The sequence below is a fragment of the Mobula hypostoma genome, chromosome 5 (assembly GCF_963921235.1).
Source record: "Mobula hypostoma chromosome 5, sMobHyp1.1, whole genome shotgun sequence".
Taxonomy (NCBI): domain Eukaryota; kingdom Metazoa; phylum Chordata; class Chondrichthyes; order Myliobatiformes; family Myliobatidae; genus Mobula; species Mobula hypostoma.
Window position 1 is genome coordinate 111,376,850 of NC_086101.1, and position 60,948 is coordinate 111,437,797.

The 60,948-nt window shown below is 45.9% G+C and overlaps 2 protein-coding genes across 5 annotated transcripts; both read right to left on the reverse strand.

Moving 5' to 3' along the window:
• Positions 1-16,765: 16,765 nt before the first annotated feature.
• LOC134346916 (chromatin complexes subunit BAP18-like) lies at positions 16,766-42,282 on the reverse strand. 4 transcript variants are annotated; one of them, XM_063048760.1, is made up of 7 exons: positions 42,154-42,282; positions 40,321-40,466; positions 36,355-36,449; positions 34,153-34,254; positions 18,722-18,933; positions 17,836-17,940; positions 16,766-17,106 (listed from the first exon to the last, which is right to left on the reverse strand). In XM_063048760.1, the coding sequence occupies exons 2-7, from the start codon at positions 40,339-40,341 to the stop codon at positions 17,042-17,044; spliced, it is 600 nt and encodes a 199-aa protein (XP_062904830.1). In that variant the 5' UTR covers positions 40,342-40,466; positions 42,154-42,282; the 3' UTR covers positions 16,766-17,041. The 4 variants fall into 4 exon arrangements, with proteins under 4 accessions (XP_062904830.1, XP_062904831.1, XP_062904832.1 ...); XM_063048761.1 differs by lacking the exon at positions 42,154-42,282 and adding an exon at positions 40,658-40,948; XM_063048762.1 differs by lacking the exon at positions 42,154-42,282 and having other exon boundaries at positions 16,766-17,102; positions 40,321-40,947.
• Positions 42,283-49,647: 7,365 nt separating this feature from the next.
• rnaseka (ribonuclease, RNase K a) lies at positions 49,648-58,860 on the reverse strand. The gene is made up of 3 exons (XM_063047595.1): positions 58,724-58,860; positions 52,234-52,313; positions 49,648-51,428 (listed from the first exon to the last, which is right to left on the reverse strand). The coding sequence occupies exons 1-3, from the start codon at positions 58,799-58,801 to the stop codon at positions 51,287-51,289; spliced, it is 300 nt and encodes a 99-aa protein (XP_062903665.1). The 5' UTR covers positions 58,802-58,860; the 3' UTR covers positions 49,648-51,286.
• Positions 58,861-60,948: the final 2,088 nt, after the last annotated feature.

Here is a 60,948-nt window from a genome sequence, read left to right on the forward strand (position 1 = left end):
GTCAGGGGTAAGTTTTTTACACAGAGAGTGGTGAGTGCGTGGAATGGGCTGCTAGCGACGGTGGTGGAGGTGGATGCAATCGGGTCTTTTAAGAGACTCCTGGACAGGTACATGGAGCTCAGGAAAATAGAGGGCTATCAGTAATTTCTAAGGTAAGGACATGTTCAGCACAGTTTTGTGGGCCGAAGGGCCTGTATTGTGCTGTAGGTTTTCTATGTTTCTATGTTTCCACCGCCCTCTGTTCTGAGCCAGTTTCTCTAAGTTGGACCAGGTGTGTCCCCATTGTCTAATTTCAGCCTCAATGTTTCTCCTAATTTCGCCCTCGTTGTCTCTTTTTCCTCTTTCCTTGGGGATCCCATTTTAATGCCTGCCTAATGATGTGGTTGGTTGGCTCCCTCCATTTCAGTTTGTGCACCCTCCCATCCCATTTGCTGTGACGGTGGATTTTCCTGCTCGTACATGGTTCTCACATTCCAGGTTCCCAAGCTAGGTATGGACTTTGCTGATAATAGAGTTGTCGGCTGTACAGGATCCTGATGGCTTTCCCTGCACTACATCATGTGCTAACCCGATGATAAGCTTCTCCTCACAAAGTCGACGGTTTGGTTGGAGTTCATCAATGGTTCTGTAATCCATTGTATCCACTGTACAGGGAATTGTCCTGTACCGCTCCACCAGAACCCTGTTGGCTGGCCTTATCCATTTCTACCTCTCACAATGGAGACCCAGGGCTGGACTTTGAGAGGTATAGTTTTAAGGTGAAAGAGGGAAAGCTGAAAGGAGATTAGTGAGGCAGTTCTTTTATACAGAGAGCAGTAGGTGCCTGAAATGGGCTGCCGGGGAGATGATGGAAGTTGATACGATAGCAGTATCTAAGCAGCCTTTAGACAGGCATACAAACGGACAGGATTAGTTTGGATTGGCATCATGGTCGGCACAGACATGACGGGCCGAAGGGCCTGTTTCGCTGCTGTACTCTTCTATGTTCTACATGCACAGTCCCATCCCAGGGGTCGGTGCTTTATGTGTCCACCCTGATGTTTCGCAGACTGGTTTGGTGTGGAAGCTTGCTGCCTGGACATGTTTCAGGAGGAAGTACTGAGCTTTTTAAAGATTTAAAAAGGCCTCCATGCTATGCAGGAATACTACCACAGTCCAGTAGCAGTTAGTGCAATGCTCCTACAGTTCAGGGCGATCCGGAGGTCAGAGTTGAATTCTGGCACCACCCATAAGGAGTCGATGCGTTCTCCCCGTGAAATGCGTGGGTTTTCCCTGGGTATTCCAGTTTTCTCCCACAGTCTGAAGGCGAATTGGTCTTTGTGGATTGTCCTGTGACTAGGTTAGGGTTAATCGGGTTTGACGGGGGTTGCTGCAGTGGCATGACTCGAAGGTCCGGAAGGGCTGCGTCACTAAATAAATAGATCAGGTTTATTTGTCACATCGAAGCATGAAAACATACACTGAAATGTGTCGCTTGCGTCAATGATCAACACCGTTAAATCTGTGCCATGCTTCCAGCGCCGACGGATCGTCTCCATATTAACCCTTACTAAACCACATCTCTTTGGAATGTGAGAGGAGACAGTTAATGAGGAACCGGCGTGTAATGAGAGGGATGCACGAGATTGCACTTGAGCTGCTAAGGAGCGCTTCAAGAGTGTCAAAGTGTTGCTGAGAGAGGCTGCTTCCCCAGGTCTACTTGGAATGAGACAGAAGGAAACTGCTTTGTTGCGAAGCCAAGTGTAAGACCTTGATGGACTTGGATTAGGTCACACTCTCTCCAAGCATCACATTGACCCTCTCCTCTCTCTCCTTGGCCCTAAGTGCTTCAATTGCTGTAATGCCTGTAGGGAAAGGCCAGAAGAGCCTGGGACTCTGGAAAGTAGACTTGTGAGGTATCTGATAGAGACCTATAAAACTGGGACATGAGAAGGCCTTGACGAGTAGGGTTAAGGAAAACTCCAAGGAGTTCTGCACATACTCGAAGAACAGCAGGATAACTAGATCAGGGCTAAAAGATGAAACATGTGGCTGGATTATTTTGGTCCTCAGCGAATATTTTGCTTCAGTATTCAATAATGAGTGGGATATTGACGAATGCAAGGACGACATAGAACCGGCTAATATGCAGTATTAAGAAAGAGCTTGAAAAGCATTAAGAGTTTGAAAGCAGCATACAAGGTTAATGGCAGGATTCTTAGCAGTGTGGAAAAACAGTAAGACCTTGAGGTCCACATCCTTTAAAGTTGCCACGCAAGTTGAAATGGTGGTTGGCCTTCATCAGTTGGGAGGATTTTATTCAAGAACAATGAGATAATGCTGCAGCTCTGTAAAACTCTGGTTGGACAATGCTCAGAGAATTGCATTCAGTTCTGGTTGTCACAGTTTTGGAAGGACACGGAAGCCTTATACTGCCTGTATGGAGACCGTGTCTTATAAAGATCTTGCAATCGCAAGACACTGTTCGACACACAGGTAATGTAAGATACCGCAGGCTTGTTCCCCTTGTTTGGTGGCGCAGCAGGCAGAGGGGAAGCTGCGTAGCCTTTGGCAAGCGAGGGGTAGGCCTCAAGCCACGGGATTGCCTGCTCCCTTCTAGGAGTCAGTGCAGCCTGATGTCTGTGCTCAGTTCAGGGCTGGCCTCTCCTCTTACGACTGTCCTCTTACGTTTATTCAGTGGAATGACAGGCTGGATTGTAGTGCTGGCAACTGTACCATCAATTGTAGAATATGTCACTCAAGGGCTTGGGCTATATATTTTTTTTCTGCATGACTATGTTTTCTTGCTTGCTATTTTGAATGTGCTGATCTGCACCTTGGCCCCAGGGGAACACTGTTTCGTTCAGCTGTATTCATGTATGGTTGAATGATAATTAAACTTGAATTTGATTTTGACTTGATTTTAGCAAGCAAGGGGGTCTTTTCTTTAGAGCAACGGAGGATGAGAGGTGACTTGATAGAAGTGCATAAGATGATAAGAGTCAGAGATTAGAGTGGACACCACTCTATCAGGGCAGAAATGATTATTATAAGAGGGCACAATTTTAAGGTGAGTGGAGGAAAGTATAGGGGAGATGTCAGAGGGTCGTGAGTGTGTGGAACACACTGCCAGGTTGGTGGTAGTGGCAGGTACATTTTGAACATTTAAGACATCCTTAGACACATGGATGAAAGGAAAATGGGGGACTATTTTATTTTATTTCATTAAGATACTGCATGAAGTGGGCCCGTCCATGCAGAGCGCATATGGATTTAAGGATAGTCACACTTCCTAGTTCCTGGTGCTTATTCCAAGAGAGATCCACTTTGAAGGCTATTCCTCTTCAAGAGCCCATTCCGATATATTCCCAGCAGCCACCATCCTAATTCCATTTTTCATTCCCATTCTGACATATCAATGAGGCCACACTCAGGTTGGAGGAGCAACACCTCGTATTCCGTCTTGGTATCCTCCAACCCAATGGCATGAACATCGATTTTTCTAACTTCTGCTAATTTATCCCCCCACCCCTTCTCCCTTTTTACACTCTGGCTCCTCTCTTACATAATTCTCTTCTCGTCACCTACCCATCTCTTCCCTCTGGTGCCCCTCCTACATCTTTCTCCCACGGTCCACTCTCCTCTCCTATCAGATTCTTTCTTCTTCAACCCTTTACCTTTTCCACCAATCAACTTGCAGCATTTCACTTTATCCACTCCCCCACCCAGCTACCTACCTTCTTTTTCACCTAGTTTCACCTCATACTTCTTCTTCCTGTACCTCCCCCCACCTTTCTTTTCAGTCCCGATGAAAGATCCTGGCCCAAAGCATCGGCCTCGTATTCCTCTCCATAGACGCTGCTGTTCTTCCAGCATCCTGTGTGTGTTTGTTTGGTATTTCCAGCACCTACAGAATCTCTTGTGTTGTAGACTGATTGGATTGTTTTGACAGCCAGCATTGATTCAATGGGCTGAATGGCGTGCCACACCACAATGATACATGAAAATACAAAATAAAAACAAGTCTCGGTACAAAATGTTGATCTTCCCCCTTCTTTTCCGGTTCTGATGAAGAGCCTTGGCCCAAAATGTTGACTGTTTGTTCCCTTCTATGGTTACTGCCTGACTTGCCGAGTTCCTGCAGCATGAGTGTGTGTGTTTTCTTCTCTGATTTCCAACATCTGCAGAATCTCTCATGTTTCCAATATACTTTAAACACATTGTGGGGGTTTCTTCTGCCACAAGCATTTCAGACAGCCGGTGCCCAACACACATTAACTGCAAGAATTTCTCAGCTCCCCACCAATCTTTACTCTGATCCGCTTAGATCAACGTCCCCTACGTACTGACCTCTTTATTAAAAATAGGTCCTCTGCCATGTGAGAACCTTTAAGTCTTTTTTTTCCTTTTGCAGTTTCAAGTTTCAAAGTTCAAAGTAAACATTTAATCAAATTACCTGTCACTTCCGGTTAGATTCAGCATGTTCTCCCACAGCAGTTTCTGCAAGGTCAACAAAAGGTGTTATTTAAACCAGTTTTTAATGATTGCAAGATCCTCCTACGTATTAAGATCTTAAAGTACTGCAGGTCTATTCCATCAGTGAGTTGTTCATTGATAGAGAAAGTAAAGGAGCTGTGAAAACTACTGCTGCCTGAGTCGATGGAGATTTACAGTCTAATAGCGAGTGGCCATCATGGTTCCTTTTCTTGTGATCACAAGACCCTTTTGAACATTGTTGATCTGGTATGCTGCCAGTTCAATTCGCTGATCTGCTGGCTGAGAGCAGGGGGCAGATGGCAGGTGAGCTCCATGGAATCAGTCGTTGTGAGGACCAGGCCGCAAGCCACAGGTTTGCCTGATTTACAGCCGCTGGGAGGGAGGCATCTGAGCTGGTGCGCTCCACCGGGGGCAGCATGGCACAGCATCCCAGCTGGAGTTGTGGCTATCCCCACGATGTTCGCTCGGCCAAAGACAAGCTCTTTTGTGGTTGACTGAAGAATTCAATTGACTATACTAATATACATGTATATTTTGTGTGATTGTATTTTTACTGACATTCTATTTGGACTTGTTATCTTGTATATTAGACCATAAGACATAGGAGCAGGATTAGGTCATTTGGCCCATCGAGTCTGCTCCACCATTCAATCATGGCCAATTTTTTTTAACTCTTCCTCAGCCCTCTCCCTGTAACCATTTGATGCCATAGCCGATCAGGAACCTATCAATCTCCGCCTTAATTACACCCAACCACCTGGCCTCCGCAGCTGCCTGTGGTAACAAATTCCACAAAGTCACCACCATCTGGCTAAATAAATTTCTCTGCATCTCTGTTTTAAATGGACGCCCCCCTATCCTGAGGCTGTGACCTCTTGTCTTAGACTTCCCCTACTATGAGAAACATCCTTTCCACATCTATTCTGTCTAGGCATTTCAACATTCAAAAGGTTTCAATGTGATCTTCTCCTTATCCTTCTAAATTCCAGCGAGTACAGGCCCAGAGCCATCAAGCGTTCCTCATATGATAACTCTTTCATTCCCGGAATCATCCTTGTGAACCTCCTCTGAATGCTCTTTATATGTGAGCACTGGGCCTCAAGCCATCATGTCGCCATGGGGCTGGGGCACCAGGGCCAGTGCGCTCCACAGCAGGCATTGTGGTTGACTGAAGTTTTCAACGGGCTGGGAGGTTTGACTATATACAAGTATATTTCGTGTGGTTGTAATTTTTCTGATAATTCATATAGGCTTGTAGCATGTGCATGGACTGGGCTTCAACCTGCTGAGTTGCAAGGAGGTGGCGGGGGTGGGGGGCATCTAGGCTGGAGGAGATGGGCTTCATTGTGGTCGACTATGGATTAAAGGCACTAGTTTCTGACTCTTTTACTGAGTGGTTGTGAGTGCTTTGTGTTGTATGCGACTTTTGCACCTGACCCCAGAGTAACACTGTCTCATATGGTTGTATTCACGAGTATTCATGTGTGGTTGAAAGACAATTAAACTTGAATTGAATTGGATTGACTCTGTCACCAAATACTACTCTGAGAGTCATTTTCTTGCAAGCATTCACGGCAAAACAAAGAAATTCAACAGAATCAGTGAAAAAACTACAAAGACTGACAGGCAAAACCAATGTGAAAAAGAAGGTAACTATGCAAAATCAAATAATAATAATAAATAAATAGTAGATAATTAATACCATGAGTTATAGAGTCCTTGAAAATGATTCCATAGATTGTGTTAAGTGTTGTGGTGGGTGAAGTTGTCCACACTAGTTCAGGAGCATGATGGTTAAAGGGTAATAACTTTGAGTTTATAATGCAGAAACTCTATCTACAGAGCTCCAACTGAGGTCAATCCAAGATTCAGTGCAAGTTTATCATAAGTTTCCTGTTTGCCAGCTCTTGGATTTATTGAACTCCATTTCCACCTCTGTCAAATTGTGATGCTCTGCTGGATTTCGAAGGACATTTGTCATCCAACCTAGATTAGTGTTTGAACATAATCAGTGCACACGGCACACCCTCCACACATCAGCTGATGCAGAGTTCAGGGAAGGAATTGACAATCATGTCCAGACATGCTAGGAATGATGAGATCCTGTGCAACATTCCAAGACTCAGCAGCAGAGACTCTGCTGTGTGGTGAATGAAATGCCAAAGTTCTGGCATGGTGTCATGGTGACCTCCTTTCACTCAATATCAGTAAAGCAAAAGATGAACAGTCTCAGTATGAAACATCAATTCTTTATTCCTTTCCACTGATGCTGCCTGACCTGCTGAGTTCCTCCAGCATCTTGTGTGTGTTACTCTGGATTTCAAGCATCTGCATAATCTTGTGCATATGAAAACAAGAGTTGGTTATTGATTACAGGAACCGGAGAGGTGCACAAGCTCCTGTTTACATTAATGGTGCTGAGAGCTTCATGTTCCTTGCTGTAAAGGTCACCAATAACTTCTAGTTCAACCATATCGAAGCTGTGGCCAAGACAGTACATCAGTACCCCTACTTCCTCAGAAGGCTAAAGAAATGTAGCATGTCCCCATCAACCCTCACCATAGAAAGCATCCTATCCAGATGTGTCACAGCTCAGTACGACAACAGCTCTGCCCAAGACTGTAGAAATTATAGTAAGCTGTGGACACAAAAATCAGCTTCTCTTCCATGGACTCTGTTAAATCAGGAGTTTACACTTGAACCCAAAATCTAACAAGCATTATCCTGAAGTTAAGCAGCAAGGCCTTGTCTGGTATTGAGACTTTGAGCAACATAATTGGGCAGCAGCCAAGCCTTGCCCAGAATTTCCCATAAACAAAAATTATTCTGCAGATGCTGGGGTCAAAGCAACACGCACATCACGCTGGAGGGACTCAGTCCGAAACATGGACTGTTCGTTTCCATGGATGCTGTCCGACCTGCTGAGTTCCTCCAGCGTGTTGTGCGTGTTGCTTTCCCATAAACGACCTTTGATAGATGGCAAAGCTCAATCTCAGCTATGCCATCTGTCAGAATAACCAAGTATTACATCCTCAGAAAAAATATAAAACAGTTAATTCTTTCTGAAAATATTGATTCCATTTAAGAATACTTTTTCATTTAAAACATTAATGGACTCAATACTCTGACAGTCTGCTTGCTTGCAGAAATATTTAAATATTATTACAATTAGTCTATTAATCTTTATAGCTGCCATTTATTGCCCTTTGAAGGTGGGAGAGATCTGCCTTCTTGCATCACCACAGTACTATTGGAAAGGGAACACCTAATTTAAACCCAGTAATTTTAGAACACTTTCCCTGTAGCTATTACACTTCATTCTGGATTATTATCGCTCTATCTGTTTTACCTCAATGTACTGCGTAACGATCTGATCAGCATGAACAACATGCGAGGCAAACTTTTCACTGTATCTCAGTACATGTGACAATAATAAGCCACCTCCAATGTTTGCAAGTCATGTTTGGCAACTTGAATGGGAACATCATGGTGATGTTCCCAAGCAACTTCTACTTTCATTCTTGTCAATGGTCAAGGCCACGGTACAGGAGGCAAAGTACACCGGTTGCAAAGGGATTAGACATTTAGGTGGCAATAGGTTGTTTTGCACCAGACAGCTCAGAGCTTCCAATATTGATGGAGCTGCACTTATCCAGGAAGATGGAGGGCATTCCATAACATTTCTGACCTACACTAAATAGATTAGGGGTTCATAGCCTGGGATCCATGGACCCCTTGGTTAATGGTAGGGTCCATAGCATAAAAAAGGTTGGGAACCCCTGAACTTGATGTGAGGATGGGAGGGTCAGGAAGTAGGTCACTTGCTTCAGGACACTCTGACCTACTGGTGTAGCAACATTATTTGTGTGGCTGGTTCCTCGGAGTTCAGGGATCAATGTTGACCTCCAAGATTTGGATGCTGGGGTCTTAGCAGTGGTGATAACATTGAACATCAAGGTTAGGTGGTTAGATCGTTCTGTTGGAGATAGTTGGTGGCTGGCTCTTCTGTGTCCCATGTCAGCATTGATCAACCCATTGCATTGATCTCATCAAAGATGCCCACCATCCAGACCTTGCCATCCGTTTGCAGCTACTATTCGACAGGAGCTACAGAAGGCATAATCCATCATGAAAGATCCTCACCATCCAGGCCATGCCATCTTCTCACAGCTACCATTGGGCAGGGGGTACTTACTGAATTCTGAAGTCCCACATCATCAGGTTCAGGAATAGCTACTTTCCTTCAACCATTTGGGTCTTGAACCAACCAGCACAACCCTATTCACTAGAGGATAGTAACATTGTGACCCCATTGATCACTTTGCCCTTTTTGTATTTTGTTGCAATTGCACTATTTCATGTAAAAATTGTATATAATTTATGCTTTTAATGCTGCTTATGTATAGTATAGAAGATGGCAGCATGCCGCGTGTGCACTGCTCTCCGGTGAAAATGATACTGTATCCGTTAAATAGGGGCTGAGGACAATTCTGACTTGATGGAGAATGGACGTGAAAGCACAGAGGAACATCTGGAGAGATTTCTGAAACACCCGTTTGCTGCTGTCGTTACTGTGTGGTTGTGAATCTTTTGGAGGGTAGGCCTCAAAATCCCCGGCCTTGCCTGCTTTTGGTGACCAAGAAGGAGGTCGAATCGCTTGGACAGAGATGGCGCTCAGTACTCGGTATCGGAGAGCTGATCAGAGCTCTAAGTTTTCGGATGACTCAGAGTCGGATTGTGGTCGGCATGGCAGGGAGAGTTTTTCTTCCTTCTCCCATCTGCATGAGATGTGGGACATTTGAGAAACTTTGAACTTTACTGTGCTCACGGACTTTCTTCATCAAGTTATGGTATTGTGCACTGTTGTAACTATATGTTATAATTATGTGGTTTTATCAGTTTTTTCAGTCTTGGTTTGTCCTGTGTTTTGTGATATCACACCGGAGGAAATAATGTATCATTTCTTAATGCATGTATTATTAAATGACAATAAAAGAGGACTACCTGTCTTCATAATCATAATCATAATATGCCTATAATGCAGCTGGAAGCAAGTTTTCGCACATGTACTTGGACAGAAGACAATGAGCTAGGCGGCACAATATTATAGTGGTTAGTACAATGCTTTACAGTACAACCGACCGACTTCACTTCCACTGCTGCCTGTAGGAGTTCACGTGTCTCCCCGTGACCGTGTGGGTTTCCTCTGGGTGCTCAGGTTTCCTCCCACAGTCCAAAGACGTACCAGTTGGTAGGTAAATTGTCCCAAAATTAGGCTAGGATTAAATCCTAATCCTAAATCATGGGATTGCTGGGTGCACAGCTGAAGGGCCTATTCCACACCGTATCTCAACAAATAATTAAATAAATAGACTCTGAGAAAGGATCTAGTGCTTTCCCAGTGTATAGGATGAATAAACTCTTCACCAGCTTCCAGCCAGGTACAGGTATCGATTTTAACTGATGTTTCGATAAGAAACTGCTATCTTCATCATCTGGCATCATCTCTGATGAAGATAGCAGAATTTGTCATCGAAACATCGATGCCTGTACCCAGCTGGAAGCCCGAGAAGAGTTTTCTTGAATAGACTGAACCGGCTATAGTCTGTCTTAGTAATTGAGGAGTTGCAAATGAATTGAGCCTTGTGCAATCTCCAGTGAATGCCTCCTCTCTGAATATATAATGGAAGTGATGAAAGAGATTAAAATGGCTCAGTCTGGGACACTGCACTGAGGAACTCTTACGGTGATGTCCTGAGCTGGGATGATGGATTTCCAATTTCTACAACCAGTGTGGATGTTACGTTTCATTTCCAGGAGGATTTGAGAATATTCTTATACTCCTTCCTCAACTTCTTGCAATTTTGGAGCATGCAATAGAGCTTCCATTTCTGAAGCCTGAAATCAAGCACACCAAAGAAAGTCTGATTAGTGTCGTACAAATTGGTTTGATATCCCTCCCCTGGATTTTGCAGAGGCAGTATTGACTGCACATCTCCAGAGCTTGGAAGTGCTTGCTTCAGATAGCTCATGTCCTTGAAGCTTACAGAATCCCTGCTGCCCAGAACAGGTTCTTGGGTTAAGCTTTGACCTTCCAACACTTAAACCAGTCAATGGCTGTTCAAGTACTTTGAAGGTGGTGGCAAATGTTGTCATCTGTAGTAATCTGGTCTTGATGGCAAATAGCTCTGCCACCGAAGCTGACAACATTCAGTCCTAGATGGAGAGTTTTGAAACAAAGTGACAACAGTTCCTTCTCTCCCACAGATACTGGGTGGCACTGGGCAGCACAATAAAGACGTGGTCAGCACAACTCTTTATCACGCCAGCTGTAAGATGAGTGTTCAGTTCCTGCCACTGACAATGAGTTTGTGTGCTCTCCCCATGACCATGTGGGTTTCCTTCAGCTGCTCTAGTCCCTCCCATATTGTAGATATGTACAGTTAGGGTTAGTAAGTTGTGGGCATAAAATCCTGACACCAAAATTTGTGGTAACACTTGTGGACTGCCTCCGGAATATCCCAAGTGTGTTGGTCACTGACGCAAACAATGCATTTCACTGTGTTTCAATGTACATGTGACAAATAAAACGAATCTTAACTTTCCTTTTAACACGCAAACAACAGGAATTCTGCAGATGCTGGAAATTCAAGCAACACACATAAAAGTTGCTGGTGAACGCTGCAGGCCAGGCAGCATCTCTAGGAAGAGGTGCAGTCGACGTTTCAGGCCAAGACCCTTCGTCAGGACTAACTGAAGGAAGAGTGAGTAAGGGATTTGAAAGTTGGAGGGGGAGGGGGAGATCCAAAATGATAGGAGAAGACAGGAGGGGGAGGGATGGAGCCAAGAGCTGGACAGGTGATTGCCAAAAGGGATATGAGAGGATCATGGCACAGGAGGTCCGGGAAGAAAGACAAAGGGGGGGGGGTCCAGAGGATAGGCAAGGGGTATAGTCAGAGGGACAGAGGGAGAAAAAGGAGAGTGAGAGAAAGAATGCATGTATAAAAATAAGTAACAGATGGGGTACGAGGGGGAGGTGGGGCATTAGCGGAAGTTAGAGAAGTCGATGTTCATGCCATCAGGTTGGAGGCTACCCAGACGGAATATAAGGTGTTGTTCCTCCAACCTGAGTGTGGCTTCATCTTTACAGTAGAGGAGGCCGTGGATAGACATGTCAGAATTGGAATGGGATGTGGAATTAAAATGTGTGGCCACCGGGAGATCCTGCTTTCTCTGGCGGATAGAGCGTAGGTGTTCAGCAAAGCGGTCTCCCAGTCTGCGTCGGGTCTCGCCAATATTTAAGAGGCCACATCGGGAGCACCGGATGCAGTATATCACCTCAGCCAACTCACAGGTGAAGTGTTGCCTCACCTGGAAGGACTGTTTGGGGCCCTGAATGGTGGTAAGGGAGGAAGTGTAAGGGCATGTGTAGCACTTGTTCCGCTTACACGGATAAGTGCTAGGAGGGAGATCAGTGGGGAGGGATGGGGGGGACGAATGGACAAGAGAGTCGCATAGGGAGCGATCCCTGCGGAAAGCAGGGTGGGGGGGGGAGGGAAAGATGTGCTTAGTGGTGGGATCCCGTTGGAGATGGCGGAAGTTATGGAGAATAATATGTTGGACCCGGAGGCTGGTGGGGTGGTAGGTGAGGACCAGGGGAACCCTATTCCTAGTGGGGTGGCGGGAGGATAGAGTGAGAGCAGATGTACGTGAAATGGGGGAGATGCGTTTAAGAGCAGAGTTGATAGTAGAGGAAGGGAAGCCCCTTTATTTAAAAAAGGAAGACATCTCCCTCGTCCTAGAATGAAAAGCCTCATCCTGAGAGCAGATGCGGCGGAGACGGAGGAATTGCGTGAAAGGGATGGCGTTTTTGCAAGACACAGAGTGAGAAGAGGAATAGTCCAGATAGCTGTGAGAGTCAGTGGGCTTATAGTAGACATCAGTGGATAAGCTGTCTCCAGAGACAGAGACAGAGACAGAAAGGTCTAGAAAGGGGAGGGAGGTGTCGGAAATGGACCAGGTAAACTTGAGGGCAGGGTGAAAGTTGGAGGCAAGGTTAATAAAGTGAACGAGGTCTGCATGCGTGTAGGAAGCAGCGCCAATGCAGTCGTCGATGTAGCGAAGGAAAAGTGGGGGACAGATACCAGAATAGGCACGGAATATAGATTGTTCCACAAAGCCAACAAAAAGGCAAGCATCAGGAATTCTGCAGATGCTGGAAATTCAAGCAACACACATCAAAAAGGCAGGCATAGCTAGGATCCATACGGGTGCCCATAGCTACACCTTTAGTTTGGAGTAAGTGGGAGGAGCCAAAGGAGAAATTATTAAGAGTAAGGACTAATTCCGCTAGACAGAGCAGAGTGGTGGTAGAGGGGAACCTTCCCCCACCAATACTCTGCAATCCCATCTCCTTCAGATCCCATCGTCAGCTCCTGGGTCCTCAGAGGCTCCATCTTCCTCTCACCCCAACCCTCCCCTCTCCACTGACACCCCCAGCCTCCCCCCTCCCCCCTCTGATCCCAGCTCTCATCCGTGCCGGGTCTTTACCATCCCCTCCGACCTTCAACTGTCGGAGGCAGAACGCTCTGTTCTCAGTAAGGGCCTCACGTTTGTCCCCCTTCGCCCACACCTCAGTGAGTTCCGTGTTCGCCACGATGCGGAACTTTTCTTCCGGCGTCTCCGTCTCCGAGCCTACTTCTTCGGCAAGGACTCTTCCACCCCCATCGATGACCCCTTCTCCCGTCTTCAACCCTCCTCTTCTTCATGGACACCCCGCTCTGGTCTTCTGCCTGCTCTGGATCTCTTTATTGCCAACTGCCGACGGGATATCAACCGTCTCGACTTCACCGCACCTTGTCCCCATTCCAACCTCACTCCTTCGGAACGCTCTGCTCTCCACTCCCTCCGCACTAATCCTAACCTTATTATTAAACCCGCTGATAAAGGGGGTGCTGTTGTAGTCTGGCGTACTGACCTCTACCTTGCCGAGGCACAGCGACAACTCGCGGATACCTCCTCTTATTTACCCCTCGATCATGACCCCACTAAGGAGCACCAGGCCATTGTCTCCCACACCATCACCGACTTTATCCGCTCAGGGGATCTCCCATCCACTGCTGCCAACCTTATAGTTCTCACACCTCGCACTTCCCATTTCTACCTCCTACCCAAGATCCACAAACCTGCCTGTCCTGGCCGACCTATTGTCTTAGCTTGCTCCTGCCCCACCGAACTAGTTTCTGCATTGCTCGACACGGTTTTATACCCCCTTGTTCAATCCCTTCCTACCTATGTTCGTGACACTTCTCACGCTCTTAAACTTTTCGATGATTTTAAGTTCCCTGGCCCCCAGCGCTTTATTTTCACCATGGATGTCCAGTCCCTATATACTTCCATCCCCCATTAGGAAGGTCTCAAAGCTCTACGCTTTTTTTTTGGATTCCAGACCTAATCAGTTCTCCTCTATCACCACTCTACTCCGTCTAGCGGAATTAGTCCTTACTCTTAATAATTTCTCCTTTGGCTCCTCCCACTTACTCCAAACTAAAGGTGTAGCTATGGGCACCCGTATGGATCCCAGCTATGCCTGCCTTTTTGTTGGCTTTGTGGAACAATCTATGTTCCGTGCCTATTCTGATATCTGTCCCCCACTTTTCCTTCGCTACATCGACGACTGCATTGGCGCTGCTTCCTGCACGCATGCAGAGCTCGTTGACTTTATTAACTTTGCCTCCAACTTTCAGCCTGCCCTCAAGTTTACCCGGTCCATTTCCGACACCTCCCTACCCTTTCTAGATCTTTCCGTCTCTATCTCTGGAGACAGCTTATCTGCTGATGTCTACTATAAGCCTATTGACTCTCACAGCTATCTGGACTATTCCTCTTCTCACCCTGTCTCTTGCAAAAACGCCATCCCCTTCTCGCAATTCCTCCGTCTCCGCCGCATCTGCTCTCAGGATGAGGCTTTTCATTCCAGGACGAGGGAGATGTCTTCCTTTTTTAAAGAAAGGGGCTTCCCTTCCTCCACTGTCAACTCTGCTCTTAAATGCATCTCCCCCATTTCACGTACATCTGCTCTCACTCCATCCTCCCGCCACCCCACTAGGAATAGGGTTCCCCTGGTCCTCACCTACCACCCCACCAGCCTCCGGGTCCAACATATTATTCTCCGTAACTTCTGCCACCTCCAGCGGGATCCCACCACTAAGCACATCTTTCCCTCCCCTCCTCTCTCTGCATTCCGCAGGGATCGCTCCCTACACAACTCCCTTGTCCATTCGTCCCCCCCATCCCTCCCCACTGATCTCCCTCCTGGCACTTATCCGTGTAAGCGGAACAAGTGCTACACATGCCCTTACACTTCCTCCCTTACCACCATTCAGGGCCCCAAACAGTCCTTCCAGGTGAGGCAACACTTCACCTGTGAGTCGGCTGGGGTGATATACTGCGTCCGGTGCTCCCGATGTGGCCTTTTATATATTGGCGAGACCCGACGCAGACTGGGAGACCGCTTTGCTGAACATCTATGCTCTGTCCGCCAGAGAAAGCAGGATCTCCCAGTAGCCACACATTTTAATTCCACATCCCATTCCCATTCTGACATGTCTATCCACGGCCTCCTCTACTGTAAAGATGAAGCCACACTCAGGTTGGAGGAACAACACCTTATATTCCGTCTGGGTAGCCTCCAACCTGATGGCATGAACATCGACTTCTCTAACTTCTGCTAATGCCCCACCTCCCCCTCGTACCCCATCTGTTACTTATTTTTATACACACATTCTTTCTCTCACTCTCCTTTTTCTTCCTCTGTCCCTCTGAATATACCTCTTGTCCATCCTCTGGGTCCCCCCCCCCTGCATTGTCTTTCTTCCCGGACCTCCTGTCCCATGATCCTCTCGTATCCCCTTTTGCCTATCACCTGTCCAGCTCTCGGCTCTATCCCTCCCCCTCCTGTCTTCTCCTATCATTTCGGATCTCCCCCTCCCCCTCCAACTTTCAAATCCCTTACTCACTCTTCCTTCAGTTAGTCCTGACGAAGGGTCTCGGCCTGAAACGTCGACTGCACCTCTTCCTACAGATGCTGCCTGGCCTGCTGCGTTCACCAGCAACTTTGATGTGTGTTGCTTTCCTTTTAACACTCCTACCTTGTCAGTGCTGCTACCATGGGTATTCCAGCAGGACAAGCAGTCTCCTTTATCCTCCCCACTGATACAGCCTGACTACTGAGTATTTCCTACACGTATTGTAAACCCTAAACCAAACAGCAAAGAAAAGGCAAATTTTGTCGATGGCACGCCTTTTAAATGCTACGATTGTAACATGGGCCACTGCAGCCTCTGGTAGCTCATCCCAGACGTCAACCATTCTGGGTCAAACTTTCCTCACTGTTGCCCTCTGAAGTTCCTCCCTCTCACTTATGTTCTTTTGTTTTAGATGCCCCCCCCCCCAGATTCTACAAAAGAAGTGATTAGCTATAAGCTGGAAACAGAAAGCTGTAGAGTGGAAAGCATTCTGACTGGCATCACAGCCTAGTATAGAAATTCCAATACACAGGAATGTGAGAGGCTGCAGAGTGGTGGATCTCCGCCTGTTCTATCAGAGATACAGCTCTCCCCACTATTGAGGACATCTTCAAAAAGTGATTTCTCCGGAAGGTGACATCCATCATCAGGGACTTCCACCACCTGGGCCTTCCTCCTTTCGATGCTGCCATCAGGCATGAAGTACAGGAGACTGAACCCCACACCTCAAGGTCCAACAAACAGCTGTCATCAGGTTTGTGAGCTGACCTGAAAAAACCCTCAAATGATATTTCCCTCAAATTGCACTAATGTCATTTTTGTTTATTTTGTTATATTAGTTCTGTACAATGTTGTGTTAAGTCATTGAAGTTTATGTGATGTCACTCAAGCTTGTTATGCTCTGTGCTGCTGCAGCATAACGCTAATTTTCATGGCATTTATAACCGATGACAATAAACAATCTGACAAAGGGGCCGGCTGGTGGCGCAACGACATCTGTGCTGGACCCGGGAGCGGAGGATCCCAGGTTCAAAACTAGTCGGGTCCACTCCCGAGTACGCTTTCCATCCGTGCCGGGTTAAGTGTCTGGATTGCAACTCCACCTTGTAAAATAAAAGGGAAAAATACTGCGAAAGTGTCTGTGTGGGGAGTGGCGCACCACAGTCTCTTTCTCTCGCTCTGCGCCTTGTAAAAGCCATGTAAAAGACATCATAACGGACGCACGCAGGCACACGTCAAAATAAAACAATCTGACAAAGATCGTAAGTAGTTTTTGCTTTAATTGAAAAATCCGTCCATACACCTCTGAAATAAAATCCCATTGCAATGGTGGTCAAACAGTCATCAACGGTGCTCCTTGGAATTGAGCGACATGCAGCGTCAGTCGGAGTTGGTCAGCTCGGCTATGGTCTTTGCTGGCACTGGACTGAATTCTGCTGGCTGACCTCCTGGCTGACAGGAGGAGAGGGGCTCCCTCTGCGAGTGAGGGGGCCGGTAGAGTAGAGAGGAGGAGGAGAAGGTGGTGGGGGATGGGTAATTCAGCGAGACGGGAGTGGGGTGTCTGAGGTGCTCATGATGAGACTGGAATCGAGGCTCAGACTGTCTGGAACAGAGACGGGCAAAAACAAAAGTTAGGTTAGCAAAGCGACAGGAAACGGGCTCCCTTCCCCACTGCCCAAACAGCGAAACATCAGCTGCATTGTCAGTCTTATGGTCTACATTTCAGACTGGTGCCAATGCAAAGACTTGACAAGCTGTGTCTAACTTCTCTTCAAATGTATGAACAGGATGCTGGCTTTTTCAACCCTCCCCTTTTTATTCTCAATGGGTGCATGTTCGCTGGTGTCATTACCACTTCAGATTCAAGACAACGGAAGAACTAATCTCCCACCAAACCAAACCTATGACTCAAGGATCAAGGGGTTGGTAGGTCTCAGCCCACACCGGGGGGGGGAATGACCTCTGGCTACCCCCCAATCATGTGTGTGGGATTTTCTTTGTCTGATTGAGGGTGATGGGGTAAGGGGTGGAACAGCGCCACAGAATTGGCACTGCAGCCTCAATCCTTCAGGAAGCTGGGCTCGATCCTGACCCCTGCTTGGAGTTTGCATGTACTCCCTGTGACTGCATGGGTTTCCTCTGCTTTCCTCCCACATCCCAAAGACTCACAGGGGCAGGTTCACTGATTACAGTAAGTTGTCCCCAGTCCAAAAGGGGTGGAATGCACTGAGAGCTAGCATCATTACAATGGGCTTAATTACCTCCTATGTTTCAAATACGAGGGCAAACCGGGCATTAGGGAGATGCCCACCTACCACAGAGCAACACATACCCTGGTCAAAATTGAGCTTCTTAGCTGGCGAGCTGTCACCCAGGCCTTCAATGTCCACCAGGTCACTGTTGACATCAGAGTCATTCAGGGCACTGAGGGTCACATCTGCAGGAACAGGCAGAAACCATCATCCTCTCTGTAACAAGCACCCATTACCTCCCCCACCTCTAACCTATGATAGGCTAATCAATATCAAACATAGTCAGACTTTTACATTGAAAATCCCTACGTAAACATTACAAACATCACAGTATCATTACAGGCTCTGCCAACAGGTGGTGGCATGGCACAAGCTGCTAAAATCTCTTCTCAAGAAAGGAGGCAAATATACAACTCAGTGGCCACGTTATTACGTGCCTCTTGTATCAAATAAAGTGGCCACTGAGTATACGTTCATGGTCTTCTGCTGCTGTAACTAATCCACTTTAAGGCTCAACATGCTGTGGTTCAGAGATACTCTTCTACCCACCACTGTGTGGTTGAGTTACTGTCACTTTCCTGTCAGTTTGAACCAGTCTAGCCATTCTCCTCCGACCTCTCTCATTAACAAGGCGTTTTCGCCCAAAGAACTGCTGCTAACTGAAGGCTTTTTGTTTTTTTTGTTTATCATACCATTCTCTGTAAACTCTAAAGACTGTTGTGTGTGAAAATCCCAGGAGATCAGTAGTTTCTGAGGAGGGTGTATTTAAGGTAGAGATTCGTAGGTTCGTGATTGGTTAGAGGGTTAAGTGTTAGAGGGAGAAGGTGGGAGAATAGGAAACAAAAACAAAAATCAGCCACGAATGAATGTTGGAGCAAACTCAATGGGTCTAGAAGCCTAACTCCCTTCTATGTCTAAGGGTAGGCATTTCCATGACAACAAGAACTGGAAGTTGAAACACTGCACCTGATGGCTTCTGCTTCTTCGCTCCTGTCGAGTCTGTGGAGGCCACATTCCCGGACCCCACGGTCGCTGTGGGCGGTGTAGTGCTTGTTGGAGCGCCAGTGGTTGCCGCAGGGGTTGCCACCTTCTTATGGGCCTTCTTGGGGGACTCCGAAGGGAGTGGCACACTACTGTCCTCGTAGACCTTCCTCTTCACTGTGGTCTTGATCTGAGCTCTAGGGTAGGAGTGGGGAGCAGTAGTATTACATTATTAGCACCCACGTATAAAGAAAACAGAACTGACAGCTCCAAAACATCTCAGAACTTTTAAGATACACACACACAAAATGCAGGAGAAGTTCAGCAAGACAGGAGAAAAAAGGATGAGGAGCAAATCTAAAAGATGGTGGGAGGGGAGGGAGAAACACAGGGTGATAGGTGAAAGAGATACATGGCTGGAGAAAGGTGAAGGGGGCCATTATCAGAATGTTCATGCCATCAGGTTGGAGGCTACCCAGACAGAATTTAAGGTGTTGTTCTTCTAACCTGAGTGTGGCCTCATCGCAACAGTAGAGGACGAGGCAATGGATTGATAAATCCGAATGGGAATGAGAAGTGGAATTAAAATGGGTGGTCACTGGGAGATCCAGCTTCTTCTGGCAGACAGAGCTTAGGTGCTCAGCAAAGCGGTCTCCCAATCTACACTGGGTCTCAGCAATATACAGGAGGCCACACAAGGAGCACTGGACACAGTATATGACCCCAACAGACTCACAGGTGAAGTGTCGCCTCACCTGGAAGGACTGTTTGGGGTCCTGAATGGTAGTGAGGGAGGTGATGTAGAAACAGGTATAGCACTTGTTCCGCTTGCAAGGATAGGTGCCAGGAGGGAGATCAGTGGGGAGGGACGAATGGACAAGGGAGGTTGGTGGCAGTGGATGGGAGAGTCCCAGAGCTAATAAGGCCGGTGATGGTGCGCAAGACAATGGCCTGGTGCTCCTTAGTAGGGTCCTGTTGCCACCAACCTCATAGCTCTTATACCTCCTACCGAAGATCCACAAGCCTTGTCCACGTAGACCCTTTGCTTCAGCTTGTTCCTGCCCCACTAAATGCATTCTGCATACCTGGACTCTGTTTTACCCCCCCAGTTCAGTCCCTTCCTACCTATATCCGTGACACTTCACATGCTCTAGATCTTTTACATGACTTCAAGTTCCCCGGCCCCCATCATCTTATTTTCACTATTTCCATCCCCCACCAGAAAGGTCTTACAGCTCTGTTTCTTTCTGGGCACCAGACTCAACCAGTTCCCCTCCACCACTCTGCTCTGTCTAGTGGAATTTGTCCTCACTCAATAATTTCTACTTTGTCTTCTCCTCCTCCTTCAAACAAAAGGTGTAACCATGGGCACTTGCGTAGGTCCCAGCTATGGCTGTCTGCTTGTTGGCTATGTGCAACATTCTATGTTCCAAGCCTACACTGGTGACCAGCCTGCACTTATCCTACACTACATCGACGACTGCATTGGTGCTGCTTCCTGCACCCATGCGGAGCTCATCGACTTCATCAACTTTGCCTCTGGCTTCTACCCTGCCCTCATATTTACCTGGTCCATTTCAGACACTTCCTTTTGCTTTCTCGATCTTTCCGCCACTGGAGGCAGCTTATCTACTGATGTCTATTATAAACCTACGAACTCTCTGAGCTACCTGGACTATACCTCTACCTACCCTGTAAAAAGGCCATCCCCTTCTCTCAATTCCTACGTCTCTGCTGCATCTGCTCTCAGGATGAGGCTCTTCATTCCGGAACGAAGGAGATTTTTAAAGAAATGGCCTTCCCTTCCTCCACCGTCAAGGCTGCCCTCAACTGCATCTCTTCCATTTCACACGTCTGCCCTGACCCTATCCTCCCGCCACCCTACCAGGGATACAGTTCCTCGCCTTCACCTACCACCCCACCAGCCTCTGCGTCCAGCACATAATTTTCCAGAACTTCCGCCACCTCCAACAGGATCCCATCACCAAACACATCTTTCCCTCTGCACCCCCCATGCCACATCTTCTGCTTTCTGCAGAGATCACTCCCTATGTGACTTCCTTGTCCCTCCCTACTGATCTCCCTCCTGGCACTTACCTTTGGATGCGGAACAAGTGCTACACCTCCTCCCTCACCACCAATCAGGGCCCCAAACAATCCCTCCAGGTGAGGTGACCCTTCACCTGAGAGTCTGTTGGGGTCATGTACTGTGTTCGGTGTTCCCCGTGCAGCCTCCTGTATATCGGTGAGACTCAGTGTAGATTGGGAGACTGCTTCACCAAGCACCTAAGCTCCATCTGCCAAAAAGAGCAGGATCTCCCAGTAGCCTCCCATTTTAATTCCAACTCCCATTCCAATTAGTAAATCCATGGCCTCCTCTACTGTCGCAATAAGGCCACACTCAGGTTGGAAGAACAACATCTTATGTTCTGTCTGGGTAGCCTCCAACCTGATGGCATGAACATTGATTTCTTGAACTTCTGATAATGCACCCCCCCATCTCTCCTTCACCATTCCCATTCCCTTTTCTCTCTTTCACCTTATCTCCTTGCCTGCCATTGCCTCCCCCTAGTGCTCCGCCCTTTTCGCTCTCCCATGCCCTTCTGTCCTCTGTGTTTGATTCCCCCCTTTCTAGCCCTGTATCGCTTTCACCAGTCTGCTCTTTACTTCACCCCCTCCCTCCAGGTTTCACCTATCACCTTGTGTTTCTCCTTTCACCTCCACCAGCTTTTCTTTGTAATTGGAGCTACATGCAGTACTCCAGATACAGTGTAAGGAAAGTTCAATATGAACTGCAATAGCTTAAGATGGAGGCACAGTGGTGTGGCTGGTAGAGCTGCTGCCTGACGGCTCCAGAGACCCTGTTTGATCCCAATCTCCATCAGAGTGTGTGTGTGTGTGTGTGTGTGTGTGTGTGTGTGTGGAAGTTTGCACGTTATTGGTGTAGCCGCATGGGTAACCACCACCCCCACCCCGGGGTGCTCTGGTCTCCTCCCACATCCCAGAGACATGCAGGCTAGCAGGATAACTGGCTACAGTAACTTGTTCCTGCAGTGGTGATTGGTTTATTGTTCTCACATGTACTAAAATGCAGTAAACAAAAACTTCTGTTTGCGTGCCACCCACACACACACACATCATTCTACACTCGCGTATGCGCAGCAGCCACTTTATCCTGTACTTAATAAAGTGGCCACTGAGTATAAGCTCATGGTCTTCTGCTGCTGTAGCCCTTCAAGGTTCCACGTGTTGTGCATTCAGAGCTGCTCTTCTGCACACCACTGTTGTAACGTGTGGTTATTTGAGCTTGGGTCACCTTCCTGACAGCTTGAACCAGTCTGGCTGTTCTCCTTTGAACTCTCTCACTAACAGGGCATTTATGCCCACAGAACTACCACTCACTGGATGTCTATTGTTTATTACAACATTCTCTGTAAACTCTAGAGACTGTTGTGCGTGAAAATCCCAGATCAACAGTTCAGATCTGAGATACTCAAACCACCCCCATCCAGCACCAACAATCATTCCACGGTCAGTCACTCAGATCACATTTCTTCCCCAGTCCGATGTTTGGTCAGAACAACAATTGAACCTCTTGACCATGTCTCAATCCCTTTATGTATTGAGATGCTGCCACAGGATTGGCTGATTAGATATTTGCATCAAGGAGAAAGTATACAGGTGTATCTAATAATAAAGTGATCTCTGTATAGACAGGCAGACAGAAAAAGTGCAAGGGTGACGTCAAGGTCAGATACATCCATGAGATAGAAGCAGTCCTTGAACATGGTGATATACATATTCCTAAGCTTTTGTATCTTCTGACCAATAGAAGGGGGAGAAGCAACAGACATAAAAGTTGCTGGTGAACACCGCAGGCCAGGCAGCATCTCTAGGAAGAGGTACAGCTGACGGTTCAGGCCGAGACCCTTCGTCAGGACTAACTGAAGGAAGAGTGAGTAAGAGATTTGAAAGTGGGAGGGGGAGGGGGAGATCTGAAATGATAGGAGAAGACAGGAGGGGGAGGGATGGAGCCGAGAGCTGGACAGGTGATTGGCAAAAGGGATACGAGAGGATTATGGGACAGGAGGCCTAAGGAGAAAGGGGGAGGGGGGAAAGCCCAGAGGATGAGCAAGGGGTATAGTGAGAGGGACAGAGGAAGAAAAAGAAGAGAGAGAAAAAGATTGTGTGTATATAAATAAATAAATAACGGATGGGGTACGAGGGGGAAGTGGGGCATTAGCGGAAGTTTGAGAAGTCAATGTTCATGCCATCAGGTTGGAGGCGACCCAGACAGAATATAAGGTGTTGTTCCTCCAACCTGAGTGTGGCTTCAGCTTTACAGTAGAGGAGGCCGTGGATAGACATATCAGGATGGGAATGGGACGTGGAATTAAAATGTGTGGCCACTGGGAGGGGGAGAAGAGAGAATAATCAGTGTTGCAGGGGTCCTCGATTAAATTGGTTGCTTTCTTGAACCAAATGATAAAATTAAAGGGGGCAGGGAAACTGACAGGAATATGAGAACTAAATAAGTTAGGATGGGATTACTGCAAATGGTGACCTGTTTCTGCACTGGCTCTCTCATCAATTTATGACAAGCCCACTCTCACCTTCTCTACATTGATACTGAGCCCACTAAAATGAGACAGAGTCTCTTAAGACAGATGACAAAAGCTAAAGGTGGTGCCAGAGGTTTTTGTGGACCTGGGCAACTTCTTCCAGTTCACCGGCCAAAGTTTAGTTCTCCCCTTTTTCCTTTTCAAGGTGGCTGGGGTCCGATTGGAGACATGATCTATTGCTGCTCTCAAAGTATGTTCTTCACAGGTAGTGGGTTCTTACTCTTAGAACTTGCAGGATGGCCTAGCATTTCGATATCTCCAGATGCAGCCTGGAAGACGTGTGCTTTCGGGGTGAGACCCTGTGGACAACCCGATTCCTCACCGACAGAAACATTACCGAGAGACTGAAACACTGAGGGAGCAGGCAGGTGGTGTACACAGCTATCAAAAGAAAAAAAAAGATACATCTCCTGAGGGTCTGCTGGTCTTCATGTCGGGGGATTCAGATAAGTGACGAGGCAGATTGTAAGATCGAAACAGCAAACTGTTGGCCTCCGCTCTCGTTGTGGTAGGAAACAGGGCGGGTTTAAAGAGGGGCAGTCCCTCAGGAAGAGAGGCCGAGGTAGGAAAATACAGAGCTTGGGGTCCTGACAACTGAATGGCAATGTGATATTTCAGAGACACGAGAGACCACAGATGTTGGAAATCTGGAGTGGCGTACACAAAATGCTGGAGGAACCTAGCAGGTCAGGCAGCATCTGTGGAGGGAAATGAAGAGTTGATGTTTCAGGCCGAGGGCTTTCAGCAGGGCTGGAAATAGCCAGTATAAAAAAGGTGGGGAGGAAGTGGTAAGAGCTGGTAGGTGATGGATGGATCTAAGTGAGGGGAAACGATAAGCAGGTGAGAAAGGGTGGGAAGAGCGGAATCGATGCAAGAACTGGGAAAAGGTGGTTTCTTCCGCCAGGCAGTTAATCTGATCAACTTTTCTAGTTAGCCCTCCTCCACTCCGTCTACCTACCTCCTCAGTTACTGCATCATATTGTAGACACTTTAAACCACATTTTATAATGTTTACATTGTAAATACTTGCTGATATTTATGCACATTGCTTTCCATATCCACACTTTAACCTCCAACTTTATTTTTTATTTAATTCGTTTTAACTTTGAAATTTGATGTTTATTGTTTCAAGTCATGCCAACCTACCACAGCAAATTCCTAATATGTGCAAATATGTATGGTGAAGAAAGCTGATCCTTGGAAGATGGAAGAAAGACGGTGGGGTCCAGGCCTCAGAGCATATCGAAGCCACTGAACCCAATGTTTGGACAACATTTTAGGCATCGGGCTAGATTGAAAAGGTCAGGGTGCCTGACCTGAGATGAGGGACAGTCTGGTTCAGTTCGCTGCTCCGCAACATTTACTCAGCTCTGCACTGAACTATGGGTCTCGGACTCTCTTTGTGGACTTCAGTTCAGAACGCTGTTTACTTGCGGTTATTGTTTGCATGAATTATTTTTCTTTTTCACTGCACACTGGGGTGTTTGAAGCTTTTTTTAAAAATTGGGTTCTTCTGGATTTCTTTGTTTTGTAGCTATCTGTTAGGAGACGAATCTCAAATTTGTATAATGCATACATATTTTGCATACATACTTCGAACTTTGAATTTGTTAAGAGGGGACTATGGACCATGAAATGAAGGAAAGTAGGTAAGGAGGGGAACTGAAAGAAGGGAATGTGTAGGTTACGGACATGTAGAGGGGACATGGGAAGAGGCAGAGAGGAGGTGGCAGGGCCAGTGAGATAAGGAAAAAGAGGAGACATTGGAGAATGGATAATGAAAATTAGGGGAATCAATTAAATTTTGAAATGATCAAGAGACATGAAGTGCATTTCAGGCCACTGTTTGCATCATAAACTACAAGCAAGCTTCAGCCAGCGGTTATCCAGAACGAGCAAGAGAAGGTCCTTTGGTAAATACAGGGTGTATCATATTCCTCGAATAAACATTCAAATGCAAGAGGCAGTAAATCACATGGCACTTCTCATCCACATTCAGTAACCACAGTCAGGAGGAGAAGTTGGCGGCGCGACGCAGCTGGCAGCGGCCACACCGGTGAATTATATCTGTTATCTGTCAAGTAGGGTGCCGTGCGCAATCCTGATTTGATGGAGACGGACATGAGAGCACGGAGGAACATCTGGAGAAACTTCTGAAATGCCTGCTTTGCTGCTGCTGCGTGATCCAGAATCTCTGGTGGGGAAGGCCCTGAGTCCTCGGCTTTGCTTGTTGCTCGGTGGCCGGGGCGCGGTCAAAGTGCTCGGCAGTGGATGGTGCTCGGTGCCGGAGGTTCGAAGTTTTTGGATGGACTCAGGGTCAGCTGCAGTCCATTGCTTCCAATGGTGCTGCATCGGCAAGTTTGTGGCGCTTGGAGGCTCATGGCAGGGAGAGTTTCTCCCTTCTATCGTCTATGTGAGATGATGGGGCTATCGGGACCTGAGACTTTTTTTTAACCGTACCCAAGGTCTGCCCTTTATCAAATTACGGTATTGCTTTGCACTGTTGTAACTATATGTTATAATTATGTGGTTTTTGTCAGTTTTAGTCTTGGTTTGTTCTGTGTTTCTGTGATATCTTTCTGGAAGATCATTGTATCATTTTTTAATGCATGCATTTCCAAATGACAATAAACGAGGACTGAGTGTCCTCATAATCTAATCTAATAGGTAACCTGTTCATTCATCAGCCAATTATGCAGCAGCAACGCAATGCATAAAAGCATGCAGACATGGTCAAAAGGTTCAGTTGTTGTACTGGCCAAACATCAGAATGGGGAAGAAATAAGACTGTGGAACGATTGCTGGTGCCAAATGGATAGTTTTGAGCAGGGGTCCCCAACCTTTCTCGCACTGCGGACCGGTTTCATATGGACAATATCCTTGCGGACCGGCCAGCCGACCGGGGGGGGGGGGCGGGGTGGTAGGGTTGCCAACAGCCAAGAGTAGCAGTCAAATACGCTGGGTTTACCCAAGAAAAGACTACTATGACCATGAAGCCTTGCGCGGGCACCAGTGCACATGCGTGTACGATTTTTTTCTACAAATCGTTTTTGGTGAATCTGTTCGGGGGGGGCGGGGGTGTTAATCACGACCGGAATATAGGTGATAAATGGCTAATACACTCAATTTCCTTTCTGAAAGAGTTTATCTAACGAATTTAATATTAACCACACAACACATATTTTCCTCGCATAACTATAGTGATAAGTCAATTATCAGGAGAGGACAGGGGAGCTTGAAGTAAGTATTGAACAAACTTCCAGTAGGACTGGTAGAGGCAGGGTCGATATTATCATTTAAAGAAAAATTGGACAGCTATATGGACAGGAAAGGAATGGAGGGTTATGGCCTGAGTGCAGGTCGGTGGGACTAGGTGAGAGTAGCGTTCGGCACAGACTAGAAGGGCAAAGATGGCCTGTTTCCGTGCCGTAATTGTTATATGGTTATATAAGTCAATAGCATCATAACATTTTAAGTAACGTTTGGATATTAAACACACAGCACATATTTTCCCCATATGAACATATAAAATCATTGCAACACACCAATATCACTGAATCAGTGGGAGCCCTGGACTTGTTTTCCTGCAACAAGATGGTGCCATCAAAGGGTGATGGGAGACAGCGATAGTCGAAGGGGGTTCCTTATGTCCAGTCTATTCCGCAATTTAGTTTTCGTTGCATTCATTGCAGAGGTATGTTGGAAATAGAAGCAACGTTTTCGGTGCTTTCGTGGCTATCTCAGGATTTTTAGCCTTGACTTTGATCCAGAATGCCGGCAGAGATGTTATGTCAAACATACTTTTAAGCCCGCCGTTATTCGCAAGCTCGAGGAGTTGATCTCCTTCCCGCGCTGACATGGATGACGCGTGGGTAATGACCTCACGTGCGTTCAAGCTCAACAGAGGGCATGACAGGGAATGAGGAAAGGTGCAGCTGACTCGTATCGCCAAATCATATCGCTTCCTCGCGGCCCGGTGGTTGGGGACCGCTGGTTTTGAGTATTTCAGAAATGGCTGATTTATCTATTAATTATTTAATTTATTTATTTATTCCCATTTAGCATGGAATACGCCCTTCGAGTCACACCGCCCAGCAACCCAATTTAACCCTAGCCTAATCGGGGGACAATTTACAATGACCAATTAACCAACCAACTGGCACATCTCGGGATTGTGGGAAGAAACCAGAGCACCTGGAGGAAACCCATGCAGCCATGGGGAGAACATGCAAACTCCTTACAGACAGCTGCAGAAATTCTACCCAGGTTACTGGAACTGCAAAGCGTTGTGCTAACTACTGCATTACTGTGCCATCCACGATCCCCTGGCACTTCCATGCACAACAGTCTCTAGAGTTTACAGTGAATGCTGTGAGAAACAAAAAAAAACATCCAGTGAGCCAACAAAAACACCTTGTTAATGAGAGGTCAGAGGAGAATGACCAGACTTGTTCAAACTGACAGGAAGGCAACAGTAGCCCAAAACAACCACATTACAACAGAGGTGTGCAGATGATCATCTCTGAACGCACAACACGTCGAACCTTGAAGTGGATGGGCGACAGCAGCAGAAGATCACAACCATACTCAGTGGCCACTTTATTAGGTGTAGGTGATACCTAATAAAGTGACCACTGAATGAACAAGTAAGCTTTAGCCAGCAGTTATCCAGAATAAAGAAGACTAGGCCCTTTGGTAATTACAGGCAATATCGTACTCCTCAAATAAACATTCAAAAGCAAGTGGCAGTCATTCATGTGGAACTTCATTTCATCTATTTCTGGCAAGGAATTAATTAGTTAGGAAAGGGATTTGGTGGGGTATTTCCTGTTTGGCTGTCCATCATCCAAGAACAAGCCCATTGTCAGCTTTTCTATATGCCTATTAAACAGAGACCAAGTCACTTGCAAAATGAGATATTAACCCCTTCCTGAAGGGTCTCGGCCCAAAACAACAATGTTTATTTCTCTTCACCAGTGCTGCCTGACTGGTTGGGGGGGAGGGGGGAGTTTGTCATGTCTGGGTCTGGGTCTGTGTGGCTCAAAGAATCTCTTGTGGTTAAGGATTAATCCTAAACACACACACATCAGTGCTCAAAGTCAAACTAACTGCTAAGAGGAACCATGTTCATCAAGCCTGGTCACAATATATTGTTGTGAAAGCAATAATCAGCTTTTTATTTCAAACTGAGTTAAAACACTGTTCCTTTGTACCAATGTTCCACCGTCTTTTAAAAATTACATGGTCTGATCACATTGCCAAACTGACAAGCCCTTCTCACATTATTCCATTAAAAGATATGAGGAGTTTTTGATGGCTGTGGGTGTAGTCACTGGAGTTTATAGGTATGAGACAGGATCTCATTGAAACCTAGCGAATATTGAAGAAACTAAATCGAGTGAATGTGAAGAGAATGTTTCCTACAGTAGGTGGGGGGTGGGGGTGGGGGAAGTCTAGAACCAGAGGGCACAGCCTCAGGATAGGACATCCCTTTAGAACAGAGATGAGTTTCTTTACCCAGAGGGTCGTGAATTGGTAGAATTTTTTGCCACAGGCGGCTGTGGAGGCCAAATCATTGGATATATTTAAAGCAGAGGTTGATAGATTCTTGATTAGTCAGGGTGTCAAAGGTTACAGGGAGAAAGCAGGAGAATGTGGTTGAGAGGTATGGTGAATTGAGAGGCATGATGGAATGGCAGAGCAGACTCAAAGGACTGAATTGCCTGATTCTGCTCCTATGCCTTTTGATATCAGTGCTTTCTGTAATTAACCAAAATTTGACAGGAATGTTTGGCTTTTTATATGTTCCTATGGGTGGCAAGGTGGAGATATGTCTTTATCAAAGGACCAAAGGAGGGGTAAGGTGCTCCTTCCCTCCGCTAGCGTACAGCTCACTCTTGGGCATGGTGTAGCAACTGCTTAGCATCCCCCTTGCCCCCGACCAGGGTCATGTGAAGTCATGAGGGCAGGTGTGGATGGTCATATGAGCAGCTGGTGCTCATCACAAGCCCTGGTTATGCGACCACTGATGCCAGGCGGACAATCTCTGAAGAGTATTGAAAATGGCTAGGGTCACTTGCCTTGTAAAGACACTACCCAGAAGGAGGCAATGGCCAACCACTTCTGTAAAAAAAAATTTGCCAAGAACTGTCACAGCCAAAGGTCATGATTGCACACATCATACGACAAGTCACATGGTGATGGCAATTACACCTATTTCTCTTTATCCTCCATTTCCCCACAAAGTAAATTGATTATTCATATATGAATATATAAATTGTACATTCATATATGTCTCCACATACTACCCCGAGATTCACAGTAAATACAGAGCAACACAATAGTATCCATGAAAAACCACATATAACAAAGATAGACAAACAACCAATTTGCAAAAGACAACTGCAACACACAAAGGCAAAGGAAGACAAAATAATATATTAAGTAATACACAGAATATAAGTTGTAGAGTCCTTGAAAGTGAGCAAGAACAAGTTGCCCTCATACAGCTCATGGCTGGACAAACTTGGGTTGTCTTCTCTGGAGCGGCAGAGGCTGAGGGGAGATCTGACAGAGGTTTACTAGATTATGAGAGGCGTTGATAGACAGGGAGTACCTGTTTCCCAGGGCAGAAATATCTCAAACTAGAGGGCATTCATTGAAGGTGAGAGAGGTTAGGTTCAAAAGGATATGAAGGGTAAATTTTTTCACTCATAGACTGGTGGATGATGGAATGTGTTGCCGGTAATGGTGGCAGAGGCAAACACATTAGAGGCTTTGTGGAGATGTGTGGATAGGCACATGAATGGAGATGGAGGGATATGGACATAAGGAAGGATTAATGTTTGGATGTTTTTGATTTGCTTTTTAGCTCGTTCGATACAACACTGTGGGTTGAACGGCCTACACCTATACTGTACTCTCCTGTGTTTTATATTAGAATCAGAATCAGGTTTATTATCACCAGCATATGTTGTGAAATTTGTTAAATTAGCAGCAGCAGTACAATGCAATACATGATAAAATAGAAAGCAAAAAAAAAGTAAATTTCAGTAAGCATATGTTTATTAAATAGATTAAAAACAGTGCAAAAACAGAAATATATATTATAAAAAGTGAGGTAGAGTTCATAGGTTCAACGTCCATTCAGAAATCAGATGGCAGAGGAGAAGAAACTGTTCTTCAATCGTTGAGTGTGTGCCTTCAGGCTCCTGTACCTCCTGCCTGATGAGAAGAGGACATGTCCTGGGTGATGGGGGTCCTTAATAATGGACGTTGCCTATATTAGCTTCATTCAACGTGTTTTCAATGTCTATTCATTTGAAATTCAATGGGATGAATAGTGCATGTGTGAATTCTATGAAACATCACTCTAAATCTTGCAGCAACTTTGAGATTTCACTTATAGCTTTTCTATGCAGAAATTCCAGCACTGTCTGCTATCTTTTTCAATGGAATCAAAGTAGGTTAGCCAAATTGACCTAAATTTCTGGTTTTTAATGAACCAGTCCCAAAGTACAATAGCCTGCAATCTTACATTTTACATTCAGTGGCCACTAATTAGGTACAGGAGTGTCCCTAATAAAGTGGCCACAGGAGTGGAACCCAGTATGATCACCTGCTGCTACCCATCCACTTTACAGTTTGACATGTTGTGCGTTCAGAGATGCTCTCCTGCATACCAGTGTTGTAACGTGGTTACTGTCACCTTGTTCACTACTGTTTTATTTCTATTTTGCACTACTTATTTAACTATATATAAGACTTAAAGTAATTCTGTAATTTTTTTCTGTTGTTATGTATTGCATCATGCTGCTGCTGTAAAGGCATTTGCTGGTGATATTAAACCCAGTTCTGATCTCATCAGATTGAACCAGTCTAGCCATTTTTCTCTGATCTCTCTCAATAACAAGGCACTTTCACCCACAGAACTGCCACTCACTGGATGTTTGTTTTGTTTTTTCCACACCATTCTCTTTAAACTTTAGAGACTGCTGTGCATGAAAATCCCAGGAATTCGGCAATTTCTGAGATACTCATACCACCCTGTCTGGCACCAACAGTCAATGTCACTTAGATCACATTTCTTCCCCATTTTGACGTTTGGTCAGTACAACAACTGAACCTTTTGACCATGTCTGTATGGTTTTATGCACTGAGTTGCAGCCACGTGATTGGCTGATTAGATATTTGCATTAATGAGCAAGTGTACAGGTGTACCTAATAAAATAACCACTGAGTGTAATGAAATAGCAAGCATTGTGGGGAAAGAAATTTTACAAAAATATCTGAAACTGCAAAGAATAAAAACATTTCATATTTAATATACTTCTTTTAAAGGAATGTTTCAATTTTTATTTGACATCTGTTTAATGTTTAACCACAGAGATTTACCAGGATGTTGTCTGGACTGGAGGGCACGTCTATTGAAGACAGGCTGAACAAGCTATGAATTTTCCCTACGGAACAAAGGAAGGTGAGAGGTGTACAAGATGAGGCATAGATAAAATAGACAGACAGAGAATTTTCCACAGGGCAGAAATAGCTAAAAGGGGGCATAATTTTAAGGGGATCAGAAAAACGTATAGGGGAGATGCCAGGGGTATGTTCTGGTGAGTGGTGGGTGCGTGGAAAACCTACAAGGGGTGATGGTGGAGGCAGATACATTAGTGGCATTTAAGAAACTCTTAGGCACAAGGATGATAGAAAAATGTAAAGTTACGTAGAAGGGAAGGGTTAGATTGGTCTTAGAGTAGGTGTGCAGTTTTGGTCACCTACCTACAGGAAAGATGTAAATAAGGTTGAAAGAATGTTGCCCAATCTGAAGGAACTGAGTTATACAGAAAGACTGACGAGACTAGGACTTTATTCCTTTAAACAGAAGATTGAGAGGAGATTTGATAGAGGCGCACAAAATTATGAGGATATAGATATGGTAAATGCAAGCAGGCTTTTTCCACGGAGGTTGGGTGGGATTACGAGAGGTCACAGATTAAGGGTAAAAGGTGAAAAGTTTAAGGGGAACACGAGGGGAAACATCTTCACTCAGAGGGTTGTGAGAGTGTGGCATGAGCTACCAGCATGATTCATGCAAGTTCTATTTCACTGTTTAAGAGAAGTTTAGATAGGTACATGGTTGACTTATTTGCCTATCGCCACAATAGGTCAATGGCAGAATACAATCTCAATGGCTCTTCACATGGCCTTAGACCACCTGGGCAATGCAAACACCTAGGTCAGGATGCTATTCATTGACTATAGCTTAGCATTTAACACCTCATTCCCACAATCCTGATTGAGAAGTTACAGAACCTAGGCCTCTTTACCTTCCTCCGCAATTGGATCCTCAACTTCCTAACCAGAAGACCACAATCTGTGCGGATTGGTGACAATATCTCCTCTTCACTGATGATCAAACCTGCTTAGCCCACTGCTCTACTCTCTGTACATACATGACTGTGTGACTAGGCATAGCTCAAATACCATCTATAAATTTGCTGACAATACAATCACTGTTGGTAGAATTTCAGGTGGTGATGAGAGGGCGTACAGGAGCAAGATATGCCAACTAGAGGAGTGGTGTCACAGCAACAACCTTGCACACAACGTCAGTAAGATGAAAGAGCTGATTGTGAACTTCAGGAACGGCAAGACAAAGGAACACATACCAATCCTCAGAGGAATCAGAAGTAGAGAGAGTGAGCAGTTTCAAGTTCCTGGGTGTCAAAATCTCAGAGGACCTAACCTGGTCCCAACATATCAATGCAGTTATAAAGGTGGCAAGTCAGCGACTACATTAGGAGTTTGAAGAGATTTGGTATGTCAACAAATACACTCAAAAACTTCTATAGATGTATTGAGAGCATTCTGACAGGCTGCATCACTGTCTGGTATGGGGAGGCTACTGCACAGGACCGAAAGAAGCTGCAGAGGGTTGTAAATTTAGTCGGCTCCATCTTGGGTACTAGCCTACAAAGTACCCAGGACATCTTCAAGGAGTGGTGTCTCAGAAAGGCAGCATCCATTATTAAGGACCTCCAGCACCCAGGGCAAGCCCTTTTCTCACTGTTACCATCAGGTAGGAGATACAGAAGCCTGAAGGCACACACTCAGTGATTCAGGAACAGCTTCTTCCTCTCCGCCATCCGATTCCTAAATGGACATTGAATCCTTGGACACTACCTCACTTTTTTTTAGTATGTATTATTTCTGTATTTTTGCACAAATTTTAATCTATTCAATATGCGTATACCATAATTGATTTACTTATTATTTTCTTCTTCTGAATTATGTATTGCATTGAACTGCTGCTGCTAACAAATTTCATGACACATGCCGGTGATAATAAACCTGATTCGGGACGGTAGGTACATGGAGGGCTACGGTACTGGTGCAGGTCGATGGGAGTGGGCAGTTTAAATGGACTAGATGGGGCAAAGAGCCTGTTTCAGTGCTGTACCTTTCTACGTTCTGATTAAAAAATAGTGCTGCTAGGTTGCTGTGAGATTTCTTTACGTGACTGGCCAGCTGACTGCCAAGAACTTCCTTATAAAAACAGAGCACACAGAAGGACCCTTTGGGACACCATGCCCGGGTTGACCACTAACAGTGACCCCACTTCATGCCTTGACAATTCAAGTGCTTATTTAGCTTTTTCTTAAAGAGAGTACCTACTTCCATCATCCACTCAGCTTAAAGCCTACTAACCTAAGAAATGGTAAAGGGGAAGACATGGGCTTCATACTCCCTTTGCTCCCCAGGAGATCACCCTCCACCCTTGCTCCCCAGGCTTACACTGTACGGTCTTTGATGACGGTGCTGATTTTGTTTAAATCCTCTCCGAAGCGCTTAACAGCCGAGCGCAGCATCTCAATCTCTGTGTCCGTCCACTTGGCACTAGCGAGGAGAGAGAGAGAAAAAAAAAATGGAGAACAAAATGTGGGAGAGCTGGGAAGGCAAAATTAAATTCCACGAGGACCGAAACTCTGCATGGAAATGACCACTCGGCCCACTAAGTCCGTACTAACCATCCAGCACCCATCTGTGCGAATCCTGTTTTATTTTCCCCACATTCCCATCAACTCCCCCCATGTTTTGCTCCTCACCTACAGACCAGTGTCAATGTATGGTGGACAATTATCCTATCGCCCTGCCCATCTCTGGGATGCGGAGGAAACCTGAGCACTGGGAGGCCACAGTCACAGGGAGAACACACAGAGATCAGGATCTAAGGAAGGTCACTGGAGCCACGAGGCAGTGGCTCTACCCGCCACACAGCCACGCATGTTCTTAGTGCTGATGAAAGGTCAATGAAAACAGCATGACTGAGGCGAAGGTCAAGCCCACATGGTGACTGAATCAGGCACCAGGATGAAGCAGTTTCTCGACAAATCTGCCACCCCGTATACATGCCATGGGTTAGGTGCAAGCAGTCAAGACAACTCCTGTACTTGCACAGCTTCGACCACTGTATCCCGACGAGCTGCATCACTGCCAGGTATGGGAATACCATTGCCCAGGAATGGAAAAGACTACAGAAAATGGTGGTTATAGTCCAGTCCGTCAAAGACAAAGCCCTCCCCACCGTTGAGCACATTTACAAGGAGTGCTCCCACAAGAAAGCAGCAACCCCAACCAACCAGTTTAGGCTCTTTTCTTACTACTACCATTGGGCAGGAGGTACAAGAGAATAGGTCCACACCACCAAGTTCAGGAACAGTTACGACTCTACAACCATCCAGCTCCTGAACCAGCATGGATAACTTCACTCACCTCAACTCTGAACTACAAAGTAAATCTACAACCTACAAACTTATTTTCAAGGACTCTACAATTCATGTTCTCAATTTTCTTTAATGTTTGCACAATGTGTTTTGTTTGCACGTTGTGTTGCAGCATATTCTGGACTTAGAGCAAAACATTAACTTCAGCCACCAATCTTCAAATCTGAATATAGACCTTCGATTAAATTTAAAATGCAGCTCTGGACAATAGGTTCCCAAGAGTCACGAACCACAGTTCATTGCAAGACCAGACAATGCTGATTTAAAATTCACTTTGGTGATGGAGTATGGGTGCAAAGGAGGTGTTAAAGTTATACATAATTCAAACAGAAGTATTCTAGATACATTGTAAATATAGAATTGTCCTTTGATCTTTAGCATATAGTATCATATAATATCATATAAATTTGGGTCAAGCAGGCCTCTTCCTCTGAAAGGGTCTCAATATGATGCCTGCTGTATCTCATTTTGTTGAATAAAGAGACCGTACCTACCAGCTGTCTCTCCAGTGACTCTGTTCAAGTGATAATTGGTCATTTGTCAGTCTTTGTTTATGCATAATAGTCTTCATAAATTTTATTGTACTTCTTTATTTTCCTGTATTTTCACTGTGAAAATCTCGCTGTGACATCTCTCCGTTCCTTGTTAGTGAGAGAGAGTGGCTGTGGCATGTCAAACTGTCGGGTAAACAATAGTTTTTGTTGACTGCAGATCATGGTTTCTCTTTAGGTGCTTTGCAGTTGCTTGGTGGGTAGTGGGCACTGATGCTTTTCGCTGAAATGGGTGGGGGAGGGGGGCACTGCTGCTTGTATGGGGGAGGGGAGAGGGGTGTTGGAGTTCTAACATTTTTCAATCTTTCATTCATTTTGGGGTTCTTCTGTTTTTCGTGGATGTCTGGGAAGAGTAAGAATTTCTGGTTGTGTACTGTATACATTCTCTGATAATAAATTGAACCACTTGAAATGCCAGCAAGAAAATAAATCTCAATAATGTATAGTAATCAATACTTTGATGGTAAATTTACGTTGACTGTCCTTCTTTAATGGGATGAGTGGCACACTTTAGTCAACAATAGATGGACCTTACCCCAGGGTGTGGTGGCCTGTAAGGTACTAGGGGCAAAGTTTTCAGAAGTGGGAGGTCAGGAATTGGGGGACAAAAATAGTCTTGAAACGTACCGCCTCATGCCAGACTCCTGTAGATAGCCACTTACCCAGCCGGCGAGGAATCGGCCACCGGGTGAAGCTGCATGGTCAACTCTCCTAGCTTGGTGAAGGCAGCACCGGCTGCAGAGAATATCTCGCCCACCTGCAAGGTCAGAGGGAAGGTGAGAGCTCTGCCGAGGGGTGATCTGATCTCTCCCTATATTTTATTTATACGATATATACTATTTATATATAAATAAACAATTCTAGGGTGACACTATTGATCAACTAATTTGCTAATTCTAAAGTATTATTGGCCTACAATGAGGAGACTATTGGATTATTAAAACCTGTATTACTATAGTGTGATTGGAGAATGATCATATAAATAAGGAAAATGAACACGGTGGGCAGCATGGTAACGTAGTGGTTAGCATCAGTGGCCAGTACCAGTGACCTGGGTTCAATTCCCACCGCTGTCAGTCAGGGCTCTGCACGTTCTCCCCGTGACTGCACAGGTTTCCTCCGGGTGATCTGGTTTCCTACTACAGTCCAAAGACATACCAGTCAGTAGGTTAATTGGTCATTGTAAATTGGGCCAGGGTTAAATCAGCGGGGTTGCTGGGCAGAGCGGCTCGAAGGGCCGATTCCGTGCTGTACCTCAATAACAAGACTTCAAACAAACATACACAAGGTTACTAATTGGTCAGTATCGGTATCCAACTAATCAAGAACACAAAATATTCCGCAGACATTGGAAATCCAGAGCAACACACACACAAACTGCTGGAGAAACTCGGCAGGTCAGGCAGCATCTATGGTGTGGAAAAGGATGCTCTTGGCAGCAAGAACATAAAAATACTGTAATTATTAATAAATTACAAAGATGAATAAATGAGTGAATGAAGACTACAAACAAGGCAGTCATCATGGGTTCATGGACCATGGATAACAGAGGGGAAGAAGCTGATCCTAAAACTTTGAGTGCGGGTCTTCAGACCCTGGTACCTCCTCCATGATGGTAGTAATGGGAAGAGGAAATGTCCCAGGTGGTAAAGGTCCCTAATGATAGACACTTGAGATGCCACCTTTTGAAGGTGGTGGGGAAAGTTGTGCCCATGATGGCAATGGTTGAATTTACAAATCTATGCTTCTGATCCTGCGCATTGAACCTGCATCCCAAATTCTACCTCGCAGGTACAGACTCAGGGCACTTTACTGTGGCCAATCAACCTACCAACCCACTTGTCTCTAGCTAGAGGAAGGAAACAACGGTCCCGGAGGAAATCCATAAAATCTGAATGCAAACTGGAGACTGTGTGTACCAATGTGCTGGAGGAGCTCTGCAGGTCAGTCAGCATCTATGGATGGCAATAAACAGTCTATATTTCGGGCTGAGACTCGTCATCAGGATTGGAAAGGAAGGGGGAAGAAGTCAGATTAATGTGGTGGGGGGAGGGGAGTAAGAAATACAAGCTGCAAAGAGCTGGGAAACTGATTGGTAAGGGCTGGAGAAGGTGGGGGGAATCTGATAGGAAAGGATAGAAGACCATGGAAGAAAGGGAAGGGGGAGGAGCACCAGAGGGAGGTGATGGGCAGGTAAGGAGAGAAGGTGAGAGGGAAATGGGAATGAGGAACAGTGAAGGAGAGAAGGGGGGCAATTACCACAAGTTCAAGAAACTGATATTCATGTTACCAGTTTTGAGGCCACCCAGACGGAATACAAGGTGTTGCTCCTCCAACTTGAGTGTGGCCTCATCACGGCAGTGGAGGTGCCCGTGGATCGACATGTTGGAAGGGGAATGGGAAGTAGAATTGAAATAGGAGGTCACTGGGAAATCCCGCTTTTTGCTGCAGATGGACTGAAGGTGCTCGAGAAAGCGGTCTCCCAATCTAAACTGGGTCTCACAGGAGACTGGAATTGACTTCAGGCGACTGAAGAAAAGGCACTTCCTTCTGCACCAATTAACCTACCAACCAGTACTGTACATCGTTGGACCGTGGGAGAAAACCAGAGCACTCGGAGGAAACCCATGCAGTCACAGGGAGAATGTACAGACTCCTTACAGGCAGCGGCGGGAAATGAACCCGTGTGACTAGTACCGAAAGCATTGTGCCAAGCACTACGCTACCGTGCCACCCCAATGAATCTGAAATTTGACACCGTTGTCTTTACCAAGTCTAACCCTACAAATGCCATCTTAATTCAGGGACAATTAGAGAAAAAAAACAATAAATGCCAATCCCAGAGGGGAGGCGGGAGAGGGGCGGAGGCATATGTTTCGGGTCGAGACCCTGCATCAGAACTAGTAATTTTTAAAAATAGTCTGATTGATGAAATGTTTTATGCCTCCCGAGTTAATGACCATTTGGCTCAGATTTAAATGCTTACTGAAAGCAGGGTTAGAGATTACAATAATAAACACAAATAAGTTTCTAGATGCTGGAAATCCAAAGCAACACACAGTAAACGCTGGAGAAACTCAATAGGTCAGGCACCATCCATGGAAATGAGTAAATAACCAATATTCCCGACTGAGACCCTTCCTCAGGACTGAAAATGAAGGGGGAAGAAATCTGGCATATCCCCCTTTCCTTCTCAGTCCTGAAGGGTCTCAGCCCGAAGGTTAGCTGCTTATTCATTTTCATAGATGCTGCCTGAGCTGCTGAGTTGCTCCAGCATTTTGTGTGTGTTGCTTTAGAGTTTGCAACAAGCATCTCATTCTATTCTCTCCCATTCTGAGGATGTGACTAAACAGACTGATGATGGTAGAGCAGAGGATGTAGTGTATATCAGTAAGGATTTCAGTAAGGCATTTGACAAGATACCCCATGCGAAAAAAAGGAGACATGGGATCCAAGGGGAAATTGCTTTGTGGATCTAGAACTGGCTTGCCCACAGAAGGCAAAGAGTGGTTGTAGACAGGTCATATTCTGCATGGAGGTCAGTCACCAGTGGTGTGCCTCAGGAATCTGTTCTGGGACCACTACTCTTCGTGATTTTTATAAATTACCTGGATAAAGAAGTGGAGGGACGGGTTAGTAAATTTGCTGATGACACAAAGGTTGGGGATGTTGTGGATAGTGTGGAGGGCTGTCAGAGGTTACAGCAGGACATTGAAAGGAAGCAAAACTGGGCTGAGAAGTGGTAGATGGAGTTCAACTCAGATAAGTGTGCGGTGGTTCATTCTGGTAGGTCAAATATGACAGAATATAGTATTAATGGTAAGACTCTTGGGAGTGTGGCAGATGAGAGGGATCTTGGGGTCCGAGTCCATAGGACACTCAAGGCTGCTGCGCAGATTGACTCTGTGGTTAAGAAAGCATACGGTGTATTGGCCTTCATCAATCATGGGATTGAGTTTAGGACCCGAAACGTAATGTTGCAGCTATATAGGACCCTGGTCAGACCCCACTTGGAATACTGTGCTCAGTTCTGGTTGCCTCTCCATATGAAGAATATGGAAACCATAGAAAGGGTGCAGAGGAGAATTACAAGGATGTTGCCCGGATTGGGGAGCATGCCTTATGAGAATAGGTTGAGTGAACTCAGCCTTTTCTCCTTGGAGCAATGGAGGATGAGAGGTGACCTGACAGAGGTGTATAAGATGATGAGAGGCATTGATCGTGTGGATAGTCAGAGGCTTTTCCCAGGGCTGAAATGGCTAGCACGGGAGGGCACAGTTTTAAGGTGCAGAGGAAATGGAAGTAGATACAAAGGAGATATCGGGTATTTTTTTTTACGCAGAGAGTGGTGAGTGTGTGGAATGGGCTGCCGGCGACGGTTGTGGAAGCGGATACGATAGGGTCTTTTAAGAGACTCCTGGACAGGTATATGGAGCTCAGAAAAATAAAGGGCTATGGGTAACCCTAGGTAATTTCTCAGGTAAGGGCATGTTCGGCACAGCTTTGTGGGCTGAAGGGCCTGTATTGTGCTGTAGAGGTTCTATGTTTCTCCCTGTTCTCATTATTAGTGTACATTTAAGAGCTTATTCAATATTTACAATTTGACTTTCAAAAATGACACTGCTTACCTTTGTAGATGCAGAGGTCATTCTGATGAAACAGTCTACTTTCCCTAGACCGAATCAGAACCAGCGAGCAAGCAAACGCCACAAGATAGATACGTAGATGGTGTCAAATCAAAGTCTTTGGATAGCTGCAGAATTCTGCTCGCCTGCTATTGGAAATTTTAAACTCAAAAAGGCAAAATACGTTTCAATCTACACAAAATATTTCAAAGCAATACCCCGGAAGGCAGAGCAATGCAAGGGTCTCTGCTAAATGTTACCCAGTACAATGCAGTGGATTCCAATGCAATACAGTACTGTCTCAGTACAGTAAGCGGAGACACAGCCAAAAGCAGCGTACCACTCGCTATCTCCCAATGCAGCCAGTCGCCCTTTCAATTTGCAGAATGAGTTAACGCCCGGGGATCCCAGGCCTGCTTCCACCCTGCAGGCCGGGGATCGGTTCCAGGCCGCTGTCCCACAGAAGGCCCGTCACCCGCTCTGATCCTCGGACTCAATTGGCGCTCCAAAGCCAAATGCCCAGCTCCCTAATTTCCCCCAACAATTGTATCCCGCGCGGTGCTAGGCCGATCTCCCCGCGTCTCCCGGAGCAACCTCTGCCTTGCTCTCATTGGATTCTGTCTTTACGATCTGCGTCTCGATTGGTCAACATATACGTCCGTTAACACTGAATTCGGCCTCTTTCCGTAAAGCCAACATGCGTATTGGATGTTTTCTCAGCGTTTTTATTGGCTAATATCTACATCAATCAAAAAATAAACGGATTTTTGTCCGATCAGTCGACGATTCTTACTGACTACATTAAAAGTCAATCAACAATGAATCCGCCCCCTCCCCGTATCTCTCCATCCAGAGCTCGTTTACATGCAATCTTTTATCCACGGCAATAAATCAAAAAGCTCAATGCAGTACAGTTTTCCACATTGAGTGAACACCATAAAATCCCTGTTTTGATTGGGTATAAATGAAACGCCCCTTCGTCTAAAATCGTATCTATTGGATCAGCTTCCTTTTTAGGGGGTGAAGGGGAATGAGAGGGTGGATGAGTTGGCAAAGAGGGCGTTAAAGAAGGAAAATGTGGAAATGCACATTAGTATCAGTAAAGCAGAGTTTAAGTGTGTAATCTGGGAAAAAGTCAACCGAATGTGGCAAGAAAGATGGGACAGGGAGGGGAAAGGGAGGCATTTATATCAAATACAAAAGAGTGTTGCAGTTACTCGGGTAGGTAATGGAAACAGAAGAGAGGAAATTGTGTGGACTAGGTTAAGGCTGGGGCATTGTGCATTAAACAAAACATTGAAAATGATAGGGAAACACCAGACAGGATTGTGTGAGGAATGTCAGTAGAACATATAGTTTTGTGTTGCATGAAGTATGGGATACAGAGAGAGATGATGAGAAATAAATTAAGGGAGTTGGGGATGCAGGAATTCACATTAAAAGGGTTGCTGGGCATGGGTGAGAGAGCACAAGTCCGGGTATTTTTAGCGTTTTTAAGGGGTACAGGGGTTTTTTTATAGGATATGACGAATAAACAGGAATAGGATACTAGGATGGTCAAAGATGGGAGGGTGAAGTGTAGGTTTGTGTGTGTGTGTGTGTGTGTGTGTGTTTGGGTGAAGGGATTTAGAATGTATGTCTAGTGCACATTCTGGAGCAGAGGGTGGCGGTAATGCACCATTAAACTGGATGCCAACCACTGTAAAACAAGATACAGACAGACAGATAGCTTCCTTTTATTCTTCGCATTCAGTAGTGTAACTTCAGTAGTATAGTTAAGAATAGTTATATATATTTATTATGAATAAAGTTTCATAAAATATTAAAAATTCTCACCCAGACGTCTTTCAACCATTCGCTAATCGTGTTTGACCTTGATGATTAAAGTCCTACCTTTATCTCAATCTCAGTGGGAGTTTCCCATTGATTCGTCCGTTTTCTACCTTTTCCCCCAATGGAAAACAGATATGGGTGATTGACAAACAGGCTTTCGATGTTAATTAGTTAGCTGACGTTGCCCGTCAGAGACGGTTCCCGCCTTCACTGGTGGTGCTGCAGCACCATCTGTCGCTGGGAGGTCAGCAGAAGCGCACAGAAGCTCAGAGGCCTCGGTGTCAAGTTTAACATCAATGAATCATAATCAAGATTATTATCACTGACGTGTCATGCAGTTTGTTTTCTTTTTGTGGGAGCATAGTGTAAAACATACAAATCACTATAATTTACAAAGCAACACACACAAAGGGTCTCTTGACGAAGGGTCTCGGCCTGAAACGTCGACTGCACCTCTTCCTGGAGATGCTGCCTGGCCTGCTGCATTCACCAGCAACTTTGATGTGTGTTGCTTGAATTTCCAGCATCTGCAGAATTCCTGTTGTTTGCATTTTTAAAACACACAAAATGCTGGAGGCTCTATCATGGGTACAGTACCAGCCTCTATAATATCCAAGATATCTTCAACAGAGCTGTAGTGGAGCATGTGTCAAGCTTCAAATTCTCCCTTGGAGGGTCAGACACCCTGAGCCAATAGGCTGGTCCTGGACTTATTTCCTGGCATAATTTACATATTACTATTTAATTATTTATCGTGCAACTGTAGCGAAACCCAATTTCCCCCGGGATCAATAAAGTATGACTATGACTATGACTATGACTACTAAATTCCTTGGTGTCCACATTTCCGAGGATTTCACCTGGTCCCTGAACTCCTCCATCCTGATCAAAAAGGTGCAACAGCACCTTTATTTCCTGCGGAGCATCAGGAAAGCTCACCTCTGTCCCAGGATACTGACGGACTTTTACCATTGTACCATTGAGAGCATACTCACCAACTGCATCTCAGTGCAGTATGGCAATTGTCCCGTATCGGACCGCAAAGCACTCCAGTGTGTGGTGAAAACAGCCCAGTGGATTATCGGCACCCAATTGCCCACCATTGAGAACATCTACCATAAACGCTTCCTGGGCAGAGCGAAAAGCATTATCAAGGATGCATCTCACCCTAACTGTGGACTTTTTACTCTCCTCCCATCCGGTAGGCACTACAGGAGCCTCCGCTCCCGCACCGACAGGCACAGGAAGAGCTTCTTCCCTGAGGCTGTGACCCTGCTGAACCTCTCATCACAGCACTAAGCAGTATTGCATCCGTATTGTACTGTCTCAGTACTTTTATATTTGTGTGCTGTAGCACTTGTTTTATTCGCAGTTATTTTGTAAATAATACTATTCTTTGCATTTCTGGTCAGATGCTAACTGCATTTCATTGGCTTTGTATCTGTACTTGGTACAATGACAATAAAGTTGAATCTAATCTAATCTTAGAGGAGCAGTGCTTCAGAAAGGCGACGTCTATCATCAAGGACCCCCATCACCCAGGTCATCCCTTTTCTCATTGGAAAGATGTACAGAGCCTGAAGGCACATACTCGGCAATTCAGGAAAAGCTTCTTCTCCTCTATCATCCGATTTCTGAATGGACTGAACCCATGAACACTACCTCACTACCATTTTTTAAATTTGTGGTTTTGCACTACTTATCTTAATTCAACTACTTAATATATAATATTAATACAGGCATCCATTAGTCTCATGAGACCATGGATTTGCGCCTTGGAAGGTTTCCAGGGCGCACACCTGGGCAAGGTTGTATGGAAGACCAGCAGTTGCCCATACTGCAAGTCTCCCCACTCCATACCACCGATGTTGTCCAAGGGAAGGGCATTAGGACCCATACAGCTTGGCACTGGTGTCGTCGCAGAGCAATGTGTGGTTAAGTGCTTTGCTCAAGGACCCACATGCTACCTCAGCCAAGGCTCGAACTAGCAACCTTTGAATCACTAGAGGAACGCCTTAACCACTGTAATTCATTTTTCTTTCTATACTTATCATGCTTTTGCATTGTACTGCTGCCGCAAAATTAACAAATTTCACAACATATGCCGGTGATATTAAACCCGATTCTGATTCTGAGAAACACAGCTGATCAGGCAGCATCCACGGAAATGAACAGACAGTCAACATTTTGGGCCAAGACCCTTTTTCAGGAAGGGAAGAATAAAAAGGTGGGTGGGAGGGGAAGAAGGACAGCTAGAGGTGACAGGTGAAGTTAGGTGAGTGGGAACAGTCAAGGGCTGGAGAGGAAGGAATCTGATTGGAGAGAAGAGTGGATTATAGAAGAAAGGGAAGGAGGAGGACAGAAGCCAAGGGGTAGTAGTACGCAGGTGAGAAGAGGTAAAAGTCAGAGTGGGGAATGGAGGAGGGGGGGAGGAGGATCTATTTACCAGGAGAAATCGATATTCATGCCACCAGTTTGGAGGCTACCCAGATGGAATATAAGGTGGTTCTCCTCCACCCTGAGGGTGGCCTCATCTTGGCAGAAGAGGAGGCCATGGATCGACATGTCAGAAGGGGAATAGGAATCGGGATTAAAATGCTTGGCCACCGGGAAGTCCCGCTTGTGGCGATGATGCGGAGGTGCTCAATGAGGCGGTTCCCCAATTTATGACAGGTCTCACCAAGGTGGGCACAACCTAAATAGTGCAAGGTAGTGTTCGTGGACACCATTATTCAGAAATCTGATGGCACGGGGGAAGATGCCAATCTTAATCTGTTGTGTGTGTGGGTCTACAGGTTCCTGTACCTCCCCTCTGATGGTGGTAATGCAAATAGGGCACGTCCCGGATGGTGGACATCCTTAGTAGTGGATGCTGGCTTCTGGACGCACCACCTCTTCAGGATATCCTTGATGGCGGGGAGGGTTGTGCCTGTGAGGAAAATAGCCAAGTCTATAGCCCTCTGCAGCCTCTTGTGATCCTGTGCTTTGGAGACTACGATGCAACTAGTCAGAATTCTTACCAAATATGGCCTCAGTTGCAAGGTCCGGGCCTCAAGCTGCGGGCTTGCCTGCTGTTGCAGTCCAGGTGAGGGGACACCTGAGGCAGTGTAGCATGGCGCTGGGGGCTCATTTAGGGCTGGCCTCTCCCGTCAGTGCTGCCCTCCAGTGTTCGACTGGTGGAATGACAGCCTGGATTGCCATGAGCTGTAATCAATTTGCATCTTGCTCAGGGTCTTGGACTATACGTGTGTTTCCTTGCGTAACGAGGTGTGTTTATTTTTCTCCCTCTTACTATTTTGAATGGCACTTCAGCCCCAGAGGAACACCGTCTCATTTGACTATCTGGTTTGAATGATAATTAAACGTAATTTGATTTTGATTTGATTTGAAGATACATCCCAAATCTCAATCGAGTAGTGCCAGTGATGTGCCTTCTTCCACGCTAACGTGTTAGGCCTAGGATGTTGTTGATATTGTTGATACTCGAGAACCATGCCTTCACCAGATTATTGTGAAATTTACCTGGGTCACAAGCGACCTTCAAGGCCATCTTTACCTAGTCTGGTCTGTGCATAGCTTCAAACCTTTTGCTGTCGATGACTCTCAACTATACTTTGAAAGGCTATAGCAAGCTCCACAGTTAATTGGGAACTGAAGAGAGAGGGGAATTATTTATGTAAAGCAAAATGGACTGTTGTGACTGAGAAAATGCTATCAAAAAGACAGTAAAGAACTGGATAAACACAGGATAAAGAATCAGTGCAAGGCTGTAATGACTCTACAGATATACACCAAATGGCTACTTTATTAGGTACGTTTTGTATATTAGGCAGCCACTGTGTGTCTGTCCATGGTTTTCTGCTGTTGTAGCCCATCCACTTCAAGGTTCGATGTGTTGTGGGTTCAGAGACGCTCTTCCACACACCACTGTTGTAATGTGTGGTTATTTGAGTTACTGTCACCTTCCTGTCAGCTTGAACCAATCTGGCCATTCTCCTCTGACCTCGCTCATTAACAAGGCAATTTCATCCACAAAACTGCTGCACAATAGATTTTTTTTTGCTTGTTGCACCATTCTCTGTAAACTCTAGATACAGTTGAGCATGAAAATCCAAAAGAACAGCAGTTTCTGAGATACTCAAACCACCCTGTCTGGCACCATCAATCATTCCACAGTCAAAAATCACTTTGATCATTAAATCTGAATCTAAATTTGTGTTGTTCTTTCCTGCACCTTGTGCCACATTGGGTAGCAATCTTGCCTTTTCTTTAGCATTGTGTCTTTTTTTTTTAAACGAGGCTGAGTTGCTAGCTTGATGCTCAACCCAACATGGATGGAAAGCATGCATGGAGCCTGCCGGATTCAAACCTGAGACCACTTGCCTTGAAGTCCAGTGCAATCTGAATCTGAAATTGAAAAAAGGCTCAAGACCTGTTTACCTTCATCAGTTAGGTGCTGACTTTAAAAGTTGGGAAGTTATATTGCCATCGTATAAAACCTCAATTAGGCCACATTTGGAGTATCATGTGCAGTTCTAGTTGCACTCATTACAGGAAAGATGTGGAGGATTTGGAGAAGGTGCAGAAGAGGCTCAACAGGATGCAGTCTACATTAGAGGGTATGAGTTCTAAGGAGAAGTTGAACAAACCTGGTTTGTTTTCTCTGGAATGTCAGAGGCTGAGGGAGACCTGATAGATAAATTATGAGGGATATGGTCAAGGTCAAAATTCAAAGTTCATTGAAATGTTCCTACTCTTCATCTCATGTTCTCAATATTTACTGCTTCTTTACTTACACCATTGTTTCGCCTTTTTGCATTTGCAGTGTGTTGCCTTCTGCATTCTACTTGAACGCCCTAGTTGGGCAGCCTTTCATTGATGCTGTTATAATTATTATTCTATAGATTTATTGATTATGCTCATAAGAAAATTAATCTCAGGGTTGTATGTGGTGACATATATGTACTTTGACAAATAAATTTACTTTGAACTTTGACATAAACTTATCAAAGTGTGCATAGACACCTGAAGAGCAGACTATCTGTTGGATGGAAGTGACCAACAACTCTGATAGAGGCAGATGCCAAGTTTTTAAGCTCACCAGTGGGAGGTGGTGCTTTAGCACTGCTGGCCCACCACCTCGAGGGAGTCTTGATCATAAGTGGGCCAAAACTCCTGAAGACAGGTGGCAAATCAACTGATGATCCCACTGGTGATAGCACAGGACAGTTAATATCTTAGTCCACGTGTATTTTGTAGCTCTAACTACGTTACCATATCTTTGGGATACATTTTCTTGCAGGCATCTACAGGAAAATGAATAAGTAGAATTTAAGAAAAAAACTATACAAAAACAAAGACTGACAAACAACCAATGTGTAAAAGAATAAAAATTGTTCAAATAAAATATAAATAACTGAGAACAGGGGTTGTAGAGTCCTTGAAAGTGAGAAAGGGTAGATAAGCTCTCCCCACCCAAAACTGGAAATGTCAAATACTAGAGGGCAAAGGTTTAAGGTGAAAGAGGGAAAAGTTCAAAGGAGATGGATGAGGCAAGTTTTTTTTTCTATATACAGAGAGAATGGGTGGCGGATGGAGATACATCTCTAGCAAAGGTGTAAAGCCTCCTTCCCTCCGCAAGCCTGCAGGTTACCTTTGGGCAAGGTGTAGCACCTGCTTAGCGCCCACCCCCCCACCCCAAAATTCAGGGTCACGTGAAGCCATGGGAGCAGGTGGTGGATGGTCGTACGAGCGGCCGGTGCACATCACAAGTCCTAGTTATGCGACCACTGACACCAGGGAGACAACCTCTGAAGAGTATTGATAATGGCTGGGGTCACCTGCCTAGTAAAGAGACTACCCAGAAGGCAATGGCAAACCAGTTCTGCAGGAAAATTTGCCGAAGTACCACAGTGGGGATGGAAAGACAATGATCGCCCATGTCATACGACACAGCACACAGCAGTGACGATGATACAGAGAGAGGTTAGGTGCCTGGAATGTGATTCCCATCAAGATCGTTGAGGCAAATCCTGTATGATAGCAATGCGTGAGAGGCACTTCGACACATGAACAGGCAGAAAATGGAGGAATATAGGCCCCGTGCAGGCAGATGGGATTAGTTAGATTATTCTGGTCAGCAGAGATATGATGGGCTGAAGGTCCTATTCCTGTGCTATACTGTTTATGCAGAGATGGTCACAGAGAGAAATCAGACAGCGCCCGTCCCCAGTGGAAATTTCTTTACGTAGGGGCCCTTCCCCTGTACACTGGGGACCTGGAGTGGAAGGTGTTGGATAGGGCAGTACCATGCAACAGGTTTTTATGTCAGTTCACTGACACCCCATCCACCTGTCCATTCTGTGACCGGGAGGAGTCAGTGTACCACGTTTATATGGAGTGTGAGAGGTTGCAGCCCCTATTTGAATAGCTGAAGGGGGCTGCTCCTCAGGATTTTGGCTACACATCAGCCCCGCGCTCTTGCTATATGGGCACCCAGGACGGAAGGGGGCGGATCGTTCGGATGATCTACCAGTGGGCTTGCTCCTGGGCCTGGCCAGAAAGATGGCCATTGGCAGCGGACAGTCGAGAGCTCTGCTGACTGCCTTCCAGCCAGCAAGATGGCCATTGGCAGCAGACAGTCGAGAGCTCTGCTGACTGCCTTCCAGCCAGCAAGATGGCTATTGGCAGCGGACAGTCGAGAGCTCTGCTGACTGCCTTCCGGGGATATGTTCATGCCCGGGTGTCCTTGGAGGGGGAGCATGGGGTCACAATGGATACGGTGGGGGACTTCCAGGAAGGGTGGGCCCTCTAGAGAGGAGAAAGAGGGGAGATTTGATAGATGTATACAAAACTAGGAGAGCTATAGATAGGGTAAATGCAAGCAGGCGTTTTCCACTGAAATTGGGTGAGACTAGAACTAGATATCATGGGTTAAAGGGGAAAGGTTAAACATGAAGAAGAACATCTTCACTCAGAGTGGTAAGAGCGTGGAACGAGCTACCAATGGAAGTGGTGAATATGGGCTCGATTTCAATGATTAGAAGTTTGGGTATATACAAGGATGAGAGGGGTATTGAGGGCAATGATCCAGATCCGGGTCAATGGGACTAAGTTAGGCCCAGACTAAATGGGCTAAAGGACCTGTTTGTGTGTTGTATGACTACCTCACAGTCAGAACTGGAATGTAGAGATACGGAGAAGATGGGTCCTATTTGTTGTACTATAAGTATGTATTTTCAAACATCACCCGGCACACCTGAACTACTGTGAAGAAACCATGGTCTGGCACCTGCTCTGCACACGACCGAAAGAAACTACAGAGATTTCCGGACATAGCTCAACCCATCACATTTTTCACTGCTTCAGCAAAGCAGCCAGCGTAATCACCCCACCCCAGACATTCCCTCTTTCACCCCTCTCCCATCTGAAGACTCAAAAGCAGGTACCACCAGGCTCAAGGACAGCTTCCATAATCAGACTCTTAAACAGATGTCCTCAAGGTTCAAGTTACATTTATTATTAAAGTATGTGTGTGGTATACAACTCTGAGATTCATCTTCTCCAGACAGCCACGAAAGAAAGAAAACATCAACCCCCATGCACAAACAAACCACGCAAACGGCTACAAGAGCATCAAACCTCAAAATGTCTTGTCTGATGAGATGTATTCTTGACCCCAATCTACCTCGTTAGGTTCTTGCACTTTATTGTTCACCAGCAGTGCACCTTTATGTAGCATTTCGATTTTATTCTGCTTTGTTATTGTTTTACTTTTTTTCTAGCTCAATACACTGTAAATGATCTGAATGAACAGTATGCAAGACAAGCTTTTCGTTGCATCTCAGTACATGTAACAATGATAAACCAATTAACCCACACTGTGCTGAGTGACAATCATTTTATTGTAACTCTTTTGTCGTTTTTTTCCCCCAAATAATGGATCATTGACGTTGGTGCAAAAATGATGCTCATCTCCCCATACACACCATCAACTTCAAAGCTGAACCAGAAACACGACATTGACACAGATAAACCAACAGGGATCTAAAGCTAAGCATCTGGAGGTGTGTATGGCTGAAGAATTAGTCACAATGGAATGAGGATCAAACAGATCGAGAAGGAAAAAAAACTTAGAGGGCACCCAAGAATCAGGTTTTACAAAATGGGTGGTGTCTTGGTATTTAAAATTGTACACCAATTATTTCTAAGCCACAAGAGATTCTGCAGAGTAGCACACACAAAATGCTGGAGGAACTCAGCAGGCCAGGCAGCATCTATGGAGAGGAATAAAGGGCTGACGTTTCAAATCAAGATATTTCATCAGGACTGGAACGGAAGGGGAAGAAGCCAAAAGGAAAGGAGGGAAGGCTTCTTTCCCCCTTCCTTCCCAGTCCCGATGAAGAGTCTTCCCTGAATAAACTGTTTATCCCTCTCCATAAGATGCTGCCTGACCTGCTGAGTTCCTCCAGCAATTTTGTGAGTTGCCCTCTATTCATTCAAATAAATTAAATTTTCATTAAAAATTCAAAAGTTAAAGACAAACATGCTCTTTATGGTCCACAGCTTCTACATTGTCAAAAGGAGTGGAATTTGGACTCGGGGGAGGGGGAGGAAGCAGGAACCCATTAAACAATCTCCATGGAAACAAGGTCAGAAAACGGCAAGGGCACAACTTTATTGTTTCACCTCGTCTTCCCCCGACCCCAGGCAATCCCAGATCAAAGTGGCCCATTCCTGGGAGGGATTAGACCCAAGAGCAAGATGGGGGGGGGGGGTGAATAGTAGAAAACAGCCAGCAACCCCCCTTGACAGTCAACAGCGCAAACTTCCCAAGGAGAATTCCCCTCTACCCACACTTGAGAAGAGCAGAGAGAACTCTCCTCCCCCCACCTTCCCAATAACTCCCCATTCCACAAGAAAACGAGACAAGGTCGATCACATTTAACCCTATCACTCCCTCCTCCAACCTCCCACCCCTTCCCCAGCTAGTGAAATATCACAAACAAATTTATTTATATTAAAGCAGCAAGATTTCAAAAATACAAGATTAAATAAACAGTAACAGCAGGTCATTTAAAGGGGAAGGCGTGGTGGGTCACCCAGTCGGGAAGGGGGTCAAGGAGGCGGGACGGTTTTAGCGAACCATGTACTCCTTGCGTTTGTTCAGGCGGATCTGGCAGAAGGAGAAGCCCCCCAGCACGATGTAAATGGCAGCGGCGATGAAGCAGTTGTAGCTGACCTGTTCGTAGAGCCGGTAGATGCGTGCCGGGGATTTCCTGGGGGAGAAGCGAGGGAGGCATTGGTTGAAGGGTTAAGGGTCCACTATTGATTGGCTACTCACCCTCCCACTGTATAACCATCAAACAGTCTCCAGCCTTATTGCAGGCTCCTTTCCCAGTACTGCTCAGTGCCTCCCTCCAGCCAGCGCCCCGACTGCCCCCTTGCCGCACCCGCCCCGCAACAGCCCGGATGCCTCCTTTCCACCAACGCTCCACAGTGCCTCAACTCCCTCTCCCACCACAACGTCAACTCTGTCCTCCTTCCCACCCCCCTGGGCTCAGCTCCCCCTTCCTCGCACCCCCCCCCAACTTTCAAGCCCCACAAGCTCCTCCAAAGCCTCGGTGAAGTCTTTCTCGCCACCTTAATCATCACCCTAATTGAACCCGCCAACAACAGAAACGGTGGCGGGCTTTACTCAACCACGTGATCCCTCCAACCCTCCACCGTGTTCTTCCGCCAGATCACAGGCTAAACAGATCGAGATTTGGAGATACAGCACAGTAACTGGCCCTTCTAGGCCAATGAGCCCGCACTGCCCAATTACACCCACGTGACCATTTAACCTACTAACCGGTACATCTTTGGACTGTGGGAGGAAACTGGAGCCCGTGGAGGAAACCCATGCAGTCATGGGGAGAACGTACAAACTCCTTACAGGCAGCCAGTAGCAGGACTGAACTCCGATTACTGGCACTGTAAAAACAGCATGCTATGATGTCCACCCCCCCTTGCCCCCACCACCTCCCCACACGCCCCTGCCCTGTGGCACCCCAACCCCTGCACTGCCGAATGTAAACTTACTCTACAAAGTCCTCCTCGGTGAAGGGAACGTCTTCGATCAGCACCGCCGAATGGATATTGAAGAAAACACCCAGCAAGGCCTGGAACGGGACAAAGAACCAAGTTACCCCACCAACCCTTCTTCACCAAACCCAGGCGGGCAGAGGCGACTCGGCTTGGGGATTTCTGAGAGATAACTTTCATCAGAGTCAACGGCACTCTGGTTAAGTGACGGGACGTACACCCACGGCTAGTGCAGCCATGGTCCCAAAGACCCAGGTTCGATCCTGACCTCCATTATGCGTGGGGGACCATTCCCCAGTGAGATTCTGTGCCACGGAGTTTGCATGCTCTCTCTGGGACCACGAGTTTCTCCCGGGTGCTCCGGTTCCCACAATGGCGCGGGGGAGGGGGGCTAATTGGCCACTGTAAATTGCCCCCTAATGCATGGGTGAGGGGGGAGGAATCTTGGGGTATTGATGGGAATGTAGGAAGAATAAAATACAACTAATGTGGAATTATTACAAATGGGTAGCTGATGGCCAACACAGACCCAATGGGCTGAAGGGCCTATTTTTGAGTTGCATCTTCTATGAATCTGCAGAGACAACAACTCAGATCCAGTGAAGCTCGATGAAGAATTTAAATTCCTGTGTTTAACTGTGATGAACCCATCCACCTACACCGGGAGCAAGGTTTGATCCATCTAAGCACCGGGCCGATTTGAAGAGGTCAAGTACAGGCCAGAACTTGGGGCCTAGGCCCAGAGTGTATCATTGCAGCGGGGCCTGGGTCCGAGTGCAGGGGAGGACCCTTTGTTTGGACAATTTAAAAGCCGGGCCCAATGAACTGAAAAGGCAGGGTGTCAGGGCCGGAGGCGATCTTCGGGCTGGTTCTGCACCACGATGTTTACTCAGTCTCCTCGTCACTGAGGCTGTGCCCTACACTGTGTGTAGTGTTTGCGATTTGGCCCACTACGTGATGAACTGAGACTGAGACCATGGGCCTACACTGGGCTTCGGGTTTTATAGACTCACTTTCGTTCTGAATGTTGTTGCTTGCTCCATTGTTAGCATGATTTGTGTTTTATTCCCTCTCTGCTCATCGGTCTGTTTTTAAATTGGGTTCTTTCAGGTTTCTGCTGCCTGTAAGCAGATGAATCTCAAGGTTGTACAATTCATAACATCATAAAATTATCAAGAAAGGCAACTGGGATAATCCTGGGTATTACAGAACGGTGAGTCTTACACAAGTTGATAAAATGGTTAAGGATGCTTACGGAATGGTTGCTTTTATTAGTTCAAAAGTCAAGAGGTTACGTTGCAACTTTATAAAACTCTGGTTTGGCCAAATCTGGAGTATTGCGTACAGCTCAGTTCACCAGGTTTACCAGGATGCTGCCTGGTTTAGAGGGTGTGTGCTATCATGAGAGGCCGGATAAAGTTGGGTTATTCTTTGGAGCAGCAGAGGCTGAGGGGAGATCTGATAGAGGTTTACAGGATTGTGAGAGGCATAGACAGAGTAGACAGAGAGTATCTGTTTCCCAGAGTAGAAATATCTTATACCAGAGGGCATGCATTGAAGGTGAGAGGGGAGAGGGTCAAAGGGGATATGAGGAAAGTTTTTACTCAGAGAGTGGCGGATGCCTGGTATGGTGGTACGGGCTTCTAAGAGACGTTTAGATAAGCACATAAATGTGAGGAAGGTTGGGGATATAGACACTGTGTAGGTAGAAGATTAGTTTTTGGGGGGGGGGTTGATCTCCTTTTTAGCTGGTTTGACACAACACTCTGGGACAAAGAGCCTGTCCTATGCTGCAAAAAGTTAATTTTTTTCATGGCATGTAAGCTAATTTGGAACTCTGCTCTATAAAGGATGCATTCAGTCAGTCGCTGCACCCACTGATAACCAGGATAAAAAAAAAAGATTTCACAAAGTGGAATTTCCAAGAGACGCCCAGTCCTGAACACACTGGTTTTGACTGAGATGGTTTGTGGCAGACCCAAACAGCTGGAGCGTAAACACAGAACTCTGGCACGGAGCAGTCTCATCCTGATCTCCTGGGCTTTATTCCATATCAAATGAGAGTCATAGAGAGGGTTAATGCGCACAGTCTGTTTCCTGGGGTTGGGGAAATCAAGGACTAGAAGGAATAGGGTTCAAGGTGAGAGGGGAGAGATTTAATTATCGACCAGAGGGCAGTCCGAGCTGTCAGTGGTGGTTATTGGGGGGCGGGGGGGGGGGAAGAAGGTGCATCAACATTTAAAAGGCACTTGGTCAGGTTCACTGATAGGAAAGATTTAGAGCAGGGGATCCCAACCCTGCTTAATGCTATTGGCCCATGGAATAAAAAAGTTGGGAACCCCTGGTTTAGAGGGATCTGGACCAACTTCAGGAAAGTGGGGTTAGTTCTGAGTTTTTTTTTAAAAACAGAGTGGTGGGTGCATGGAATACCCTGCCATGGGTGGTGGTTGAGGCCGATACATTAGGGACATTTAAGAGACTCTTAGATAGGGACATAGATGATAGAAAAAGCATCAACATGGACCAGTTGGGCCAGAGGGCCTGTTTAGGAACTGTGTGACTCTCTTCTCTTAGACCCGGGCCTTTGGCATACAGGAGCCTGAAGACGTACATTCAGTATTTTTAGGAACAGCTTCTTCCCCTCTGCCATCAGATTACCAAACAGTCCACAACCCCATGAACTCAACCCCACTATTATATATTCCAATTGTAATTTATAGGAATTTTTTATGCATTCCACAATGTTTTGTATTGTGACTTGTAGCTTTTGTGTATTATACTGTACTTCTGCAGCAAAACAAAGATTATCACTTCGATTTCAACATTTCAGAGAAAGTTGGATAAGTACATAAATGGGAGGTGTTGGGGGGGTGAGGGGAGTATGGATGGCTATAGTCCAGGTACTGGTTGATGGGACTAGGAAAATGAAGTTAGTATGGACTAGATCAGGGGTCCCCAATCTTTTTTGCACTGCGGACCAGTTTCGTATTGACAATATTCTTGCGGACCGGCCGACCCGGCGGGGGGGGGGGGGGTAGGGTTGCCAACGGACAAGAGTAGAGCCAAATACGTTGTTTACACCTAGAGACTACAATGACCATGAAGCCTTGCACGGGCACTAGCGCGCATGCGTGGTTTGCGCATACGTGTACGTCGCAATTTTTTCTACAAATCGTTTTTGGCGATTCTGTGGGGGGGGTGTTAATCACGACCGGAATATAGGTGATAAGTGACTAATACACTCAATTTTGTTTCTAAAAGGGTTTATCTAACGAATTTAATATTAAACACACAGCACATATTTTCCTCGCATGAATATAGCGATAAGTCAATTATCAGGAGAGGACAGGGGAGCTTGAAGTAAGTGCTGAACGAACTTCCAGTAGAAGTGGTAGAGACAGGTTCCATATTATTTAAAAAAAAACTGGATAGGTATATGGACAGGAAAGGAATGGAGGGGTATGGGCTGAGTGCAGGTCAGTGGGACTAGGTGAGAGTAGATTTCGGCACGGACTAAAAGGGCCGAGATGGCCTGTTTCCGTGCTGTAATTGTTATATGGTTATATAAGTACCCACACACAGCACATATTTTCCCCGTATGAACATATAAAATCATTGCAACACACCAATATCGCTGAATCAGTGGGAGCCCTGGGCTTGTTTCCCTGCAACAAGACAGTCCTATCGAAGGGTGACGGGAGACAGCGATACACGAAGGAGGTTCCTTATGTCCAGTCTATTCTGCAATTTGGTTTTCGTTGCTTTCATTGCAGAAATATGTTGGAAATGGAAGCAACGTTTTCAGTGCTTTCGTGGCTATCTCAGGATATTTAGCCTTGACTTTGATCCAGAATGCCGGCAGAGATGTTATGTCAAACATACTTCTCAGCCTGCCGTCATCTGCAAGCTCAAGAAGTTGATCTTCTTCCCGCCTGACATGGATGACGCGCGGGTAATGACCTCGCATGCGTAATGGCTCAACAGTGGGTATGACAAAGAATAAGGAAAGGTGCAGCTGACTCCTATCGCCAAATCATATCGTTTCCTCACGGCCCGGTAGCGCATGCTTTGCAGCCCGGTACCAGTCCGTGGCCCGGTGGTTGGGGACCGCTAGACTAGATGGGCTGAAAGATCAAGATTTACGGTATCTGGCACAAATATTACTGGAGAGGTTATCTCCTCCAAGGGACTCAAAGCCTAAAGAGCTGGTGAGGGCATCAATTAATAGTTGCGTAAAATTGATTAAATGTCTATCAGATAATGAGTTAGGAAGTGGGGCAGTACTCAACTCTTAAATTTGCTTACATAATGCTGAGTTGGCCCTGTCTGGAAGGCTTAATAACACCATACACTTTAAGGAATTGAAAACGGGGAATTCACCCCACCAAAATGCTTTCATTTTATGATTTGGGAGGGATGGGGGATGAGTTCCTGCAGGACATATCAAGACTGAAAACTTAGAACAGGTTTTCTCCTTCTGTGTGAACTTTCAAATGCATTAAACAAAAGCAGCTCTCTTGAAGTTATTCTCTCGGGAAATGGGTTTTGGGTAGTTTGAAATTTTTGATAAAAATTGCCTCCTAGCATTACCCACAGGACATGCCGATGACCCTGCTGGGCACAAATCCTGACACAGCAGTTTTAGACACAGATGCACAGAGTAATAATAAACCTGATTCATTGGCTTCTTTTTGGTACTATTTTACTCTCCATCACTCGATCATCTGGGAACCATGGTCTTACCTTTGGAGCGTTAACTAATTGTGACAGGGGAAGGAGGCATAAGGGAACACCACCCCCTCAGGTTCCCCTCAATGTGACACAGCAACCCAATGTGGAAACACATCACTGCCCCTTCACCCTCATGGGGTCCCCCCTCCCACACAGCACCCTCACCAGGACTGCAGCGGTTCAAAGAGGCAGCTCACTCCCATAGGGGCAGTTAGGGATGGGTATTGCACAATGGCCTTGACAGTAACCCAGGTCCAAAAGAAAAAGTGAAATACAGAGAATAACAACAGCTTGCCACCAATATACAATATGTGCAAAAGTCTTAAAAAACATATATATATATAGCTAAGATGCCCAAGACTTTTGCACAGTTCTGTAGTAATTTTGTGTATTGCACTCTACTGCTGCCACAAAAAACAAATTTCACGCCAGGTGATGATAAACCAGAGTCTGATCTGGGTCTCTATTGTGGACTAAGAGTAGGAAGGGGGCAGGGAGAGGGGAATCATTGTTGGGGAGAGAGAGTGGGAAGCACCAGATGACTTTCCAATGATCTACAAGCCAATTGTTTGGACCCAAATTATCTTGTCTGGTGTCTCAGGGCTGTGTGTGTCTGGACCCATGCAGCCCCGGTTCTGGAGCATCTTCTCTGCCACCTGTCCCACACCCCTCCCGCGGCACTCCACCCTCATCATTCCCAACATCCTTTGCTCCCACCAGATTTACAAACTCGCTCTCCACTCCGAGTTGACAAACACAGGACTGTGCAAAAGTCTTGGGCAACCTAGCCATAAATATGTGTGCAAGACTCTTGCACAGTACTGTGGAACAAGACAAATGAAAATATTTAGAAACCAACTTCAGAGAAATAAGCCCTTCGCTCTAACTGGTTCATGCCAACCAAGATTCTCAGGTTAGCTGGTCCCATGCACACAAGAGAGTCTGCAGATGCTGGAAACCCACAGGAATGCACACAAAATGCTAGGGGAACTCAGCAGGTTAGGCAGCATCTATGGAGGGGAATAAACAGTCGAAGTTTCCAGCAGAGACCCTTCATCAGGGCTGGAAAGGAAGGGGGAAGAAGCCAAAATACGGTTGGGGGAGGGGAAAAGAGTATAAGCCGGCAGGTGACAGATGAGCCAGCTGAGGGGGAAGGTAGGTAGGTAGGTGGGTGGGGAGGAGGTATGAAGTGAAAAGCTGAGAGGTGATAGGTGGAAACTGTAAAGGACTGTCTATTCCTCTTCATATATGCTGTGTGGCCTGCTGAATTCCTCCAGCATTTTACGTGTGTACGCCATTCCCACATCCCTTGCAACTTCCCCATTCAGTTTGGGTAGCTCCTCTTCCATCCCTCGCTTGTGAAATGCGAGGGGAAGTACTCAATCCAACATTTCCTTTCTCCGTACAAGGACAGATGCGTTAAAGAAGCAGCCTGTTTTCGTGTCAATTATTGAACTGAGCTGGGGGCTTGGAAGACACAGAGATGACCCATCTTCAATATAACTGTGGGAATCCCGATCAGCCTCCAGAGAGAAGAAACCTGGATTGCCCGTGGGGGGAACACTAGAAATGCTGTACAGGGGTGAACGGGGGGGAGAGGTCAACCCGAACGGTGTTTGAGGAATCAGTGTGTATACGGAAAAATCCTTCCTCCCGAAACGTTAATTCATTCCACAGAGCCGCTGGGTCACGGAGCAGCCTGACACCGGCGTGGGTTCCGGGGTTGCCCTTGGTACCTGAAGGCAAGGTGGCTTACCAGCATGATGACTCCCCAGATGCTGAGAACAATGCCGCAGGCCGCCAGCTTGGGTCCACAGCACAAGAGAGACGCCATCTCCCAGCGCTGCCAGCCGCCTCTTCTTCTTCCTGGTGCCGAATGAAATTCACTCCCGCTGATTGCGAAATGGATCAACCCTGGGCACCATGACGGACAGTAAGGGGTGAGGCAAAGAAAGAGAGTTCCCAGCAATCGAAAATAGAGACCTCCCCCTTAGAAACAACCCTGAACCCAAGTATAAACATATATTATATATTAATACAATCTGCATAGGTCAACAGGGCATCACTTGAAAACAAATAAGAGTACTTTATCCCCAGCGTTCAACGTTTACTCCCCTCCTACATGTGTTACAGTGGAACAGTCCCAATGTAGCATCACTTGACTATCACGTGATTCTTACAGTGTCAACGCGGCTCTTGGCAGAGTGAGGGGTTTAGAAAGTAATATGTGTTATTTTCGTTAATGCGTGATGTATTTGGGAATTGATCGTATTTATTTTGCTAATTAAAATAATCAAAATTAAGATAAAAACGTATTATCTATAGACAAACCTATCAGCACTTTGGACTGAAGCTCAGTGTTTAGTTGTTGAGATGTGATCTTGGTGACATTTGAATTGCATTGAATTGACTTACTTGCATCCTTCATGTACATGAGTAAAAATCTTTACGTTACGTCTCAGTCTAACTGTGCAATTTATAGTAAATAGTATATACAACAGGATTTTCAATATAACATAAAAATACAGTTGTGTCAGCATGAGTTAATCAGCCCGATGGCCTGGTGGAAGAAGCTGTCCCGGAGCCTGTTGGTCCTGGCTTTTATGCTGCGGTACCGTTGCCCGGATGGTAGCTGCTGGAACAGTTTGTGGTTAGGGTGACTGGGGTGTCCAATGATCCATTGAGCCCTTTTACACACCTGTCTTTGTAAATTGTGTTTTAAAATTTTCTTCTGACTTCCTATTTTTTTTAATTCGCAAGGGGCGAGTCTGGAGATCCACATCTCAAGACTCATCAAGAGTTTCATCCCCACTGCCACATGCTTCTTGAACCGGCAGGTTCGCTATCTTTGACTATATTTTTTCTCTTTCAACTTGCACTAAAATGTTTACTGTACTAGTTGGGTTTATTTTTCCATTTAAGTTATAAATAGTTTATATTATTTGAAATTCATGTAATTTATGTTTGTATTATAGACCAATAAGACACTAAAGTAGAATTAGGCAATTTGACCCAGACAGTCTGGTCTGCCATTTGATCATGGGAGATCCATTTCCCTCTCAAATCTCCTGCCTTCTCCCCATATCATAAAACATAGCAGCTGAATTAGGCCATTGGCCCATCGAGTTTGCTCCGCCATTCAATCATGGCTGATCCTTTTCTTTTATCCTTTTATTCTCCTCCTCAACCCCAGTTCCCAGCCTTCTCCCCGTAATCTTTGACGTCATGTCCAATCAAGAACCAATCAGTCTCTGCCTTAAATATACCCAATGACCTGGCCTCCACAGCTGCATGTGGCAACAAATTCCACAAGTTCACTACCCTTTGGCTAAAGAAATTTCCCCACATCTCTATTTCGAAAGGGCGCCCCTCTATCCTGAGGCTGTGCCCCCTTGTCCTAGACTCTCCCACCATGGGAAACATCCTTTCCACATCTACTCTGTCAGGCCTTTCAACATTCGAAAGCATTCAAAGAGATTCCCCCGTCATCCTTCTGAATTCCAGCAAGTACAGACCCAGGGCCATCAAACATTCCTTGTATGATAACCCTTTCATTCCTGGAATTATCCTTGTGAACCTCCTCTGGACCCTCTCAAATGCCAGCACACCTTTTCTAAGATGAGTGGCCCAAAACTGTTCACAATACTCAAGGTGAGGCCTCACCATTGTCTTATAAAGCCTCATCATCACATCCTTGCTCTTGTACTCTAGACCTCTTGAAATGAATACTAACATGGCATTTGCCTTCCTCACCACCGACTCAACCTGCAAGTTAACCTTCAGAGTGTTCTGCATAAGGACTCCAAAGTCCCTTTGCAACTCAGATTCCCAGATTTTCTCCCCGTTTAGAAAATAGTCTGCACATTTATTTCTACTATCGAAGTGCATGAGGATGCATTTTCCAACATTGTATTTCATTTGCCACTTTCTTGCCCATGCTCCTAATCTGTCTAAGCCCTTCTGCAGCCTACCTGTTTCCTC

What these genes read in the sequence shown, in the direction of transcription:
- LOC134346916 (XM_063048760.1), bottom strand. Translation starts at nt 40,341, where the DNA reads ATGACCTCTGCATCTACAAAG. An exon ending in GCCGATTCCTCGCCGGCTGG is followed by an intron (nt 34,255 to 36,354) that starts GTAAGTGGCTAT and finishes TCTCCTCGCTAG; the next exon opens with TGCCAAGTGGACGGACACAG. An exon ending in GAAGAAGCAGAAGCCATCAG is followed by an intron (nt 17,941 to 18,721) that starts GTGCAGTGTTTC and finishes CTGTTCCTGCAG; the next exon opens with ATGTGACCCTCAGTGCCCTG.
- rnaseka (XM_063047595.1), bottom strand. Translation starts at nt 58,801, where the DNA reads ATGGCGTCTCTCTTGTGCTGTGGACCCAAGCTGGCGGCCTGCGGCATT. An exon ending in TCTGGGGAGTCATCATGCTG is followed by an intron (nt 52,314 to 58,723) that starts GTAAGCCACCTT and finishes GTCCCGTTCCAG; the next exon opens with GCCTTGCTGGGTGTTTTCTT. An exon ending in ACCGAGGAGGACTTTGTAGA is followed by an intron (nt 51,429 to 52,233) that starts GTAAGTTTACAT and finishes CTTCTCCCCCAG; the next exon opens with GAAATCCCCGGCACGCATCT.